General features: G+C 38.0%; 4 protein-coding genes across 4 annotated transcripts; 3 read left to right on the forward strand and 1 right to left on the reverse strand.

Annotated features, from left to right (window-relative positions):
- Nucleotides 1–27043: 27043 nt before the first annotated feature.
- Tas2r42 (taste 2 receptor member 42) lies at nucleotides 27044–27987 on the forward strand. The gene is given in 2 exon segments (XM_075982159.1): nucleotides 27044–27766; nucleotides 27769–27987. Coding segments are annotated over 2 exon segments (942 nt in total).
- Nucleotides 27988–38753: 10766 nt separating this feature from the next.
- Nucleotides 38754–40867, reverse strand: Smim10l1 (small integral membrane protein 10 like 1). Its single transcript, XM_075982516.1, has one exon. The coding sequence runs from the start codon at nucleotides 40694–40696 to the stop codon at nucleotides 40493–40495; it is 204 nt and encodes a 67-aa protein (XP_075838631.1). The 5' UTR covers nucleotides 40697–40867; the 3' UTR covers nucleotides 38754–40492.
- A 9170-nt stretch (nucleotides 40868–50037) lies between these two features.
- On the forward strand, nucleotides 50038–50937 carry LOC142855748 (taste receptor type 2 member 140-like). The gene has a single exon (XM_075982160.1). The coding sequence runs from the start codon at nucleotides 50038–50040 to the stop codon at nucleotides 50935–50937; it is 900 nt and encodes a 299-aa protein (XP_075838275.1).
- Nucleotides 50938–58100: 7163 nt separating this feature from the next.
- On the forward strand, nucleotides 58101–64962 carry LOC142855749 (taste receptor type 2 member 140-like). Its single transcript, XM_075982161.1, is given in 4 exon segments — nucleotides 58101–58368; nucleotides 58371–59001; nucleotides 62133–62212; nucleotides 64574–64962. Coding segments are annotated over 4 exon segments (1368 nt in total).
- Nucleotides 64963–72089: the final 7127 nt, after the last annotated feature.

Below are 72089 nucleotides of genomic sequence, written 5' to 3' on the forward strand. Positions count from 1 at the left end.
CCTTTTTTTCTCTAAAATTTTATTGGTGGGAGGCTGCATGGGTAGAAGGCAGATACACAGGGATGGGAAATAATTGGGCTGGGACTGAGATGTGTGATGTGAAAGATATAAACAGAAAATAAAAAGAAAGTTTAAAAAATTAAAATTTTATATTAGAAACTAGAAATCTGGAATATAAATTTTCTTAGGCTTTTTTTCTAACAACTTCAATGAAATGACTTTATAATAGTGTTGTATACTTACATTTTCCAAGAGACTTATTTTTAAAAAAACTTCTATAAAAATAAAGTATGACTTGTTGAATTTAAAACACACATTTAAAAAGATTTTTAAAATAGAAAAGATCACTCCTTTTTTATTATTTTTGTTGACATATATAATCTTCATATAATGCAGCACATATGACAGTTTGATGATAATATACTGTCATTCACTGTGTAATAATCAGACATGATGAATAGAATTTAGAGAGGCTTGGATGCAATTTTCATCTTGGTACTAAGACTGACAGATGGCTCTGCACGACTTCTGATGATGGAGGTGGGTCTTGTATCTTATCTGTTGCTTTCATTGGTTAACTAATAAAGAAAACTGCTTGGCCTGATAGGACAGAAAATTAGGTAGGCAGAGTAGACAGAACAGAAAGCTGGGAGAAAGAAGCCGAGTCAGGCAGTCGCCATGATTCTCCCACTCCAGACAGAGGCAGGTTAAGATCTTTCCTGGTAAGCCAGCTCGTGGTGCTACACCGACTATTAGAAATGGGTTAGATCAATATGTAAGAGCTAGCCAATAAGAGGCTGGAACTAATGGGCCAGGCAGTTTTCAAAAGAATACAGTTTCAGTGTAATTATTTCGGGTATAAAGCTAGCCGGGTGGTGGAACGCAGCCTGCTCCACACAACAGAGTGGCGCCGTGGGTGGCCAGGTACCAGGAACATAAACCCACTGCTCCTATTTCAACAAGGAGAGGCACCTGCCAAAGAGCCTGAAGATCATCTGACTTTGATTCCTAGAACATACACAGTAGAAAGAGAAATAAAAGGGAAAGAAGCATACTGGGTACAACAAAGGTTTTCATGCCTCAGGTGAAAATGGGTTTGGAGCTCAGTTACACAGATTACTTCTTGTGGAGACTGCCCCAAATTGAAAAAAAAATGGTTACCCCCACAACAGTCTTGTCACTATTATGCCAATGCATATCTTGCCTAGCAGGTTGACACTGTAATTTGTGCAGTTCCCACCTGGGTGAGACTTGATACCTTTAAGCCCTTAGCAGCTTTCATACATCCTTTGGCACTATGAAAGCTAACCCAACAGAGAGGAAAATCCATGGCAGTTCCTGCTTTCTTTTTTCTTACCTTTCGTTAAATTCATATAACATCTTCATCGATAAGGCATTTTCAGCTAGTTCTGGTTCACAAATAAGAGGAATGGGAAGAGCTTCCCATATTTTTGGGGGTGGGTAAGCCTCTCTGTCTCCCTGAGCAACTCTGATAGAGGGATTCATCACATGACTTTGGAATTTTGGTTAAGGTACCTGTTACTTCTAGGACCAGCATCATCTAGCCTTCAAGGACATCTGACTTCAAACTCTCTTGTGTTTTTCATTTGGGTGACCGGATAGTGCATGTCTTACTCTCTGTTGCACTGCTGTGAAGTGACACTATGACCAAGACAACTCTTAAAAGGAAGGCATTTAATCAGAGGCTTGCTTATGATTTCAGAGGTTAGTCTATTATCCTGCGGGGGAGTATGGCGGCATGCACAGGGATGGAGAAGTGGCTGAGAGGTATATCCTAACTCATAGGCAGCAGGCAGAGAAATGGTGGTCTGGTATGTGCCTTAGAAACCTCAAAGCTCATCCTCTTTGACACACTTTCTCCAACAAGGTCACACTTCCTAATTTTAAAATATATTTTAGAACAGTTCCACCCCTTGCTGACTAAGCTTTCAAATACATGGCCCTATGGTGGCCATTCTCATGCAAACCACCACAGTTGGTATCTGTGTGGGTGTTGCATAGCCCCTTCATTTTAATTAATCCTCCCATCTGATACCATATCTTTCCTAACCCAGGACTTCTCTCCTTGTTTATACTTCCTCCCTCCTGGTGTTCCCCCTCTGCACACTAATTTTATTTTACTTTAGCACCTCCCATTAAAGTATTCACACCACAAACTGTCCCCTTTCTAGTTTCTTGGCTTCAAAGGTACTCCAAGGAGACTGGATTTGGTGTGCATATCTTTAATCATAATACTCTGGAGGTAAAGGCTATAAGATCTCTGTGGCTTTGAAGTTAGCCTGATCTCAGAGTGAGTTCCAATATAGCCAGGGCGATGTAGAGACCCTGTCTCCCAAAACATAAAGCACTTCCACGTACACTCAGAAAACCAAGTACCTTAGGACCCACATATAAGGGATAACATGTGGCATTTGTCATTCTTGGCTTAAATTACCTTGCCCAGGATTATATTTTCAACTCCATCAAGTCACCTACAAATTTCTTTTTTCATGTTAGTACAATAAAATTACCTTGTGGATGTACACCATTTTTGTGGTCCATTCATTGGCTGATAGATTATAGACTTATTCAATTTCCTACCTATTGTGACTGGAGGAGCAAAAACATGGATGTGAAATTTTCTCTTTAGTAACCTGTGTTTTCCTCTGGTTATATGCCTGGAGTGATATAGTTGGGTCATATAGTAGACATATATCTAGTTTTTAATGGCCCTTCCATATTTATTTCAAAAATGGTTATACCAGTTTACACTCCCACAAGCAGTATGCGTTTCTCTTAGCCAATATCTATGCCAGTATTTGTTGTCATCAATGATGACAATACTTTTTTTGTTTTTTTGAGACTGGATTTTTCTGTATCTTTGGAGCCTGTCCTGGAACAAGCTATCAAGCAAAGAACAACATCAACAAACAAGAAGACACAATTAATAAAATTAAAAATGAAAGGGGGCATTGCATCAAATTCCAGTAAAATCCAGAGAATTACTGAATGATATCCTAACATGGGACAGAGGAAATAGGTATGAAATTCCAGCCCTTACTTTTAGAGCTATTGGCAACACTTAACTTAACTTCTGGGAGAGAAAGGGTCAGTTTTCCTTAAGAATATTAGCCTTGGTAATTTACCATGCTCTGTTGGAAGGCTACATATCCAAGAATATTTGGGTAGCACAAATAAGCCATAATGACACACAGACACGCACATACACACTTGTATACACACAAACACATGTGTTCATACGTAAGTAAGTTTAGAAGAAGATTGGTATTAGAAGGAATGGAGGAAGATAGTATAGATGAATATATCATAAGACAAATCATTTCTTTGTATGATAAAAATACTAAGTAAAAAGCATAAGAAAAAGATAAAAATTACATTATTTTCAGAAAAATGGATATAACTGGGCATCACCATCTTAAGCTAAATAATTTAGCCCTACATCAGTGAACATACAGGTGAACTCAATATGTTTCAAGAAAGAGGACATAAAATTATGAAAAAAATAGCAGTTGACTGCAGAGCTAAGAAATTAAGAGAGGAGGAAAAAAGAATAGATTAGATCAAAACCCATTATACATTTATGCATGGACTTCTCAACTAATAAAATAAACATTCCATAAATAAGTAACTGCATTAAATATTATAAAATCAAAGAAAAAATGTTTTTGGTATCAAACATCAAGTTGTCACTGGCCCAATCATTCCTCCCATCTTCTTCCCTAAGACTTTTACTTGCCAGCTCTTCCGTAGTCTGATTTCCCTGTGTCCATCAAGTTCTGAGGTGATATTTTTCTTTCATGATACATTACCCTCTTCACTCATTGCTGTTACTGAGGAAGGTCAGGCAAGAGATCTGAGGTAGTAACATTTGGAAGAAGCTAACCCTCTGTTTTTGGATATATCACATGAAGGTCAAGGTTGGATTCCAACAGGACTTCTGCTTTCACAATATGAGACACCCAGCCTACTTCTTCCCTCTGCTGTTTCTCTCTACCATTCCCACTTTCTAAACCTCACACTGAAGATCTATCAGGTCATTCTCAATTCCTATTTATTATCTGGAGGAACCAGCCAGTGCCCTGGTTTATATATAAGGGGCTGCCAGGACTTAGTCACTTGTCTGTCTCCCTCAAAGCCCGTAAGCCTAGGGAGAACTATGAAGTCATAACTGGAGTAGTTTTGTCAGATCCTAGTATCTCCCCTGCATGGTACACACCCATTATGATATTGGGAAATTGTATTATCATTGACTGTCTTCATGGGCTGCATCACCATTGGCCAGCACAATTTTTTAGGCCTTCCTATAATGATCTCTGAACCCTTTGACCTCCATAGGCAGAGTCCCAGACTCAATGATCCACAGTGGTTAAGCAAGACTTCTTAGAGATTTTCACCACATGACCCGAGATGCCTTATCTTTATCCAAAGTCCCTCACATATGACCACTTTGGTGTGGGAAATTCTTCTAAGTGTTGCTTATCTTGGTTAATGAATAAAGTAACTGGCTTGGCCTATAGCAAAGTAGAACTTGGTTAGGCTGGGAAAATTAAGCTGAATGCTGGGAGAATGGAGATAGTGTCAAAAGAGGCTATGCAGCTGTCATGGAGACAGACATGCTGAAACTTTGCTGATATGCCACAACTTGGGGTGATGCACAGATTAACGGATATGGGTAAAATTAAGATATATGAGTTAGCCAATATAAAGCTAGAGCTAATGGGCCAAGCAGTGTTTTAATTAATACAGTTTCTCTGTGGTTATTTTAGTTCTGTGTGGCTGGGACAAACCAGTAGCCTCTTGCAACAAATTGGAGCTCCAACGTTGTTGACTAAATCCCCACAAAGGCTTAGAGGGCTTGGAAAGGAATTCTAGACACTAAAAAACAAAATTATCTGCATTTTTTTTTCTGGATGGGCTCTGCTTGCTGGCAGAATACTTCAGCTCCTTTAAAAGAGGTTTACTGAGTCAGTGGTAGCAGAATAAAAACATTTAAATGGGGTTTGTGAGCAGACTGCTACAACTTGCTTAATGGCGACATAGACACACTGTATGCCTGAAAATGGAGCTGTGAGGATGGCTTGTGCAAAACAGACCTCCACCCCATCATGGTGGACTGGGTGGAGCCAAAAGAAAAAGCAGTCTTAGTCTCTGCTTAGCATTTTAAGAAGTGCTCCTGTACAGAGAAGAATTACAGATTACAATAAGGCAGATTCAGACCTAAAAGACTTTTAAATGACACACAGTGTTTAAAAAATGTACAAGGCTTGGGAGAGAGAAGAAAAAGAGTAAAGAGACAGTAAATGTAATATCAAAGAGTACAGACAGTAATAGATTAAAGGTGTAAAGGTAATAAATTAAATATTAAACTTGTAGAAAAAGTAATAGAGTAAGGAAAATAAGCCACATAAAGATAGAATGTATATATAGAGTCTTGATTATGTATACTATTGTGTTTTTGACTGTGAAGGAGATAAGTTGCCAACATATATACTTTAAAGTTATTTTGTCTTCAAAATATGGGTCTAAGGATATGTTGCTTTGGAAAAGAGGTTCTTTTGTTTCCAAAAAGATGAGAACCTATGGAATCCTTCCAGACAAATGTGATTTGATGAACCAAGATCACCTGAAAGGTCGCTGTAAACACCCCCAAAAATTACTTTGACAAACAAAAAGAGGAAGCAGTTTATAGAGAAACTATGCCCATATTCCCAATTATAGTCTATAAATGTTTGTTTATATTTAAAAAGGGATATACTGTAGAGATTTACATGGGTATGGATCTTGGTTTATTGATACAAATTAAAGTCAATTTTGTTATTATATATGTATATTTCTACCATTGATTAAGGTATTATGATTGTGCAGCTCATTAAAAAAAGTAATGTATAATTAAGAAATATTGGTAAATAGAGAGTCATCTATAATAGTCAAGCTTGTAGTCATATTAGTTAGATTTTTCTAGATGTACAGAAATGTATTTCCGATGGATAGCGATTCTTTAAATCTTTCAAAGACTAAAAAATACGGCATCTAAAGTCATTTAAGAATATAGGACTTTTCATGAAAGTGAGACACCTCAGTTTCTGGGAGCACCAATCTTCTTCAAAAAGAAGATGGGCATTGAAGAGGCTCCTTATGGCGTTGGTTAGCTCTTTGGGCTCTTGCCTGGACTTCTTGATGGTATGCTATGTGAAGTGGACATGCAGGGCCCACAGAGAAATGACTGTTGAACTTGCCTAAAGGTGAGACAATCCATTGGGGTTCCTACTTCATGAAAAAATAGAAAGAGTCTGCAAGACACAGAAGAAAGTGACTGACAAATTGCCAATATTGGTGGAACTATCTTTGAGATTTCCTGCTTCATGGAAAAGTCTGCTAGATACTATAGGCCTGTAGGTTGAAGACGGATGCTCCTATGGTACAAAAGAACTTTGGGTGACTGTCCAGGCAGCAAGATGTCTCTAGTTTTGGAAGTTGCTTACAATGAATATATTGTTTACTTAGGTAAGATTATATTCTTCTGGAGTCTTTGATGATGTTGAAGAATTAATAGTTATCATTTTCCTTAGTTATGATAAAAGATAAAGTATATATAAATATTGTAACTATAATCCTTGTTTGTTTCCTGTTTTTTCTTTATTTGAAGTTATAGATACCTGTTTTTTTATATGTGATTTTACTATGTTAAAGTTAAAGCCTTCCTTTTTATTTAAACAGAGGAGGAGAAATGGTGTAGGAGGTTCTTCTGTCTATGTTACTTTTATGGGTTAATGAATAAAGATACTGGCTTGGCCAAGGTAGAACTTAGTAAAGTGGGAAAACATTAACTGAATGCTGGGAGAAAGGAGGCAGTGCCAAAGAGAAGCTAAGGAGCCACTATGGAGACAGACATGCTGAAACTTTGCTGGTAGGCCATAACTTCGTGGTGATGCACAGATTAACGAGATGGGGTAAATTAAGATATAAGAGTTAGACAATAATGGGCTGGAGAGATGGCTCAGAGGTTAAGAGCACTGACTGTTCTTCCAGAGGTCCTGAGTTCAATTCCCAGCAACCACATAGTGGCTCACAGCCATCTGTAATGAGATCTGGTGCCCTCTCTGGCCAACAAGCATACAGACAGACAGAATACTGTATACATAATAAATAAATCTTAAAAAAAAGAGTTAGCCAATAAGAAGCTAGAGCTAATAGGCCAAGTAATGTTTTATTAATACAGTTTATGTGTGGTTATATCGGTTTTGGGTGTCCAGGACAAGTAGGCAGCCTCTTACAAAATACCCTGCACTAATCTGAACATCAAGCAATAACCCCACAGCATTTTGAATGATAGAAGCTGCTGTGCTTACTGACTAATTTAAATTATTTATAAAAATGTGATCAGGCAAATCTTAGGTATAATAAAGCAAAAAAATAGGAATGAAAGGAGCCATCAAAATATGTACCTAAATAAGAATCAGTGCACACAGAATGCTTTCTGTTCAAATGGTCCTGTCTGAATGAGGTGATGGGATAGACTTTGTTGACTTCCTAGGGGAGGTCTTAACCTCTCTGAGGAGTGGATGGGAAAAAGGTGGTGGGAGCAGGAGTATAGGATGGAAGAAAACCTGGGATTGGTAAATGATCATCATCATCATCATCATCATCATCATCATCATCATCATTATCATCATGAAACTTTCCCTTCTTACTAGTTAAAGTCTCACCATTTTTCCCATTCCCCCTAATAGCACCATTATCCTACTGTAGAATTCCTTCTCCTCCACTATGTATTTTGGGCTTTTTACTTCCCTGGTTGTTGTGTTAACTTCAGGTTCTGTTTATTCACATCTAAAGATTCAGAACTATGATCCACAGTCAAAAGAGAATGTGTAATATTTGTGTGGGCCACCTCACCAGCATAATATTTTCTAGGCCTATACATTTACCTGCTAAAACTTCTAAAAGTATTAGCACTTTTTCACCTTAGTGACAGGATACAAAATCAACTTAGAAAAATAACATCCTTTCCAACAAACAAAGAGAAAAAGCAAACATGGACACAATCCTATTCATAGAAGCATCAAAAGCTATCGATGAGGAAACAATTTAAGTTGTGAAATTTTTTGCCATTGAAGACATCACACCTCAGAAGGAAAGAGATTAAGAAATGTACTGGAAGATGGAAAGGTCTTCCAGCATCATGGTTTGGTATGATTAACAGTGTAAAAATGCCTATTCTAACAAAATTTAGAGATTCAATATAATTTCAACCAAAATAGCCATGAGAGTCTTAACAAAAATAAAAAAATTATCCTAAAATTTATATGAAATTACAAGACACCACAGAGAGTTTTCTGAGAAAATAATAATGCTGGGGGGTTTATATTTTCACATCCCAAGCTATTTCACACAGCTATGAGAATAAAAACTGTATGGTACCAGTGAAAACAAACACATGGTCAATGGAATGAAACAGGAGATGCACACAGGAGTGTGCAAGGCTACAGCCATGTGCTATTTGATAAAAATGATAAGCATACACAATGGAGGAAAGACAGCATCTTCATCAAATGGTGATGGCGAAATAATGTCCACTTGTAGAGGAATGAAATTAGACCCATATTTGTCACCCTGAACAGAAGAACAGCTGCAAATGCATCAAAATCTTAATGCAAACCTGAATCCTGAAACTACTAGAAGAAAACACGCAGTATCCTTTGGGTTACAGGTACAGGAAAGGACTTTCTGAATATGGTTCTATCCACACAGGAGTTAAGGATAATAATTGATGAACTGGATCTCATAAAATTAGAAATCTGTATAGCAAATGAAATAATCAAGTAAATATGAAGGCCACACGGTTTGGATCTTTTCCAGTTATACTTCAGTGAGGAGAATACTATGCAGAATATAGAGGGAACTCAAACAACCCAATAACCAATCAAGAAAGCAAGTAGATCAAATGAAATGGGCAAGAGATCTACAGAAAAGATTCAGAAAGGAGAAATAAAAATGGCTGACATAAATTGTTCAACATTCTTAGAAGCTATAGAATTTCAAAGTAAAAGTACTTGGAGATTTCATTTCACACCAGACAGAATGGCTAAAACAAGAAAATGGCTGACAACGAACTCTTCAGAGGACATTTGGATTAGGAAGCCTGTCATACACCTTTGTGAGTGCAGTCTACAGCAATCAGAATGGATAAAGGGGTGGAGAATTCTGAAAACCTAAATGTACATGATCTTATGACCCCGCTAAATCACATATGCATATATGTTGGGATATGTCTAAAGAGGCCAATATCCTACTTTACAGATAGTTTCTAACCATGTTCATTTCCCATCTCTTCATAATAGTTAGGAAGGGAAACCACTACAAAATGGTACATATATAATGGAATATTACTTGTCTGCAAAGAGACAATGTTCCTTCAACCACATCACCTCATTACGTGTTATTGCTTCTAGATAGGACATGTTGACATCTCTTCCACACTCCATCCTGCTTGGCTAAAGTCCCAAAAAGACATAGTGGAGCCAGGTCTTCAATTGTTGATCAAAGATTCCATTGTTGGGCTCTGTTTTATAAAGGGAATGGACTTGTCCCGTCACTCACTTGAGAACAGCTCCAGAGCCTCCTCCAAGATGCTGGCAGTTCTGTTCACAGCGACCTTGCTGGTCCTGAGCTCGGCTCAGACCCCCAGTGAAGGTATGAACTATTTATTATAGGGAGGGAGCTGGAGACTTTCAAGAGAAAGAAGGGAGAAAAGAGGCTAGGAAAGAGGGGAATGAGGACAGAATCAAGTGAGAAGAAAGACAGCTGAAGGGAATGCCTGTGATAAGGGTTAGAACAGTTTTATACTCAGCACACAACACATTCTTGTTTTTATTAAATATTCAATCTGAGACCAGAAGATACTATAACAGAGGATCAAGGTATTCCATTTTGTGTTTAGAAAACTGCTCTATGGCCCTAAAGAGGCATAGAAATGGTGGAGATTTATACATACACTCTGATAATCAGAGTGAATGTTGGGAGGACCTAGCCTTGCTGCACAGAATATGCCAGACACATGATGTAGATGCGCACACAGGGATCAGTTCAAAATTAGAGAATTATGGAATAAATTCAATGCTATAGATACTGAAGTACTAGTGTCATAGCCCAGACTACAGAGTTTACTCTGATCCTCATTCCGAATTTTAATATGCTTCAGCCAGTGCATGTAGCTTTGCATGATGTGTACTCCTTGATTTACCTCTTGAAAACACTAAGACTTAATGAAGAAACAAACTAGTGAGGCATGTTCTCAATGAGACTTGGAAATATGCAGCACACTTAAGAAAAGGGAGCAGTGTGTTTTGTTGATGTGCAGGGAGGACAATAAAGATTCTACATTTAGAGCGTGTGGGTAACAGCACAGGGAATGTGCACATGCTCACGCCTCCCAGACCCTTTCAGAAGTGTCTCACGGCTGCCTGATGAGCTCAGTGGTACTCAGAAGCTTGAGACTGGAAGTCACATTTTCCCGCAGGAAATCTGTAAGCTATGAAAGAATGTAATCTCAATTTTCACGTCATCCTTTGCTTTATCCCTAGAGGTCGCCACTGAGGCTCCTACTGCTGCCCCTGCAGGTAAAGCCCAATCCATCTTCCTTCCAGGCTGCTTAATTGTCTGTGTTTCAGTGTCATCTTATCATATTTTCTGTCTTAGGAATGAGTGAATATCAGTTTCCCTAAAGATAGAAACTTATTTCCCAGTGTTATTGCTGGGGACCATGACTGAACTCAACCAAATGAATGATAGAGAGACCAAGCTTCCTTAACAGCAGCAGAAATTTGTCTGCCTCCCATCCAGAAATGAGCACTGTGAGATGAGGCATAAACCAAAATATTCTTAATGCTGACTCTTCGGTTGTGAGAGGGTCTGTGGTTCCCTTATTTCTCAGTGTTCCTGTCTACAATTAATTACACAATCATAAACCATATGGAGAAATATTTGTCTTTCCTTGTGTTCTCTTTGCTATTTTCCTCGTTAACTATGCAACTGTCTTTGATTTAAAAAGAAATGACAAATTGTTTCCAGGCATTTGGTGAATTTGTTGGATCTCATTTTGTTCTTCTCTGCTGTCGGGGTTCCATGTGTAGATGTAATGTACAAGTCAAATTTCATTCTAGGGCCCAAAAAACAGAGCAGGAACCCCTTGCAGATGCAGAGAGTTCATAAAATGTCCTTAACGATTGACAACGTTCCCTATGTCAACCTTTTCTTCTTCTGCATTATTGCCATTTTGTCTTCGGAGACATTGCATGTGATAAATAAGGGTCCCCAATGTTCATGTTTTCCAGTCATAGCACATACTTATCCCAAATTAGACACACAAAACCTTCTGTTTCATTGGGATGTATATCTAGAAAGCCAAGCAACAAAGATGCATGGAAGAAGGAGTTAGTGGCTTGTAGACAGGTTCTGGGAGAAATGATTATGTGATTAGGTCAGAGGAATAAAAGAAAAAACAAAAAGGAACTCTTTGACCAGTGTGTTCCCATTGTCTGGCCCTATCCATCCAGATCCTGCAGAACAAAGCGAGAGCGAGGTCCCAGAGGCCCCTGCTGATGACCCACAGAATGAGCCTGAGCCAGAAGGGGACCCAGTGTCTTCTGCTGACGATGCAAATGAAGTGACTGAAACACAACAAGAACCAGAAGCAGAAGAGCCTCAAGACCAACCTTCCTCTCCTCCTGAAAACCCACAAGAACCACCCGAAGAAGAAGACTCCCCGCAAGAGTCTTCTCCTCCTGTGAATGACCATAAACCTCATAATTGGAGTCCTTTTGGTCCTTTCGGTTCTTACTTAGGCAAAAAATTTAAGCTTCCTTCTTTTGACTTTGGAAGACTACAGGAATTCTTTAACAGAAGACGGGTGGCAGCAAATTAATTATTCCGTGGTTGACCGTCTTAAGTAGTTATAGGTAAGTTGCTTTTGAGCCTAATGATCTGAGTAATCCAGCCGACAATAACAGGTATGAGTCAAATTACTAAGCACAAAGTCCTTTCCCTTTTGTATTTCTCAAATCATAATTTGAAAATTATTTAACTGGAGTGACATCGTCTATGGCCTCATATATAATCTTTGCATTCAGATAGTTTAGGATGGTATATGTGTGTTGGTATAGGAAGATCACAGAGAATCATTCCAATGTACTTCAGGCTTTGAGGAACATAGTTCCCCAGTTCCTATTTCCTCAATGAATACATATTGAGTAGCATTGGTCTGTAGACATACAGTAACAACTTCTCGTTGTTTTCTGTGTTGAACCTCAGGAATTTCTCATCTGCAGCCTGTACACTCTGTCCCACTCACACCAGTAATGCTCAGATCCATTATCTTTAAATAATAACACAGTGATACATCTGAGCTTGCCCAGACGTTTAGTGCATTTTTTTCTAAATTTGTGTATGTCCAAATTCCTCAAATCTTTTTTCCTAGGATGGCACATGTCTAAATATTAAGAGTATAAATTATCTGAAATTTTCAATATTGTCCTTGAAAGCCACTAGTTTTAATCCTTTGGCAATCCTGTTAGAAATACTACGTTGTGTATGTGTGGTTTTATACAAAGTAACAGTAAATTTTACATGAATGATAGTCTATGTAGATCTTAAGGTTATTTATTTAAAAGTCACATATCTATGAAAAGTGCATTGCTTCATACAAGCATGTTACATGGATCCTCTTACAGCATGTTTCAGTGGTTTTACTGTGTATGTCTTGCTGTGTACTCAGGATTTTTTGGGTGTTAACATTGTACTCCAGTGCATTGCATGGTCTGCTTTGACCTCCTTATTTGCCATTCTGTTAATAGACTTTTAGGATGGTTTCAGTTTTCCACCCAGTCAGGGTGCATTTCCGTGGACACCTTTGGAAGTATGCACTGAAACGTTTCAAATCAGAACTCAAGGAAGAGCAAGCTAGGAAACATTGTTCATTTTCATATCGTAATAAACAGCTCAGTTGTACTTCTGCTCTGTGGCAGACATGTGCAAACCTGAGAAAATGAGGAAGGGAGAGAAGGAGTTGAGGGAGAAGAGGGTGGAATCTCTCATCTCTCTTGCTTCAGTGGTTAAAGTAGCATTTGAATCTCCCAGATGCCCCAATTTTTCACCAACTTTCCTCCTTTTTATCTGTTTCAGAGAGTGCCAGAGAAGATGATGTTCTTCAGACAAACAGGCCAATGAACCATTGTTGACTGTCTACCTGACCTCAATAAAATTTTCAGCATGCAATTTCTGAGTGTTGCCTGTACTTCTTAGTATTGGGTCGGGGCAGGGGGGGAAGCACCTAGAATTTGAGTGGTGCAGTGACAACATAAAAACACCCAGAAAAGCACACCATGGATACTGGAAAAGCTATGCATCTCTCTTGTCCACAACCTGATAGCAACTGAAAACATTGTGTGCCCCTGTCTTCCCATGCTTTTTGTGTGGACTCTGCAGTGCAAATTCTTTCTTTAATAAATGATGTCAAGGTCTCACTGGTACCCTTTCTAATTCAAAGACAAGCGTGAAGATTAAATGTGAGGCAGTTGCAAAACCACAGGCATTACCCTTCCCCAGTTCAGCAGCCTGGTTTCTATGTTGCTAGGTCCAGCTTGCATTTTCTGTTCTGTTTCATTGTATCTGAAATAAGTGTTCAACAATTTCTCAGTCTTACTAAAAAGTCAGTATTCAATTACACAAGTGTTTCATAAGTGATAAATGTGTCCTTTTAAACTTAGTTCTATTGATCTGAAACTGAATAAGTGATAAATAAGACATCTTTTATTTAGTAAGACTCCTTTCATCTCTTTTTTTTCTTACAATTAATGCTCTTAAAAGAAATCATTTTCTGACCATTTCTTTTTTAAAATATTTTATTGCTTTAAAAATATTACCATTCAAAATTTCCACCTCTTCCTCTCCTCCCATTTCCTTCTTGTTCTGCCACTCACTCTCCCCCTCCCCATCCAGTCCTAAGAGAGGGCAGGATACCCTGCCCTGGGTGAAGTCCAAGGCCCTCCCCCCTCCGTCCAGGCCTAGGAAGGTGTGCTTCCAAACTGAATAGGATCCCAAAAAGCCAGTACATGCAGTAGAATCCAATCCCAGTGCCATTATCATTCGCTTCTCTGTCAGCCCCAATTGTCAGCCACATTCAGAGAGTTTGGTTTGATCACATGCTTGTTCAGTTCCAGTCCATCTGGTCTTGGTTAGCTCCCATTAGATCAGTCACACTATCTCAGTGGGTAGACAAACCCCTTGCAGTCCTGACTTCCTTGCTCATCTTCTCTCTCCTTCTGCTCTTCAACTAGACCTTGGGAGTGCTGGCATCACTGGATGTCAACCTGTAGAAGAATGAAAATAGATCCATATCTATCACCATGCACAAAACTCAAGTCCAAATGGATTAAAGACCTCAATATAAACCGGACCACACTGAACCTGATAGAAGAGAGAGTGGGAAGTAGTTTGCAACACATGAGCACAGGAGACCATTTCCTAAGCATAACCCAAGTAGCACAGACAATAAGAACAACAATGAATAAATGGACGTCCTGAAACTGAGAAGCTTCTCTAGGGCAAAGGACACTGTCATTAAGACAAAAAGGCAACCTACTGAATGGGAGAAGATTTTCACCAGCCCCACAGCAGACAAAGGCCTGATCTCCAAAAATATATAATGAATTAAAAAAACTAGACATTAACATTCTAAATAACCCAATTAAAAATCGGGTACTGAACTGAACAGAGGATTTTCAAGAGAAGAAGTTCAAATGGCCAAAGGATACTTAAGGTCATGTTCAACATCATTCCTGATGGGAATGCAAACTTGTGGAACCACTTTGGAAACCAGTGTGGCAGATTCTCAGGAAACGGGAGTCAACCTACCTCAGGATCCAGCAATACCACTCTTGGGAATATACCCAAGAGATGCCCAATCATACTGACCATTTCTTTTCTGAGGCATTTCCTAAAATTTAGCTTCTTCCTATGTCTTCCTGTGGTGTAGATTGGTGCTACTTTTGTACTGATGATATATTTTATCCAGACACGGTTTTTCAGTTCATCTTTGGACCTTATGGAACATTCTCTATTGACCATGCTGGCCTCAAACTTAGTGACCCCCCCTGCCCCGGCCTCTTGAATACTGGGATAAGATGTGTGCCAGCACTTGCGAGTTATGGATGATGTGGTTTTTACTAGTTGCATTTGAGATATTGTCTTTGGAAGCCCAGCCTGGTCTTAAGCTCACCTGCAGAAAACCTTGGACATCTGATCCTCTGGCCTCTAGCTCTGCAGTGCTGGACTGACACATTTGCTCACTCTGCTGCTCTGGGGAGTAGGTGTAGTGCTCCATGTGTACTAGGAAGCCCAGAGCTACATCGTCACGCCATAATGTTCTTATTGATTGGCCATTTCTACATGAGATCAATACATTACTGGTCAAAGTAAGAGCGCTGTCTTTCAGTGATAGTCAGGAGGACAACCTCTGCCATTCTTCTCCCCTCAGATAACACCTTACGTGGTCCTTGATGACAACATCCACATCTTTACTGTGTTCTGTATTTTAGGATACAATATTGGCAAGAATCACAGTGTTTTGATTTGCAAACGTGGTTGTTTTATATTTTTCTCCTTTGTGGAAGTTGATTCCGTATTCTTACTAATTTTATGAATTTCTAGTATCTTGAAAACATGATGGGCAACTTCTGGCCTCTTGAAAACATAGCTCTTTTGGGAAAGTTGGCTCTAAATGTAATTTTGTTCAGGCAACAGATCCCTTCAGCATTCAGTACCAGGTTAAACCCTGGTAGGAAGTCAATTTCACCATGAACTGAAAAGAACCTATGCAATTAATTAGAGGGTGAGGATTTCGCTTGACAATTTGATTCTGGCTAGACACATAATATTCACATCTGAGAAAGGGCTAATATGATATATTGCAATACCACAGTATTAGGAATCATCTGCCACCAGGTCCTAAGCTCCAGCATCCCATTAAGGCAAAATGTGGAGTCTTCAGAATAAAAGGACATTTTACACAAGTACACAAATGAACAGAACGAACAATGCAATCAGTTCCCCTATCTAGTTTCAGATCTTTGAGGACTTAATCATCCCTCTCTTTTAACTTTTTGTTTGTTGGCTTGTATCAGAATCTTATTCTTGTTGACATGAAATGCCATATATGTTGAGCAATAATAAGAATTGCAGGCAGGGGTAGTGATGGGGCAAGCAGGCCTAGTTTTCATCCTGCCCGGCTCCCCTATGGTTAGCTATACACCCAAAATAACAACACAAAAATTGTATTCATTTAAACACTGTTTGGCCCTTTAGCTCTAGCCTCTTACTGGCTAACTCTAAAATCTTGCTTTAACCCATATTAATAATCTGTGTAGCACCACGAGGTGGTGGCTTAGTAGTGATGAGGCGAGCAGTCTTTACACCCTAAATAACAACACACAAACTGTATTTATTTAAACACTGCCTGGCCCATTAGCTCTAGCCTCTTACTGGCTAATTCTCACATCTTGGTTAACCCATTTCTCTTAGTGTGTGTAGCACCATGAGGTGGTGGCTTACCAGAAAGATTCTAACCCACATCCATCTTGGGCCCGAGCTTTATGGCGTTTGCCTCACTGCTTTCTACCCAGCATCCTTTTCTGTTTACTCCACCTACCTAATTTTCTGTCCTATCAAAGGGCCAAGACAGTTTCTTTATTAACCAATGAAAGTAACATATAGACAGATGACCCTCCTCCATTAGGCAGGCAGCACTAAGCCTGGAATGCCTTTTCCTTCTCATTCTCTATCTCCCTCCCTTTCTTTCTTTCTTTCTTTCTTTCTTTCTTTCTTTCTTTCTTTCTTTCTTTCTTTCTTTTTTCCCCCTCTCTCTGTGATCCTTTGTAACTTCAGCTAAGAAAAGAAATCTACGTATTTTTATTACTTTATAAATAATGCCAATCAAAATTCTCACCTCCTTCCCTCCTCCTACTTCTCTCTCACTCCTCCCTCCCCCCTTCCCCTAACCCCTCATGTCCTAAAAGAGGACAAGGCATCGTACCCTGTGGGAAGTCCAAGGCTTTTCCCCTACATCCAGGTATAGGATGTTATGCATCAAAAGAGAATAGGATCCCAAAATGCTAGTACTTGGAGTAGAGACAAATCCCAGTGTCATCAGTGGCCCCTTTGTCTGCCCCAACTGTCAACCACATACAGAGGCCCATTTGATCCCATGCTTGTTCATTCCCAGTCCAGGTGGATTTGGTGAGCTCCTACTAGATCAGGTACATTGTTTCAGTGGGTGAACCAAGCCCTCATGATCCTGACTTCATTGTTCATATTCTCTCTCCATTTGCTCTTCAACTGGACCTTGGGAGCTCAGTCTAGTGCTCCAATGTGGATCTCTATCTCTGTCTCCATCTATAGCCAGACGAAGGTTCTATGGTGATATTCAAGACAGTCATCAGTTTGACTATGTGTCAAGACCAGATCAGGCACCCTCTCCTCCAATGCCCAGTAGAAAACACTATCCTAAGTGATTAAACCCAGACCCACAAATATGAATATAGTATGTACTCACTCATTAGTGGATTCTAGCCATAAACAAAGGACATTAAGCCTATAGTTCATGATCCCATATAAGCTAAATAATAAGGTGTACTCAAAGAAAAACATATATCAATTCTCCTGGAAATTGGAAACAAACAAGATTGTCAGACAGAAGTTGGGAGGTGGGGGAAGAGGGTAGGGGAAAGGGGGAGAGAGAGGAAAAAGGGGGAGGGTTGGGGAGAGCTTGGGGGAGTAGAATGGTTGAGATGGAGGAAGGATGGATATTGGAGCAGGGAAGGAGACATCTTAATTGAGGGATCAATTTTGGAGTTGGCAAGAGGCTTGGCTCTGGAGGGGCTCCCAGTAGTCCATGGGGATGATCCCAGCTAGAAGTCTACTTCTTAACAGAACCATTCTCAGACCTGAATGGCTTTCAGACAACAAATCAGTGTTCCTGTTGCAAAATATGTCAAACTGTTTATTGTTATTATTGTTTCTTCCAAGTTCTTAATTTTCTAGTTCCTACCTTGGTGTTTGTTGTAGGTATTTCTTTTCCATATGAAGATCAACATTTTGCATGGTCTTATGCATCTTTGTTTTTCATTGTAATTTTAACTCCCAAATCATATTTGGCAGAATTCTGTATCTATATGTTCTTTAATATTTGTGCATTTAAAGTTCAAATGATAAGAATCACTCCCTGATCAAAAGAGTAAATTCTTTTAAATTTTATTTCTACTGAATGCGAGTTTAAATATTAGTATTGGATGGGGGCGAGCCACCCACCCTAGGTGTCTTGACCAACTAAGCTGTCATTCAGGCCCAGATCCCTTGTTTCAAGTCAACCCCACATCTGCTCCATCTGCAATCTGATGAACCTCATAGAGGAGTCGTTGCTAGAGAGCCAGATCCAGAAGCATGTCATTGCCATGGAAGATGAAAACCTGAAGCATTGCAGTGATCAAATATGGTGGTGACTGCCATGACCCTCCATGGGACGAAGGAGCAACTCTCAGGAGTCTGAGAGGCCCCTGGAGGCCCTGCAGAGCTCACTTGGAACTCTAAAATAAAACAAAACCAAAAAACAAGATTCTATGAGAATGTGTTTTTAAAAGTGGACTCATACAGTTTCTGTGTAATTATTTTGGGGCATAAGCTAGCCAGGTGGCCGTGAGCCAGGGCAGCAGGAACGCAGCCCGACGCTCTGCTCCTTCTACATTCTGAATAAAGTCAATGCTAATTTAAGCGCCACTGTCATCCTACTACAGCATACCAAACTGAAAATTATTCTTACTCTCTATATTTAATACTTGCTATCCAGCATTTCCCTATCCTTTCTTGTCTTTACCCTTCCTAACCTCTTGCCCTTTATTTCATTGTTTTCTTCTGTCATATCAATAATTTTCATCATTCACAAAATGATCAAAGATCATGTCGTGTTCATTTGTCTTTCTGTCCCTTGTTTATTTCATTTGCCATAATGTCTTGCAGTTCCATCCACATTGTTACAAATATATGCAGCTCCAGGCTGAGTTTTATAAAAATTATTTTCATCCCTTTATCATCTTCAATTGCACATCAATAAATTTTCTTCCTCCTTGAACCATTGATGGACATCTCAGTTGATTCTACACCTTAGTTGTTATCAATAATGCTACAAAACCCAAGAAAGTGTGAATATCACCATAATATTCTGATTTCATTTTGTTCTGTACATATCTAATAACAGGAAATAGTTATAAGGTATTTTATTTTTGCTTTTTTCCCCAAAATGTCAATAATTAGAGTATTAGTATACAATCATTAGAAATGTATATGGTCTCTATCTCACCAAATCATTGTCACTTATAGTGTAGCATGTTTTTGGATTTTGCATATTCAGTTTCTGGGTACTTATACGGTGTGGGAGGTCCTTCTGTCTATGTGTTGATTTTATTGGTTAATGAATAAAGAAATTGCCTTGGCCTGTTGATAGAGCAGAACTTAAGTAGGTAGGGGAAACTGGACTGAATGCTGGGAGAAGAAAGAGAGAGAGAGAGAGAGAGAGAGAGAGAGAGAGAGAGAGAGAGAGAGAGAGGCCATGGAATCGCCAGAGACAGATGCTGGGAATTTTACCCAGTAAGTCACAGCCATGTGGAGATATATAGATTAAGAGAAATGGGTTAAATTAATATGTAAGAGTTAGCCAATAAGAAGCTAAAACTAATGATCAAGCAGTGTTTTAATTAATATAATTTCTGTGTGGTTATTTTGGTTCTGGGCAGCTGGGACGAACAAGTGGCCTATCCCACACTTATAGATACTGTGATTTAGTTAACTAATTTTTAGATGTCTGCGCATTTTCTTTGAGAGGTATCAATTATGAGATGCTCATTAACCACAACAGCAATCACTTCCATTTTCCAGTCAAACATTATCAGTATAGAGTTAGGCAAGTGAGAGTCTATAGTCTATCTTGCTGGAGAACTTACCTCTCCCAAGACACAGAGGCTCATCTGTGAAAGATGTAGCAATCACAGAGGAATGACCAACTTTGAACACGTCTTTTATTCAGAATATCACCATGATTATGCTATGGAGAAAACACCAGCCTAGTTGAACTTCACTGCTCACATCATCTGAAGCCTTCCTGTAAGAATCTCTGCATGCCTTCTGAGAGGGCTGGAACAGACCCTCTCAGACAGAGCTGGGAACCACTTCTATAGACAAGGCAAATGTGATTAGAATTTTTGTAAAATCACAATTTCCTACGTACTACACATCATACAGATCTATCTTCCTATTACCACCATTCTGCACTAAAATGAACATTATGGAACTTTCAACAAAGTTTTGAATGATAAGAGGCAGCTACTTAATTAATTGATTTATGTTTTCCAAATAAAAACTCAAGAGATGCTGGATGTAACAGTAAGCAGCACAGAAATAGAATATGCCCAGACTAGGGACTCAAAGAAGACATCCTGGAAGCATACTATATTGCTATTGCCTTTAAAAACTAAGAACAGATACTGAAGAGAAGGCTCATTAGTCAAGAGCACTAGCAGCTCTTGTAGAGGAACTAGATTTGGTTCCTAGCTTCCACAGGGTAGCTCACCACTGTCTGTAACTCAAGTTTCAGGGGATCTGATACCTTCTTCTGAACTCTACAGGTGCCAGGTACACATGTAGAACACATATGTACTGCAAATTTTCATACACATAAATTAAAAATATTTCTTTAAAAAATAAAAGTAAGACTCAAACAATGGTAATTCAGGGAACTGTTATGCTTAATATAAAAGGCCAAATAGAGATATATTCTTGAAATAAATGAGAAAAGATGACTGCCATGTATAGAAAATGGAATCTGTTCTGTTCGAGATTTTGTTTGTTTATTTTCTAAAATAATTGAAAGAAAAGGCTGGACTTGGGTGGTTGGGGAAGGCCTTTGAGGAATTAGGTGAAAAGAGGCATAATCAGAATATACTATATGAAATTATATTCAATAAAAAGTGAGTGTAAAGAAGAACATTGTTGTAATGTGAGCGGCGGGCTGCTTCCCACCACCCGGCTAGCTTTACCCGAAATAATTACATGGAAAAAAAGGGATAATGGGATGATGGGATAATAGATTGTACTTGTTGGTACTTGTGAGTTATTGTTTTGAGACAAATATATTGGTATCGATTCTTATATATTGACACAAAGTTAAATTATATTGACTATTGTATGCATGCATGCTTCTACCTCTGTTTAAAACATTTTTTATGTATTGATATATACATTGTATTGATATTGTATATTTACCATATTGCAGTGTACATTTCTACCTCTGACTAAGATACTTATATATTGTTTGTGTATTGATATATATTTATCATATTGCATTGTATATTTGTACATTGTTTATATTTGGAGGTCATTATCCTCATTTGTTGCACAGTTGTTTATTGTCTTAGTCTTTAAGCTAGATAGTTATTGAAAATTATATAGATCAATAGTATTCTAAGTTTGTCATTTATAATTAGACTAATCAGGTTCCTTAGATACATAGAGATTATACTCAGTATAGATAGATAATCTTCAACCTCTTCAAAGAGCTGTAGAAAATGGCCTTTAATCTAACTCAGAGTTTTGTGGTAGTGAGACACAATTGCTCCTGACAACACTGCTCTATTCCCGAGAGAATGTTGAGCACCAAAGACACTCCACCTGGAGCCTTTCTTCTTGGCTGAACTGGCCTTTGGGCAAAGAAATGCCCATACCTCAACCACTGACAGAGATACAGAGTATCCATGAATGGAAAAAACAGGACTGTCATATCCTGCCAAGACAGGGTAAGATAGTTTTGAAAAGTTGCTTGCCTTTGAAAATGGTATGTCAGTTATGTTAGGCCTTAGCCAAAGTTGGTCGCTTCAACGCTGCAAACATGACCTTGTGTGATTGCCTAGGTAGCTAGTTGTCTCTGTGATTTGTTGCATGTTTTGGAAGTTGTTTGATTGCACTTCCTAATTACTCAGGTAACATTATTTCCCTTCTCAGATCTTTGATGGGATTGAAGACTATATAAATGTAGTTACTTTCCACTCATGACTTGGCCAAGCTATTTATTATATAAGACTTAAGCTAGTTAGAATAGGATATTTGTACTTATTGTATATAATTTCATAATAGGCTTAGAACTCTCTTACTTAAACAAAAGGGGGAGATGTTGCGGGAGCTCCTACCACTCCTTTAGCCAATAGCTGCTGAGATACCAGCCTATTGGGGTGTGGTCTTTCTCCCTTTAAAAAAGCGGACACTTCCCTCCCCTTTCTTTCTTACTTCCTGCTTCGCTTCCAGTGACTAGACTTCCTTCCTGATTGGGCAGAAGGCTGTTGTCTGGGACGGTGATCTGTAAGTTTTTTCCCCTTTAAATAAATAACCATTCTATTAATCATAATTCAAACTGGTGTGGGATTGTTTGTGACTTACGCCTTCGCCTTTAGAACATGATGGTAATGTAATGGAAAATTAAAAAAAGCGTATTAACTAGCTCAGTCAAACATCAATTTCAATGATCAACAATATATTCTAGAAGAAATAATGTGCAAAATTCCGTAAAATTCACAAGGCTTGAATAAAAAGTATGCAGGACGAGGCTGCTTGTTGGTTCCCAGCCACTTAGCCCTGAAATAATCATACCAAAACTGTATTAAATAACTGCTTAGCTATTAGCTCTAGCTTCTTTCTGGCTAACTCTTACATATTAATTTAACCCATTTCTATTAATCTGTGTATTGCCAAATGGCAGTGGCTCACCAGCAAAGTTCCTGCATCTGTCTCCAACAGGGCGACATCTCTCTGACTCCACCTTTCTATTGTGATGAGGTGAGCAGAGCAGGCCTGCTTTTCTTCCTGCCTGGCTACCACACGGCTAGCTTTACACCTGAAATAACAACACACAAATTGTATTCATTTAAGCACTGCCTGGCCCATTATCTCTAGCCCTTTACTGGCTAACTCTCATATCTTTATTAACCCATTTCTAATAATCTGTGTAGCACCGCAAGGTGGTGGCTTACTGGGAAAGATTTAGCATGTCTGACCTGGTGGCTGGCTCCATGGCATCTGCCTGACTCTGCTTCTTTCTCCCAGCATCCTGTTCTGTCTACTCTGCCTATCTAAGCTGCTGTCCTATCAAAAGCCAAGGCAGTTTTTTTTATTAACCAATGAAAGTAACACATAGACAGATGACCCTCCTACATCACCTTTCTTTCTCACAGCATTCAGTTTAGTTTTCCCTGCCTACTTTAGTTCTTCCCTGCTATAGGTCCAAAGCAGTTACTTTATTCATTAATGGTAATCATAGCATACAGAGGGAAATCCCATATTACCTCCCCCTTTCTATTTAAATAAATAAGGAAGTTTTAACTTTAACATAGCAAAATTACATATAATAAAACAGGTATCAAGTAATATTTATAGTTACAATATTTATATTTATTTTATCTTTTATTGTTGTCTGAGGTTTTTGTCTTCCCTGGTTCCCACAATTGTTAAGTCCCAAAAAAATCACAGAGAGGTTTACATTAGTTATAAACTGATTGGCCCATTAGCTCAGGCTTCTTATTAACCCTTATAACTTATGCTAGCCCATTATCTTTGTCTATGTTATCCATGTGGCTTGGTACCTTATTCGGCAAGGCAGTCACATCTTGCTTCTTCTGTGGCTGGGTCAGGACTGGCGACTAAGCTTTTCTCTTCCCAAAATTCTCCTGTTCTCATTGACCTACCTCTACTTCCTGTGTGGTTGCCCACCTGTAATTCCTCCTTGGCTGCTGGCCAATCAGCATTCATTTAAATTATAATTGACAGAATACAGACCATTGTCCCATACCACTTCCCTCTCTTTTTAACTTTTAAAACAAGAACTCTGAATACTGAGAACTCAAGAACAATCGCAGTGGGTTTTTGATCCTACTGCACGTACTGGCTTTGGGGGAGCCTAGGCAGTTTGGATGCTCACCTTAGGAGACCTGGATAGAGGTGGGCGGTCCTTGGGCTTCCCACAGGTCAGGGAACCCTGATTGCTCTTAGAGCAGATGAGGGAGGGTGACTTGATCGGGGGAGGAGGAGGGAAATGGGAGGCGGTTGTGGGGAGGAGGCAGAAATCCTTAATAAATAAATTAATTAAAAAAAATAAAAAAAGAAAATAAAAGAGGAAACTTGAAGATAATTTGCTGAATTTTGCATCAATATCTGGGTAGATTTGGAGGCTGTTTGTTAAAAATGAAAAGCCAGAAACAAGAGCCAATTGGCAGTGGGAAAATAAAATATAGGATACTGAAAAAAAAAGAACTCTGAATCTAATATCCTTTGTTTAGCTTTTCTTTTGACTATTAGCCATAGCAACTTGTAATCACCATTCTAAACAAAAGAAAATATCCATAGTCCATTCTTTGGAAATGTGGGTATAGTTTCCCAGGCTACTTCCTGCTGCTTTGGGGGCCACTGATAATTTTATGGGGACCTAAAGAAAATTCATAATTATAATCAAGTCGTGACTGGAGTATCCTGTGAGGCTTGATCATCTCAGGCAGCAATCTTGAATGTGTTCTGGATGTAGAACTCAGACGTCTGGACCATCTATTCCTCCTGGATATTTCTTAGGTAGTCTTTCTTGATCAAACCTGATTTTTCTTAACAGTTCTTTGAGATGTAACTCATGGGCCATGAAAATAGCATATGTGCTAATGTTAAGACAATTAATCGTGATTTCTCATAAGTCCCTAAGTACACTTGAGTATGTCTTATTCTTTCCCTGAGTGCTTTTGCAATTTTAATAAACCACCAAATGTATTTCATCCTGGTTCTAAATTCTTTTCTCTATCAGTCACTGATTCTGGGTCTCAGTGGGGAGACCAGAAGGCAAAAGGAACTCCTGAAATATCAGGAAGTGATAGTGTGGGTGTGGCAGAGCACCTGTCTTCTCACCCCTGACAATACCATGAGATATTGATTACTTTCCTCATCATAGTAACTGCCCTTGGTAACTCTCAAACCCTAGCCTCTTAGTTTCATGTGATGACTTACTAGTGTTTTCATCTCTTGGTGTTCCTTGGGATCCTTGGAGATCACTTTTAATGGTACCAAGTACTAGTGATCCCTCAGTTCCCTGATACAAATTCCTTTTCTGGAAGGAGTCACAGATACCCAAGAGCCTATTCTAGATTCCATACAGATGGTTACAGAGATGTGAATTCATATACCAGACCTCACCATCCTGTACCTTTTCTTCTTACTTCTTTCCTTTTTTTTTTTATCCTAAAGATGCTCACTCTTTCATGATTCCCTGGAATAAGAAAATGTCATGGATTCAGATACATAAGAAATCTTTGCACCATGGTGGTGTGGGAGAATTGTCTATATTCTGTCAATTATGTTTTAAATAAACGCTGATTGGCCAGTAGCCAAGTAGGAAGTATAGGCAGAACAACCAGGAAGTAGAGGTGGGTCAATGAGAACAGGAGAATTCTGGGAAGGGGGAAGCCAATTCCTCCCCAGTCCTGTCCAGACACTGAAGAAGGAAGATGTGACCTGCCTTGTTGAAAAAGGTTCTAGAGCTATGTGGCTAACATATACTAGAATAATGGGCTTATATAAGCTATAAGAGCTAATACAAAGCCTGAGCTAATGGGCCAGTCAGTTTATAACCTAATGTAGACTCTCTGTGTGATTTTCTTTGGGGCTAAATGGCTGTGGGAATTAGTGGGAAAACAGAGACCAGGCAGGACAGAAACCCCAACAAGAAGGCCCTCATGTTACACCATGGCCGGTTCTGTCACTAATCCCCCCCACCATGTGTCATGAAATTTCCTTGATTTCTCCTCTCAGAGGCCATCATCACTGTAAGTCCCCTCTGTTTCTAGGTGTGAACCTGGCTCAAGCTATCATTATTCTTTCAAAAGTGGAACTACCATTTTTTATTTTCATTTAATCTTGCTCTAATACACCTCCCCACCTTGTGTGCTATTCTTCTTTACTTTTACAATTCTCACCCAAAACAATTTTCTAGCTGTCATTTAAGGCTAAACCTACACTGTCATACCTCAGACCAACACAAACACAACACATAAAGTGGTAAAGAGCAAAACCTGGGAGCCTGTTTAACTGTGAACCCCACTCAGAGATACCTGAGAAACATCTTGTTAGTTCTTCAAAAATTTTAAGTATCTCCAAGATCCAAATGTCATGTCTTTACTCCTCTAGAAGGATGTTTTCAGATTGTAGTTACCTTTCTCTGTGTTTATATACTACATTTTAAAGTTCTTTCTTCCTGTTTTTATTCTGTTTCTTAATGCTTTGCTTTTTAAAATTGCGTTTATAAAGTCAAACACATATCAAAGAGAAAATATAATACATGTTTATGAAATCCATAACTAAATTATTTAAAACTTGTTTTAGTGCTTTGATTAATAACACAGATATCTAGCTTCAGAGAGTGTAGTATTCCAGGTAAGAAGGAAAGCATTATACAAATCAATGGAATAAAAATCTCATTCAAATTTGTATTTTAATATATTTGACTTGAACATTTCAAACATTATTTCAGGGGAAATTTAAGGCTACACCAGTGATTATGTGGGCACAGAAACTGTTTGGATCAGGATCTAATGATTCTTTTAAAAAAACTTTTGAATAGAATTATGAAAACTGTTTTCATAAACAGATATTTACAGATTAAGTTTGGGATTAAAGTTAAATAAGACAAAATACCCATAATTTAGAAGTTCCTCAAGTATGTGTGAAACTCTATCCAAAGGAAGGAGATTCTGATCAGAGCTGAGATTACAACAAAAGGAAAGAAGATAAATATGGGAAAACAGGATGTTCTGTAGAAGTGTGACTAAGAACTGATCAGCAAGGCAACGTGGTAGAAGTGTGGATCTTTTTTCCTGTAAGATTCCTTACCTGTTTGGATCAGATGTTTATGACATTGATGACAGCAGGATTCATCACTGGAATGCTGGGGAATGTGTTCATTGGACTGGTCAACTGCTATGACTGGGTCAAGACCCACAAAGTCACCTTCATCAACTTCATCCTGATCTGTTTGGCAGTTTCCAGAATGAGCTTCCTGCTTGTGGTATTTGTTGATGCAATTATATGGGAACTAGCTCCTCATGCCTATGATTCTTCCAGTCTAGCAAAATGCTTTGATATATTATGGATCATGACTGACCAACTGTCTATATGGTTTGCCACTTGCCTCAGCATCTTCTACTTCCTCAAAATTGCCCATTTCTCCCATCCCCTTTTCCTCTGGTTGAAGTGGAGAATGAGAAGCATGATTGTTGTTTTTCTTGCATTTTCTTTGTTCTTGCTGATTTTTTATTTTCTACTGCTTGGAACACTTCCTATTTTCATGGAGATTTACATGATGGCTAAAAGCAATCAGACTCTATTTTCAGATACACACGAAACCAATGCTGTCAAAAACCTAATTGTTTTTCACCTGACATACTTGATACCATTTCTTGTGTCCCTAGTATCATTGCTCCTTTTATTTTTGTCCTTGGTGAAGCACTCCAGAAACTGCCACCTCATTTCCACCAGCTCTGAAGATTCTAGAACCAAGGTCCACAAGAAGGCAATGAGAATGCTGTTGTCTTTCCTCATTCTCTTTATAATTCACATTTTTTTTTTGTGCAGCTGACCCATTGGTTATTTATGTATTGTCCAATGAATAGCTCAGTTAATTTGGTTATGTTAACATTAGATATTTTTCCTTTAAGTCACTCATATATTCTAATCCTGGGAAATAGCAAGCTTCGGCAGACAGCAGTGAGGGCCCTTCAACATCTTGAAAGCCAGCTGCAAGAGATGATCCTCTCCCTTCATAGAGTCTCCAGAGTCTTTACTAAGTGACTAAGCTAATGGGGAGTCTCGGAAGGTCACTGTTCTTCTGCTGGATTCTAAATACTGCTGAACATACGCAAACAGTTCTTTAAACACACTACCTTTTCTGACAGTTTGCACATAGTCAGGCTATAAAACAGAAACCTATCCTTTTTGTTTCCAGCATTGGTAATCAAAACTAGTAGTCTCAAACATTTTAAACATTTTAATTATTTAAAGGAATCAAATAATTAATTTTACAGGCAAAAGAAGTGTAATAGCCATTAAGAAGGAAGGTTTGTTGATGTAGGATTCCCCTCTGTATGTTGTGATTACCATCAATGAATAAAGAAACTTCTTTGGACCTATAGCAGGGCAGAACTTAGGCAGGGAAAACTAAACTGAATGCTGGAAGAAAGAAGATGGAGTCAGGGAGAAGCCACGTAGCCCTGCCAGAGACAGACAACAGAACATTAGTTGGTAAGCCACAACCTTGTGGTGATACATAGATTACTAGAAATGTGTTAAATTAATATGTAAGAGTTAGCCAATAAGAAGCTAGAGATAATTGGCCAAGAAGTGATTTAATTAATACAGTTTCTGTGTGGCTATTTCAGGAGTCTGGGCAGCCAGAAAATGAACAAGCAGCCTCTTTACAACAAATTGGTTCTCCAACGTGGTTGACTATATCCACCTAAAACCTGAGAAAGCTTGGAAAGGAACTTTAGACACTAAAAAACAAAGTTTAGCAGCGCCCCCCTCTCCCCTGCCCATGGGCTTTGCTTGCTGGAAACATGCTGTGGCTCCTTTAAGAGATGTCTTCCTGATTCAGCAGGGTTTCAAATGGCAGTAGATTGTGGCTCTTTCTAGAGGCTGAACACCTGAATTGCGTTTATAGGCATGGGTGCTTATGTGCCCACTTGGGGTCAGGAGCAAAGTAGCTGAGACCATGCCCACAGCTCAGTACTCCCTGCCTTGGGCAGGCAGTGGAATCAGGTCTGCTAGGCACGTACAGAGAGGTGAGCATGGCAGATTCCTGACACCAGACACGGAAATATTCCCAGTCTGTACATTGTGCTGCATGGCAGATTTAGCTATTGCTCAGACAAAAAGGATTTATGTGCTGCATACTCCTTCTCATAGTTAAAACTGGTGAGCACAGATCCTACCTGGAAGTCCCAGAGCTGGTGGTAATGGTACGTTCACCATTTTAGAAAGCAGACAGAGGTGGAGCCAGCACCCAGGGCCATTGTGACCAAGCTGCTTAGCATTTTAAAAGCTCTCCAGGACAGAAAAGGATCACTAGATAAACAATAAACAGAAATTCAGATGAAAAAGACCTCTGAATGGATCACAGTGTTGGATAAATCTACATAGGCTTGGGATAGAAAAAGAAAAAGAGTATAGAGAGTCATAAAAGGAAGTAAATGGTTTAGAAAAACCCAGTCTTTAAAGAGATAGACAGTCACAGATTAAAGCAGTAAAAGTAATAAAATAAATATTAAACATAGGGTAAAAAAATAATAAGCCAAATAAAGATGAAAAATACACAGTCTGGATTATGTGTATTATTGTGCTTTCTTTGAATTTTTTGACTATGAAGGAGCTAAGTAACCAACTTATATACTGTAGAGGTATTTTGTTATTGAAATATGGATCTAAGGATATGTTGCTTTGATAAAGAGGTTCTTCTTTTGTTTCCACAGAGGATGAGAACTTGTGTAATCCTTCCAGATTAATGTGGTTTGATGGACTAAGACTCCAGAAAGGTTATCGTGAACACCTCCAAAAATTACTTCACCCAACAAAAATCAGGAAGCAGTTTGGATAGAACTATGCCCAAATTCCCTAAATGATTGTTTATAAATGTTTGTTTACATTTAAAGGTGGATATGCTATAGAGATTTGCATTGGTAGGATCGTGGTTTATTGATACAAATTTAAGGTCAATTTTGTTATACTGTGTCTATGTATATTTCCGTTCTTGATTAAGGTATTATGTTTGTACAGCTCATTTAAAAATGTAATGTATAATTAAGAAATACAGGTTAATAGATAATCATCTATAACAGTCAAGCTTCTAGTCATGTTAGTTAGGTTTTTCTAGATACATAGAGATATATTTCTGTTAGACAGGTATTCTTCAAACTTTTCAGAGACCTTCAGGATATGGCATTTAAAATTTTAATAGTTTAAGACTTTTCATGACAGTGAGACACATATGCTTCTGGCAGCACCAATTACTTAAAGAGGAAGATGGGCATCGAAGAGGCTCCTTATGGAGTTTGTTAACCATTTGGGCAGGAAACTGCTCTTGCCTGAACTGCTTGATGAACTGGACATGCAGGACCCTCAGAGAAATGACTGGTGAACTTGCCTAAAGGTGAGATGATCCTTTGGGTTTCCTGTTTCATGAAAGATTCTGCCAGACATTCTGCAGGACACAGAAGAAAGCAATTGATGTACTTTGCCATTGAAAGGCAGAACAGATATTTAAAATTCCTGCTTCATGGAAAACTCCGCTGGATATTACGTGCCTGTTGGCTGAAGATTGGATGCCCCAAACACAGAAGAATTTTGGATGACTGTTAGGGCAATGAGATGTCGCTGTCATTTCTAGAGTTTTGGAAGTTGCTTACAATGCATTTCCTGTTAATTTAGGTAATATTATATCCTTCTGGAGTCTTTGATGGAGTTGAAGAATATGTAGTTATAGTTTTTCTTAGTTATCATTAAAGGTAAAGTAGATATAAATATTATAACTGAGAATGAAAACATATTTGTGCATACATTTCATTGCAATCTGATTACCAGAGTTCTGAGTACAAGTCACAGTTATTAGATGAAGGAAGAAGATGAGGAGGGCAAAGTTTATAGCAAATGGCAAATTTAATGGGGAGTGTGGATATGTAGATGTATTTGTAATGCTGTAATATTACATTGTATTATATTATACAATGTAATATTATATTGTAAGTGTAGATATGATAGATGTAAATTCCAAATAAGAGAGTGGGGGAAATTTGCTATAACATTTTCATTGTGATGGTGGGAATTATAACATTATACAGCTACTAGACATTACATACAATATACTAGGGGTTGCATTTGTTTAGTCTATATAGTCATAATGTAAAATAAGAAGCTACAATGATGATATATACTTGCTGGTTTGGCTTGGAGGAGTTATAAGTATGTTATTGTTAGAAATATTCACATTTTCTACCCAACTATATCTGAGCTGTGTGGTTCTTTTACATATAGATGGTAAGAATGATGTTGACAATGGCTTTCATGATAACAGAGCACATATTTATTAGTAATCTCTATTTGATAAAGCAAAACATGTAATTTCAGTCATTATATTTTAGTTATCTTGCCTTGGAAAATAAAATGGGCAAATTCAGCCTCAGATATTGACCTTGTTTTTATTTTAAAGAATTTATTTTATATTTATTTTATTTAGTGTTTAGTGTTACTGAAATTCGGTAATTAAGAGAAGCTAATGAAGTAAACTTGTGAGCAACTTTTGATTCTAATGAAATGTTTTTTTGGGGGAATGAGCTAACGAATAGCTAGGAGTAACCCATACTTAAGAAACAAACTTTAGAAGCTGGGCAATGGTGGCACACACCTTTAATAACAGCACTCAGGGAGGCAAAGACAGGCAGATCTCTCTGAGTTCAAAATCATCCTGGTCTACAGAGTGAGTTCCGGGACAGCCAGAGCTACACAGAGAAATCCTGTCTTGCAAAAACAAAAACCAAACAAACAAACAAAAAAAAGAAACAAACTTTAGGAGAAAGAAGTATAAAGACTGGGGTTTTATTCTTGACAGTAGAAGAATGGCAAAATATCAGTAAATGAATCCCAGGCCATAGCTAGGTTATTTGGTGAATGGTCTGTAATCCACATTTGAATGGCAAGTGACTCAAGTCCTGTGCCTCCACCATCTCCATCTGCCACTTTCCTGCCAGCCTCAGCAGCATGAGGTCCTCTGCCAGCACATTGTTTCAAGTGAGTCACATGCCACTTTTTGGGTGGTTTCTACTGGCAAAACCTCACTAGACCTTTTTTTAAAATGGTTGTTCACATTATGCAAAGTCCTCCCAAATGTCTCATTTTAGATGCTCACAAGAAATATTATATGAAATTCTGTTAAATGCATTTGAGAAACAAACAGGCAATCATTTTTGACTCCCGGTACACCAAATCTCATTTAGAGCTTTTCTAATTGTCTTGTGTGTGTTTGCTATAACAAAATTAATATATTCTCTGAGACTGATACGATGTCCAGTCATTCTCATTCTAACCCTATACTACATACTTCCTGCCACTGAAGAGCCTGCCCCTCTATGTTAGGCCAGCTCTACCTTACGTTTGCTGTGAGGAAGAGATATTGAAGGGTATTTGCCTCTATTTTAATTTTGTTTCCCCCTTTTCTGTGATAAAATATTCTGACAGAACAACTTAAAGGAGACAGAATTTATCTTAGTTCACAGTTCAAGGCACAGTCCATTATGGCAGGAAAAAATCACTATCAGGAGTTTGAAGTAGGGGATCACATCAGACCCACAACTGGGAAACAAAGACCTAAATTCAATTGTTGTTCAGCTTCTTTCTTCCAATGCACACAGTCCAGGATCTTCAATCCAGGCAATGATCCCACCCACAATTAAGGTATTTATTCCAACATCAATTAATATCATCAAGATAAGTCCCACAGCCATATGCAGAGGCCCATCTCCTAGGTGAGAGTAGATCTGTCAAACTGGCAATTAACACTAACCATCACATCCTTTGAGAATTGTGAAGAACAACTGTATTCCTCGGGTTTGAAAATGAAAGGCGTATGCTATTCGAAGTGAAACAGGAATCTACAGAGAAACACAAGTGGAGTATTTGTAGTCGACAGTGATAAAGCTGGGGAAATACACTTTACATGTGGGAGATGAATGTGACACTTAAAATTCTGTTTTTGGTCCCTGGCATAGCTCTTTGTGTTAGGATTAGCCCTAAAAAATTTAAGACCTCTTACAACTTAAAAGTGCCAAAAGGCTTTAGTTTGGTGTCTCTCAAAGGAAAAGTTGCTAAGGTCAGCATATTAAAACAATAACAAGAATTGGGCACATTTCTTTACTCATGAACATCTTCCTATTGATGGAACATCAGAGTGTCATGGGGTTGGGAACACTTGCCACTGGGCTTTGTTGGCCATTGAGACCATTGGGAGACTTAAAGATGTGTGTTGAAGTGGTGAGAGAAACACAAAAAGGCAAACATGAAGTTCACTGGAGTATCTCTCTCTCTCTCTCTCTCTCTCTCTCTCTCTCTCTCTCTCTCACACACACACACACACACACACACACACACACACACATACACCATTTAAAAGGCTGTGCAATTCAAACAGAAAAATGAGATGTGTTAGTGAAAAGAAGTGATAAGGTCATTCACAGATAAAGTTCTTTGTTTTGATGTTTTAAACTTCCCATCATGTTTTGTATTAATTAGGTCAAAGTGGATTTCCATAAGTACTTTCTCACTATTCCTTGGATTGGTGCCAGCATGGTGGACTAAATCCATGTAAAACCTAAGAGGGCTTGAAAAAGAATTCTAGAAAAAATAATAAGTTTAACACAGCTTCTTGTTGTTTGCTGGCAGCTTGCCACAGCTCCATTAAGAGGTTTTTCTGATTCTGCCATAGCAGGAAAAAAAAAAAAGTTATGCGGTTTTAAAATGTGGCTTACTGGACCATGATACCAGGATGAACTCTGGCTATGTAGCATTTGAATGGCATTTGTGGGCTTGGGTGTTTGTATGTCCACTTGGGGTCTGGAGGAAAGTAGCTGAGACCATGCCTAAGGCCCAGAGCTTTCCACCTGGGTAGGTGGTAGGATCAGGTCTACTGGGCATGCACAAGCAGGAGAACATGTTGGATTCTTGCCACCAATACACAGAGATATTTCCAGGCCACACAGTGTGCTGCATGACGGATTTAGCTATTACTCCAATAAAAAGGGTTCATTTGCTGCATGTTCAATTTCAAAATTAAAGTGTTGAGTGTGGCTCCTACCAAATCTGGCAGTAATGGTACATTCATCATTTTAAAAGTGGAGAGAGGCAGAGCCAGCATTCAGAGCAGCTGCAACCAAGCTGCTTTCCATTTTAAAAGGTCTTCAAGACAGTAAAGAATTACAGATAATGCAGTAAGGACAGATTCAGACATAAAAGATCTCCAAATGGGTCACAGTGTTGCATAAATGTATGTAGGCTTGGGAATGAGAAGAAAAAGAGTACAGAAAATTGGAAAAGAAGTAAATTATTTTTTTAAAAAAAGTTTTTAAAGAGATAAAGTACAGACATAGATTAAAAGGAGTAAAGAAAAATAAGCTATGTAAAGATGAACTATACACAGAGTCTGAATTATGTATATTATTGTGGTTTTTTTGAATTTTTTTGACTGTGAAGGAGCTAAGTACAGGGAAACATTTCATTGTATGGGCTGTTAAGCTAAACGAGCATGTATATTACAAAGGTATCACGACTTCCAAATTTGAGTCTAAGGATATGTTTCCTTGGAAAAGAGGTTCTTCTCTCGTTTCCACAGAGGATAAAAACCTGTGGATTGCTTCCAGACCAATACGGTTTCATGGATCAAGACCTCCTGAAAGGTTGTCTTGAACACCCCTCAAAAAATTACTTTGCCCAATAAACAGCAGTAAGAAGTTTGGACAGACTGCGCTCATATTCACAAATATTATTTGTAAATGTTTTTTACATTTAAAGAGGGATATGATATAGATATGAATAATTTGCATTGTTATGGATCTTGGTTTATTGATACAAATATAACATTTTGTTTTGTGTGTATTTCTGTTCTTGATTAAGGTATTGTTACTGTGTAGCTCATTTAAAAATGTAACATATAATTAAGGAATATAGGTTAATAGATAACCATTTATAAAAGTCAAGCTTGTAGTCATGTTAGACTATTTAGATGTATAGAGATATATTTCAGTTAGAGTGGTATTCTTCAAATCTTTCAGAGACCTTCAGAATATGGCATTTCAAATGTTTTAATAACTTAGGGTTTTTCATGACAATGAGACACATCTGATCCTGGTAGCACCAAGCTACTTCAAGAAGGAAGACAGGCATCGACGAAGCTCCTTATGGAGTTGGTTAGCCATGTGGGCAGGAAACTGCTTTTGCCTGGGCTGCTTGATGAACTGCACATGCAGGACCCACAGAGAAATGACTGCTGAACTTGCCCGAAGATGAGATGATCTTTCAGGGTTTCTGCTTCATGAAAGAGTCTGTGAGACATTCTGCAGGATAGAAAAAAAAGTGACTGGCAAACTGCCAATATAGGCAGAACTGTTTTTGAAATTTCCTGCTTTGTGGAAAAGTCTGCTGGATGCTATGGGCCTGTAGGCTGAAGATGGATGCCCCAATAATACAAAAGAACTTTGGGTGACTGTCTAGGTAGTAAGATGTCTCTGCCATTTCTAGAGTTTCGGAAGTTGCTTGCAATGTACTTCCTGTTTACTTAAGTAATATTATATCCTTCTGGAGTCTTTGATGGAGTTGAAGAATTTATAGTTATAGTTTTCCTTAGTTATGATAAAAGATAAAGTATATATAAATATTGTAATTTTTGCTTGATATCTGCTTCATTGTATGTAGTTTTTCTATGTTAAAGTCAAAACCTTCCTTTTTATTTAAACAGAAAAGGGGGGGGTGATGTGGGAGTCCCTCTGTGTGCTGTGATTACCATTAATGAAAAAAGAAACTGCCTTGGCCTGTTAATAGGGCAGAACTTAAGATAGGCGGAGAAAACTGGACTGAATGCTGGGAGAAAGAAGGCAGAGAAGAGAAGCCATGGAGCTGCCACCGCCAGAGACAGACATGCTAAGACTTTGCTGATAGACCATGACCTCATGGTGATACACAGATTAATGGAGATGGGTTAAATTAATATGTAATATTAGCCAACAAGAAGCTAGAGCTAATTGACCAAGCAGTGACTTAATTAACACAGTTTCTGTGTGATTATTTCAGGGCTAAGCTAGCCGGGCAGCCAGGACGAACAAGTGGGCCCTCCTCCTACACCTTGGTGAGAAATATTTGCTTTTTTTTAGCCCAATACATCATGGAATCAATGATCATCTGTTTTCTGATTTTCAAATTTTATCTTAATATGTATGTATGAGTATTTGCCTGCATATGTGTATGAGCAGCATGTATATTCCTAGTGTCCATGGAGACTAGAAGAGGGCATCGGATACCCAGGAACTGAGGTTACAGATAGTTGTGAACCACTATGTGCTACTGAGATCAGAACCTGAGTTCTGTGAGAGGAGCAAATACTCTTAACAGCTGAGCCATCTCTCCATCCAAATTTTCTGATTTTAACTATAGCTATCATTAGATTATTTTGATTGCAACTATAGCATAAAGATTAATTCAGCCAAGTTACATGTACATTTTATGATACACATTATATATACAGTAACAATTTCTCCATCATCTATAGCTCAACCATTTGATATTTTAAAGAAAGTTATAAAAATTCAACATAGGATTATAAATAATATCTATAGTTATATAGTTTTTAAAAATGCAAATATTCACTTGGATTTTTATTTGCTTATAGTATATGATAGGCATGATTATATAATTCTCAATGTTTTCTTCATAAAGAGCTTCCTCTTTAATGTAACTATGAACATAAATGTTTTTCAGTGAGTATCACTGGACTTGTTTTCTTATTTGTTTTTTTAAACTTAACTCTCATGTTTTGGTCATTTTTCAAATCATGTTTACATATGATTCTTTTTCTGGTGGCCTTTCTATTATCTTCAGAGTATTTCTAAAGCATCAGTAACTTCTAGGTTTCTTGGTTTCCATACCATAATATCTAGGATTATCTAGCCCTTTTCCAAATCTTGGGACTAGAAGGAATTCCTTCGTATGTGGGTCTGACAGGTGCTTTAAGGCACACGTTTTGGGGAAGCTCCCAGGAAATGCATAATGAGTTGGCTTCTCATTATGTGGCTCAGGATAGCACAATATTCACTGTATAATTTCAGGTGGGCTCAAACTCAAAATCCTTCTGACTCAGCCCCTGGAGTACTAGAATTACAGACATGTAACACCATGCCTAATACTTTTTCCAAATCTCTCAAATTAATTATATAATGCAGTCAAGATAGAACCTGATTATATTAGAATCATAAAATAATATCTATTTATAATGATTAGCCTTTATAAGGTATAAATTAATAAAAAGAATATTACTGTTGTTCTCCACCTCAACTGGACAGATATGTTTAAAAAGCCATTATAGAAGAGAAGGAAAAAAGTAAAAGGGAGGACGAGGAAGAGTGCTATGAATTTCAAACTTTTAGATATGATATGGCTATTACACACATGAGCTGCGATAATCACATTAGACTAGCTTTGAATTAAGCTAGTTCAAAGACTCCATCATGGAATAAGTGGGGATCCTGTGGCCCAGTTCCCAGCTGAGGGGCTATAGGCAGATAGCTATTGTTACTTTGTTTTTTTAAAAATTTATTTATTATGTATACAATATTCTGTCTGCGTGTACGCCTGAAGGCCAGAAGAGGGCACCAGACCTCATTATAGATGGTTGTGAGCCACCATGTGGTTGCTGGCAGGACCTTTGGGAGAGCAGGCAATGCTCTTAATCTCTGAGCCATCTCTCCAGCTCCGTCACTTTTCTTAAGGTATATGGATGACCCAACACCCATGTATATATGGGTAACATGAATTGGACTCTAGATTTAAAGAAAAAAGGATAAAAGGAGGATATTAAGTAGGGAGATGTGCAGGAGGCAGCTAGTGGTTAAACACAGTATAATTCTTCAGGCATTGTTAAAGACAGCGACTTTCAACATCCTAGAACTTTCCCGGTAGGGTGGCTGGTTAGAGAGCCCCAGGGATCCTTAGCACTGTGGCTGCAAGCATACTATCAAGCCTGGCTTACTTATGAATGCTCTGGGGGGATCAAACTTATATCTTCAAGCTTTTACAGAATGTACTGTACTGACTGAACTATGTTTCCAGATCTTTCTCTCTGTGGTCACTGTTTCTGTCCTATTACAGTCAGATTTTTCTGATATTTTAAAACATCTGGAATATTTATCAATTAAAAACTGATGATTTTTCCCTTCAAAGCACCCATTTAGACTAAAATTTTAGCAAAGGAACCTTAGTCAAACAGCCTTGGGACTCATCTGGCAAGATTAAATGCTTATTGGCACATGTCAGAGGTATCAGTCTTGGCTATACAGCAAATTCCCAAGCAACCCTGTCAAAACAAAACGAAACAAAAAAAGGCAAAAAAGAAGGAAGAAAAAGCACAAACAAACTACTACAACAAAAGAAAAATAAAACCTTTGGGTTCTTAAGCTTTTCTAGAATTAAACTAATGAGGAGGCACTGGATTTCCTTCTGAAATATTGTTCTTAATCACTGGACCCTTTAGCTTTTGTTTCTGTGGTACAGACTTTTCAACACGTGGCCCAGATTGTTTTTGAACACATGATGCTCCAACTCAACCTGAGTACTGGGATAACAGCTGTGTACTACTATGTCTGGCTCTCACTTGATCCTTTCAGTTATCTTTGAGCATCATGAGATTTTCCTAGAAGAGCCTAGAAACTAGCAATTTGCTCACAAAGACGGCAGAGGGTTTTCACAACAGCATGCGCTATCTTAACATGTGCTCCTAGGGAGGAAATAACTGTGACAGTTTCACTTCCATGTCAAGTCTGTAGCAGCATATATTCATCTTACATGAGTTTAGAACAAATACAATTACATTTATATGTAAGGAAAATCACAAGTAGAAATGAAAATTATTTCCAAGCTAGAGTAGGTAGAATGTTTCTATATTAATATATATTATCAAGCAGGAACAGTGTTCTGTATGATTTAGAGTTTCAATCCCACAATCTTTGTGCATCATTTAAACTGTAGCAGACAAAATTACCTGGGGAACTATTTTAAATTAGACTTTAAGAAAATCATATTCATGATTAAATATGAATCACATAACAGTGTTAGATTAGTAACAAAAAAGAACAAACCGTTGCTTTTCCTCTATTTGCATTTCTTTTCTTCAGAAATGATTTTAACTCTTAGATGTTTCTGCATTGATTTTTCTAATCATAGTTTATGCTTCCTTTTATATATCACATCTTTTTTTTTTGTAGAGTTGGGGACCAAACTTAGAGCTTTGGGCATGCTAGGCAACACTCTACAACTGAACCAAATCTCCAGTCCTCTGTAACAGCTCCTGATGGACTTCCCATCAATACATACACACCCTTTCCCTCTTCAAGCTACCCAATGTTACATTATCATTTCTTGTCAACCAAGTACTTATATTACAGGTACAGTATTAGTCACATGAGGTATGACAGTATAACTTTTGACTATTTTATTTCTCATGGGGTTTATAATGACTTCAGTTTTAGTTTCAAAATAAAATATAAGTACTAGCTCACCCCAAACTTGGAAAAATCTCTAGCATATATTCACACATACACCAAGCATTTGCTCTTTTTTGGACGTTCAGTACACTCCATCCTTGGGCATTTCCTGTTTATTTCATCTGGTTACCCTCTCCATTTTAGCAGTTAGAAACTTCCTGGCTGTCCATAATGCACAAAACGTCCTAATCATTCACAACAGATCATATATATTACCCTCCCACTCCACAAGGACAGCACCATTCCATTTACATTCTTGTCCTTCCACGTGTCAACTGTATTTTCGCAAGGTTTGTAACTTCTGTATTTTACTCTGTAACCGAAATCAAGTATTCCCTTTAAAGAAGAAAGCCATATTTGGTCCATTTGCATTATTATCAGTTTGCATTACTAGCAGAGAATAATCAGTTCCTTTCTTTTTGCTTCGACTGGACTTTTTTTTTTGGCTCTAATGTCTCTTTGACAGGGACATCTTCTCACACTCCCACCATTTGTTCAAAATCCCGCTGTCACATTTGGCGACGGGGACAAGCTTTCCTGTAGTCTGGCTCTGATCCAGTTTCAATGTATCCTCTTGTGTGAGGAAGCGACATATACTTTTCAGGTCACATTCATGGTATATCAGGCCTCTGATTCAATGACAGTCCAATATTCTCAGAATGTAAGTTGGAAGTAAATCTGTGTTCTTGAAAACCTTTTTTCCCCCCCTTTCTCACAATGCAATCTGTGAATCCCAAGATTCGCCCGGGATTTCCTGAAGCGTATTCCTTAGGTACGTCCTTGGGCCTTAGTTTCTCTGCTTCAGGAACGTCTTTGCTCTTAACAGACCGGGCGACCTTTCAAAAACCACCTCCAAACCCCGGGCAGGGGAGGCAGGGAGCAGGTCGCGCGCGAGCGCGCTCTCGCGAGTCTGCCCGTTCTTCACGCGCGTCCGGGCGGCGCGGCGGGCGGGGCGGCCTGGGCGGAGGCCATCTTGCGGGTCCCCGGAGGCCGGCCAGGCAGGCGCGGCTCTAAATGTGTACCTGCAGGCGGATGTTGAGGATCACCGAGCCGGCGATGTAGAAGTACGGGAAGTTCGTGCGCAGCTGCCAGGCCAGCTCGAAGAAGGCGAGCAGGGTCCGGGAGAGCCCCTTGCAGAAGGCACAGTACGGGGTGGCGGCCGCGGGGCCCAGGGCCGTGAGCGCCAGGGCGGACGGGACGTCGGCGGGGGCCATGGTGCTGTCCCGCTCGGCCGAGGGTCTCCGCAGCTCCGCGCGGTCCCGAGCAGGGTCGGGCCGTGGCCCGGACGACGTGGCCACCCGTTCCCCGCTACCCTGGCAGCGGCTTCCGCGCCCTCCGCGCCCTCCGGCCGCTCCCTCCCTAGTGGCGCGGGGCGGCGTGGGCTCCGCCCCTTCCTGTCAGCTTCCCGTGGAAGGTCCGCTGCAGGCGGTTATGTAACTTGTAGGGACAGCTGCGCAGAGATCGCTGTCGTTTTAAAGGAAAAGAGCTTGGTGAGCTGACGCAATTCAGCCAACAGTACACATTTTTTTTTTTTTGGAAGGATCAAAGGTGGATTAAAATGAATTCGTCTGCTCCGTGATCCTGTAGCATTCACTCTGATACTAAGACAAGATGGTTACGGTACACAAGCTGATACAGGCAGTCTGCATTTGTAGCATGCTGTAACTGTGAAAAGTCACCATATTAGGTTATGAATTTAACTGTGTATTAGGACGATTGCTAGTAACAAGCAAAAATATATACGCCCCTTTTTTCACTGTGTGTATATCTATTTGTCTGTCTGTCTGTCTATTATCTATCTATCATGTGTTTCCACTTAATATAAACCCATAAAAGTGTAGATTAGGTATAAAATCCAGCTTTTTGCATGGAAATGTAACGGTGAAAAACCTAAAGTAGGCTCTAATGATGAGAACACTACTATTATCTATTTTCATATCCTTGGTACCCTTATAGAAATATGACTTCATTAGTCACAATGCTTTATGTGGTGCACTTTTATTGTGTTTTTGAGCAATCCTTTCGTTTAGCTACATGTATGTATAATGCTTGTTCGTTAGTTGCTGATCATGACTTTCACAATACAGTGTAGTTTTACATATCAATGTTAAAATGCTCCATATCTAACCCTGACCTGCATGTATGTGTTACATATTCAAAGCCTCCCTGTGCTCCAAATAGTGTCAGGTCGAAAGGGCACTCTAATCCCCCAAACTTCAAAAGGAAGTTCAAATATGGCAAAATGAACTCAACCTAAACTGTAGGAGGCTTTTTGGTGGTTAGATAAAAGCCAGCATTTTTCCAGGAACTTGTGAAGTGGGTTCCTATCTGCCAAAGGGGGTCATTTCCCTTACCACTTGTCAATAGGACATATAGCTCTCTTGTTAACACATATTTCTGGCCCCCATCAGCATATCAAGGTCCTTAGTCTGATCCCTCAGTCCCTACTCACAGTACTTATACATTTCAAAACCCACATGCCCATCTCCTGGCTCTTCCTTCCCTCCAGCACCTCACTCTCCTTGTAACCATTGCTATTCTCACTATGCCTTATAACCAATATTCTTAGATGGTTAAGAAGAAGAAAGGAAGAAAGAAGAAAGGAAAGAAAAGAAAGGAAGAAAGAAAAAGAAAAAAGAAACACAGTAATCCTTCCAAATGTTTTCAACAAATTCCTAATACAAAACCAAGATAAGACTATATCAAAAAAAGAAAATGGCAGACTAATATCCGTGATGAACAAAAATGCTATAATCCTTATGACAAGGTTTGATATAGAAAAAAGATCATCTACCACAACCAAGTTGGGTTTATCCTGGAGATGCAGAGATAGATCAACATACATAAGTCAATAGTGTAATAAATCATATCAGTGGACATAAAGACAAGCATAAAATCCAATCGATGTAGAAAAGATCGTTGAAAAAATCCAACATGACTTCATGATAAAAGTTCTGGGAGAACAGGAGAGAAATGCAAAGGAAGGAAGCACATGTGGATATGCTGATGGAGATGCTAAAGTGAAAAGAACTGTTAGAGAAGCTAGGCAAAGTGGTACACAACACTTGGGAGACTGGTGTAGGAGGATTGCCACAAGTCTGGCTTACAAAGCTTTGCCTATTATGCTATAAAGATTATAAGAATATTTTCTCATTCGCCTAGAATTATTACTCGTTTGTAATAAGGTTTGTTACCAACTCAACATTTTGTTTTGTGTGGAATTTGAGTAGAAGTTCATTTTTTTCATATTGTAATCAAGATTTTTAGTCTCATTTATTGAAGAAATTTTTGTTTACAATTTAATATAATTGGTGCTTTCCTTGAAAGTGTTTGTGGACTGCATAAGTGAGTCGATCATTAGACCCATTATTCTAATTTTTGATCCATTTATATAAGCAAATTTACTGTGTTTGTACAGTGTTGAAATCACAGGAAAAATTTAAACCTTGATCCTGTGAATTGCAGCTTATTTTAAAAAATTAATTATTTTAAAACTGATTGGACCGAAACCAGTAGCTTCACCAAAGCTCTAAATCTGAGGAATTTCTTTGACAAAAGTTGATAAAAAACTGAAAAGTCTGAAGGGCATGAAAGGTGCTTTGACTTTTAATTATCTATAAGAGAAACACATTTGAGAAGATAAACAATAATTCTCCTATGAGGCATGTGTGTGTGCCTCTGTATAAGTACACAAGTGCACAGTTTTAAACAACATTACACATAGTTACTAGCTCTTAAAGGAGTATTAGTTTCCTGGGTTCCCAAGAAAATACTCTGAATAATCTACTTATTAAATCTGACATTTTATTAACAGAAAACGAAAGTTGTTTAACACAAATAATGGAGATATTAAATAAAAGTGCTTACAAATGTTGAAACAGAATATGTCCTCATTTGCATGCTAGCAAACAAGAATGCAGTTTCAATCCAAAGTTAACCATGAATTCCCATCTATATGAGGGACAAAGAGTATGTGAACAAGAGTTAATTTGAGCAGTTATGGGAATTTACTGTTTGCAGAAAGATAGGATTGAGTAGATCTACTAACACACTGTGGTGCTGTTTGCTTGACATTGGTCATAGAATTGTAAAGAATAACTAACTACATTCATAATTCAAGGGAACTATAAAGTAGATTTATTGAAGGGGAGGCAGGGAAGATGACTTATCTGGTGGCACCCTACGTGATGGACTAAATCCACTTAAAAACCTGAGAAGGCTTAAAAATAAGGGAGAAAGAATTTAATACAGATTTTTCTGTTTGTTGGTGACATGCTGTAGAGAGATTTCCTGATTCGGCAACAGCAGCAGCAAAAAAAAAAAAGCTGCGTCATTTTAAAATGCGGCTTCTTGGGACTGTGCCACCACCGCAAACTCTGGCTTTAAAGCATTTCAATGGATTTTATGGGACTGGATGTTTGTGTTCCCGCTTGGGATCGGAAGGAGAGTGCTCTCAGCGCTCCCCACCTGCACCTGGGCAGAGGGCAGAATCAGGCTTAGGCAGGCAGAAGAGCATGGCGGAATAGACATGTTTTCAGACTGTGCAGTGCTCTGCGTATCAGATTTGGTTGTAACTTGGATAAAAAGAGTCTGTGCTGCACGCTCAGTCTGAAAATTAAACTGCTGAGTGTGGCTCCAATGTGGACTTGCTGTGTGCCTGGAACTGTGCTCAGCTCAGGGGCACCAATGGATCTGAGGCAGGAGCAGCTGCTCCGTGCTGAACTGTGCTGACCTCAGGCAGGAACTGCCATAATTACCATAATAATAGCGCAGTTAAGGTTTAGACTCAGCAGGAAACAGGCGGTACCATATTACCCCTATGTGGCGCAACTGAAGTTTTTAAGAACTGCTTAACATTTAAGAAATGCTCCTGGATAGTAAAAAAATGTTACAGATTCACAATAAAACAGATTCAGACATAAAAGACCACACTGTTGGATGAATGTACGTAGGCTTGAGAGAGAGAAGAAAAAGAATATAGAGAATAAAGTTAATGGTTTAAAAAAAAAGTAAAGTCTTTAAAGAGACAGAGTACAGATAGTTAAGAGATTAAAAAAATAAAGAAAAATAAGCCACGTAAAAATGGAAAATTCACAGAGTCTGGATTATGTACATTATGTTTTCTTTAAAATTTTTGACTGAAGGAGCTAAGTACAGAGAGACATTTCATTACATGGGCTGCCAAGCTAAACCAGAATGGATATAAGGGTATTACGATTTCAAAATTTGGGTCTAAGGATATGATGCTTTGGAGAGGGTCTTCTTTTGTTTTCACAGAGGATGAGACTCTATGGATTTCTTCTATCCCAGTTTGGTATGATAGACCACGCTCTCCTGAAAGGTTGATGTGAACACCCTCAAAAAATTACTTCACTCAACTGCCAACTGAGATAAACCTGGCACACAGGTTGCACCCTACGTGATCTGATTAACAGCACCCCCATTCAGCAGGAAGCAGTTTGGAGAGAAAAAACTGCGCCCATGTTCCCAAAATATTGTTTATAAACGTTCTTTTACATTTAAAGGGGGAAATGATATAGGTATGAATAATTTGCATTGGTATGGATTTTAAGGTCAATTTTGTTATATGTATATGTATTTCTGATCTTGATTAAGGTATTGTGATTGTGTAGTTCATTAAAAAATGTAATGTATAATTAAGAAATATAGGTTGTTGATGGATAATCATAAATAATAGTCAACCTTGTAGTCATGTTAGTTAGATTTTCTAGATGTATAGAGATACATTTCAGTTAGATAGACATTCTTCATATATTTCAAAGACTGCAGAATATGGCATTTAATGTTTTAATAACTTAGGACTTTTCATGACAATGAGATACTCTGCTCCTGGCAGCACCAATCTACTTCAAGAAGAAGATGGGCATCGAAGAGGATCCTTATGGAGTTTGATAGCCATTTGGGCAAGAAACTGTTCTTGCCTGGACTATTGCATAAACTGGACACAGAGAACCCACAGAGAGAGGACTACTAAACTTGCCTAAAGTTGAGATGATCTTTCAGAGTTCCTGACTCATGAAAGAGTATGCGAGACATTCTGCAGGATACAGCAGAAAGTGACTGAATTGTCTTTGGAGTTTCCTGCTTGATGAAAATGTCTGCTGGATACTATGGGCCTGAAGGCTAAAGATGGACGCCCCAACAGTACAAAAGAACTTTGGGTGACTGTCCAGGCAGCGAGATGTCTCTGTCATTTCTAGAGTTTTCTTATTTCTTGTTTACTTAGGCAGTATTATATCCTTCTGGAGTCTTTGATGGAGTTGAAGAATGAATAGATAATTATAGTTTTCCTTAGTTATGATAGAAGATAAAGTAGATATAAATATTGTAACTGTGATTTTTGCTTAATAACTGTTTTGCTATATGTAATTTTACTATGTTAAAGTTAAAGCCTTTCTTTTTTGTTTAAACAGAAAAAGGGGAAATGATGAAGGAGGGTCATCTTTCTATCTGTTGATTTCATTGGTTAAGCAATAAAAAAACTGCTTGGCCCTCATAGGTTAAAAAATTAGGTAGGCGGAGTAAACAGAACAGAAGGCTGGGAGAAAGAAGTTGAGTCAGGAGTCGCCATGATTCTCCCACTCCAGACAGACGCAGGTTAAGATCATTCCTGGTAAGCCAGCTCGTGGGCTACACAGATTATCAGAAATGGGCTAGTCCAGGTGCGAGAGTTAGCCAAGAAAAGGCTAAATATAATGGGCCAAGCGATGTTTAAAAGAGTACAGTTTCCGTGTAATTATTTTGGGTAAAGCTAGCCGTGCAGGCGGCCAGGTGCCGGGGACGCAGCCCCGCCGCTCCTATTTCACCATTGTAAAGAATAACTAACTACATCCATAATTCAAGGGAACTATAAAGTAGATTTATTGAAGGGGAGGCAGGGAAGATGACTTATCTGGTAAGAGAATCTTCACTACCATGGGGATCTAAGTTCAAATCCACAGAACTCATAAGAAACAGGGCATGATGATGTGTATCTGTAACACCAGTGCTGGGTGGGTGGGAAGTGGAGAGTGGATGATCACTGGGGCTTGCTGGCCACCAGCTCTGCTCCAGGCACAGTGAGATATCATAGCTCAAGGAAATGGGACATAGTGATAAATGAAGACACCTGACATTCTCTGTGATCTTTGCTTTGTGGGGCATGTATACTATCACATACGAGCATGCAAATATCATATACATACACTCTCACAAATGTGTTGCTTGTTATTTATTTATTTATTTTTATGGGTGTGAATATAAGAAAGACAGCTCTGGTGAGAAAGTATGAAAGCAACATGACTGGAAAGACAAAGATGAAGGACACAACAGCTTTTCACATGGGACTGTTCTCATGTAGATACTTCACACTCACATGGGACTGTCCTCACTGTGGACACTGCACCCTCTGCACTACATCCCTGCTTTGTGCTCTGGGGTTAATCTTCTTTCTGTGAAAGAAGACCACAAAGATGTTGCTCCACACAATGGATGATAAGATCCCAGTGTCACAGCCCACATGAAGGGCCTGCAAAAGGCGAGCTCCTATCTCTTTAAAATCGAGGTGTTATGAAATCTTTTCATCATTATGTAAAAGTAAAGCCGATCACTTCCGTCACAGAATTAATCATGTTCAACATCAATCTCCTCAAATACATGAAAAGCATCCTGGGAGGGGAAATCATGCCAGTTCTGTTTATTCTTAGCATCTAAAAGTGAAAACAAAATAGTTGTCAAAATATTTTATAGAATTAATAAATGGGTGAAGGAATGGGTGAATTATGTGAAGGCTGTCAAGATGACAGAAAATAAGCAAATTATGAAATCTCTATGTAGCATGAATTTTTTGTTTCTGTTTTCATTTGGTTCACTTTGAGGTTGAAAACTTATACAAACAAGCATTTTTCAGAACAGAGCCTAGATATTATACAATTTTCAGTGAAATGTTAATAGATTATTAAAACAGAAGTATTAACTGCAGCTTGCTGGAACACCAAAGTAGATGGCATTTGTGAAAATATGGTAGTTTTTGAAAACCATATAAAAGATTTTAATAAAATCTCATATACTTTTCAACTGTGGATAATGTTACTATCATTACATTTCCTAATACTTATTTTGTTTGCAAAATGCCAGTTAACATTATAAAATTTAGTTAGTAAGAAGAATAATTTCCTTATTTTTTATTTTTATGGTTGTTGATTAAACCCAGGATCTTATACATGACTGAAAAGTATTCTTCCACTGAACTACACGAAGGCCTATCAGCATCCCTTCTCAATTGTTACTTTTGTATGTTTTCCCCCTAACATTTCTAAAAGCTTTTTAAGTGTGCATATTGTATGATTATAGAAGTGAAGCAACAAAATCTAGACTACACTGGATATTTTCCCTGACACCATCCAATTCCTGATGGCCATTTTCTAAATTAGACCTAATGGTCATATTGTTCCATTATAGTTCAAAACGCAAGGATTTCCTTGTTGACACAAAATATTCAGCAAGAAAATAGAAAACAAGATATCTGAGGTCTCAAACAGATTCACGATCAAAATATTCATGGACTGTAACACTTTTATAACAGTGAATTTATAAACACATGACTACACCGTTGCTAAGTGACTGGTGCTGGGGATAGAGACTGTGCTTGTTCTGTAGCTCTGTTTTGCTGCTTTGTCTCTTGAATATGAGTTACTCCTCTCTTGAGGAGTGCCTTGCATCAATTCAGTAGAAATTTGGGCTCTTTTCCTACCACTGTGTCAGAGACTTTTACAGCAATCTTGCCTCTATTAATACAGTAGCAATTCTGAATCTGAACAAAGCAACTTGGCCTACAGAGTCCAGCAGCTCCAGCTACTCCAGTAGAACCTCAAATGTTTCCTGTTCAGAGTGGAACGTGGAGAAGAGGGGCTCAGGGAAGCTTCTGGGCTGACTTTACTGCCTCTCAAGGATACAAGCGTGGATACAAGCTTTGTCACTTTTCCTGAAGGCCTTGAACCTCTTGAACTAACACTTTGTCCACACTGCCCCACCTCAACGTGTTTTGCATTTCTCTTTGTCTTCTGTCTTTTTGCTATGGAAAGAGCAGTCCCATTAGGACCTTTCTGTGTTCAGGTATGATAATGTTTCTGTTCTAGAAATTTTGTCACTTTCTTTGTTCACTATAGCTCCAATTTCCAGTTATAATCCATCTTTCACATACAATAACCTTTGCTTTTCCTTCAATCTGAACATTTTTGTTAGTGTTATGTTTACACAGGGTCTCACCAACTAGCCCAGTTTCCTTCAGTGCTGAGCCACATATACCAGTGTGCTCCATTAGGCCAAGTTTTATGTTTTTATGTTACTAATGTTTTATGTTATATGTTTTTCTGCTGTCTTATTTTGATGCTTCTCTTTTGTGTTATTGATTCTTTGACTATGTATTAGGTCTTGAAGAATATTCTGACTCATAGTTCCATTCCCTGACTTGACTGGGGTATGTATTGTTTTTTTATATGCCTTGATGCCTACAGTGACATTACAGGAGCAAATGTCAGTGCAAACTGGAGAGAAATGAGTAGTACCTAGTGCTCATAGTGGTGAATGAATCAGATGCATTAACAAAGGTAGGAGACATGGATAATGAAAAGGATTCTTGTTCTGCAAATGAATTCATGTAAATTTATTGTCTGCTTGCAACAGAATAGGAATTATCCATATTTCTTTACATGTGTAAATAAGACAGTCACAAGTCTTTAGAATATTTACATTACTATAGCATCGATTAAAAATGAAAGCAATTTTATATCATCTAACAACTACCATAACACTAATTGTAAGTAAAATGCACAATGAATTTTAAGAAAATGATAAACCTGAGTTATTTAAGTGAGAAATGAAAGGCATTATGATATAAAAACTGCATATTTGTGAACTATTGTATATTAGTTTATGCATGTGTATGCATGCATATATGATCTTATAAAAAGTAAAATTATTAATCCTCTCAGTCCCAGGTATTTAAAGAATAACTAAAACTATGTAAGATTATTAGGTAATTGTTTGCTTGTTGGAAGAACTTTGGAAAATATGTATAGGTACTTAACTGGCTTCATTTTGAAATATTTAATGGCATTCTTATGTTACATAGAAGTTAAGATAATTTGCCTTTTAGTAAGTCAGAATTTTATATTTTTTCCTTGTCAGAAATTTAATGGTTACAACTTAATATGCAAACAGTTAAAGCAATGCAAATAAACTTATTTGTTTTGATGACAGCACATGAGAATTCTGCTTTTTTCAGCATCAACTATGGAGGACTCCAATCCATTGTGTGTTATGTATGAAGCATCTGGATGAAGCTCAGCTGGGTTTTCTTGCAAAGTGTAAGATTTTTGTGAAGAAAATGATAAACCACTTCTTTAGTACATCTTGATGTTTAATTGATATTGTACATATGAGTTCAGTAAATTAGTATGTTATGAATTGTCAAGAGTCATCAAGACATGCATCAGAAGTCTATATTTACAAATATTAACACTATAGTGGAATTTGGAACATCATTTTGGAAACAATGAATGGCGTACCACATTACATATTATTAACTACTCTAAGTGTGGAATTTGTAATGGGAACTTTAGGCAATGCATTCACAGTGCTAGTGAACATTATGGCCTGGGTAAAGGGGAGAAAGATATCTTTCATAGATCAGATCTTGACTACTCTAGCAATTTCCAGAATTGCTTATCTCTTTTCACTTACTGCAAATTTATTTCTATATGAACGATATCGAGCCATAATAATGACTTCAAGAATTTTGAGACACACGAGTACTTTTTGGACAGTAACCAATCATTTCAGTATCTGGCTTGCTACATGTCTCAGCATCTTCTATTTTCTCAAGATAGCCAATTTTTCAAACTCTATTTTTCTTCATCTAAAGTGGAGAATAAAAAAAATGGTTTCAGGGACACTTCTGGCATCTCTGCTATTCTTGTTTTTAAACATTTTAGTTGCAAACACACGTATTCATGTCTTCATTTACAGAATAGAAGCAAATACTTCCTTCAGTGCCATATCAAGTAATTATTCTCAAGTTCCGAGGCACATTATACTCACCAACACTATGTTCACACTCATTCCCTTCACCGTGACCCTGACCGTGTTTCTCCTGCTCATCTTCTCCCTGTGGCAACATCTAAGGAACATGCAGTACAATTCCCAAGGGTTCACAGATGTCAGCACAGTGGCCCACATAAAGGCTCTGCAAATGGTGGTCAGCTTCCTGTTACTATATTCCTTTTATTTTCTCTCACTACTTTTGCAGTTTTGTAACATTAAGTATAAGCAAAAAAGCTCAGTTTCTCTCCTTTTCTGGGCTATTGGAGTAATTTTCCCTTCTGGCCACTCATATGTCTTGATCCTGGGAAACACTAAGCTTAGCAGGCATTTATTTCCATGGTGTGGTGGCTGAGATGCAGGCTCAGTGCTGTGGAACAGTCAGTTTTCTAAAATGTACATGATCTTTTGTATTTTAAAGAAACATTAGTTCTTAATAAATTATTTTTGTATAAATTTCAAACTTCTGTATTTCATTTGTAGCATTGTGAATTTTGCAAAATTTTGTGTAGATTAGGTACTGCCCTAACCATGAAAGCCTTGGCAGAAAATATGGAAATATCTATATTGTTTTTATAAGGATAGATATGAACATGGTCTTAATAAATATATATTCACAAAATATTAGCAAAATTAATATTTCTATCTATAATTAGACACTTTGACATTTTCAAATGATTTATGTTAAATGTAAAATACATGGGTGTATGTATTCATGTGGCAAGTATTCAATGTTGTTAAAAGAGTTGTATGAATTCTGGGACTCTTTAGAAGTGACCCCTTTATATTACTGGATTTGTTTTATCAAATTTTTGTCTTCAAAAATTGTTAATTTATTTTTGTACTTATTGGAAAAAATGTTTTCATTTTCTGTATGTCTTTCAGAGACAATTTGTTGGGGATGCACATGTTATAAAATGTGAACATGTGTAATAAGTAGCTACTTGGAAAATGATGTTATAGTACTTATACATGGCTCATTGACATTTGAAAATTTTAGCCTACTTTTGAATATTGTATGAATAAGTTCTCTTATTGGAAAGAGGTTAAAGTTCTCAATTGGGAAACAGGAAAATTGTTCAGTGAGTAGTTGTTTGTTATTCAGTTGCTTAGGAAACATTAAGAAAAGGAAGTATGTATATATTCAATGCTGAGAGAAATGCTCTGCTTTGTAAAGTATCTGAAGTTCAATAAATTTTTAGAGATGGAACCTATGAATGTGAAATGCTAACAGTCAAAGATGAAGTTCAATAAAAGAAAAACTAGATAAGAGTCAATGTATAGCTTTCTTGATGAAAATAATTAAATAGAGTAAATATCAATAAAAGATAAAATGTAAATTGCATAACGATAACATTTCAAACACAGTTTAATCCACAGGGCAATAAAAGTGGAAGTGCACAGAACAATTTTCACTAAAAAGCATCTCAGAGAAATCTCACATTTTCAGCATCAAGATGGAAGCCTGTTTAGTTTCCTTCTACTATGCTGCCAAGGTACTGGTCAACCACAGAACACAACATTCAATAGGTTTTTAAAACAGTATTTTAAATAACTTTTATACAACATATCTACCAAGATTCCGGTCTGTTAGTAGCTTTCACTTCATCAACACACTAGATTTACTGCCATATCTAGACAGTGGAATTCTAGCTCAGTGATCACAGCAATGATTTCTTGAATGGTGTCTTGTTCTTAGCCTTGAATTGGTGTGTGTGTGTGTGTGTGTGTGTGTGTGTGTGTGTGTCACTTTTTCACTTAATATAATGAAGACATAAATTATTAATTACCATCAGATAATTGTAGAGCAGAGAAATTTCCCAAGGGGATACTATAAATAACAAGATACCTTAGAAAGAAAAAGCACTTCTTCATGAATGCAATTTATCTGCTGAAACAAAATCCTGATGTTGAAGAACCATTCAGGATATCACTTGAGGACTCAAACTCACACATTCCTGCATTCACCAGTTCTTCTTCTTTATCTTCTTCTTCTTCTTTTTTCATTAAAAAAGGTTTGTAACTTTAAAAATTTAAAGCTTTGCTGATTGATATTCACACTTCATGAACTCAAATTTCAAAGATGCTAGATAAAAAAAATGCTTGCAAAACAATGAAAAAGAGTCTGCCTTTATTTGCATGCTAGTAAAATAAAATTCAGCTTTACCTCCAGGACAAACAGATGGCGCCTGGGGCTGGTGTAAGGGTGTACAGTGCATGGTTCGAGTTATTTTTGGATAGCAGTTTTTTTTTCCTATAAACTAGCATTGAACTAAGGGGTTGTCTTAGTTAATGTTGCATTCCTCCTTAACATGGTCCACAGAAAGTAAAAGTCAGTAGAAGATCATTCAGACTGTAAGGTTTGTGTGTGTGTGTATGTATAACAAAGATTATGAAAAAACTGGTAGTGAATTTGAAAGAGAGCAAGAAGAAGTAAACGGGAGAGTTAAGATGGAGGAAAATGGATGTAGAAATGATTCAAATACACTAAACTCTAAAATGTAAATGACAAAATGAACAAAAAAGAAATAAGATTTTATTGTCCACCCAGAAACGGTATTTGTAGAGATTTTTTGTGTGGAGATTATTATACATAAACCAGTTATACAGTCTTAGTTACTACTGAGCACGCTTTTCATCCAGTTGTTGAGAGAATTTGGTTTTGGAAAATCTGCCAATGTCTTCATAGCAGCGAGGGGTGCACCCACACACTGAGACAATGGGGATGTTCTGTTGGGAACTCACCAAGGCCAGCTGGCCTGGGTCTGAAAAAGCATGGGATAAATCTGGACTAGCTGAACATAGACGACAATGAGGAATACTGAGAACTCAAGAACAATCGCAGTGGGTTTTTGATCCTACTGCACGTACTGGCTTTGGGGGAGCCTAGGCAGTTTGGATGCTCACCTTAGGAGACCTGGATAGAGGTGGGCGGTCCTTGGGCTTCCCACAGGTCAGGGAACCCTGATTGCTCTTCGAGCAGATGAGGGAGGGTGACTTGATCGGGGGAGGGGGAGGGAAATGGGAGGTGGTTGCGGGGAGGAGGCAGAAATCCTTAATAAATAAATTAATTTAAAAAAAAAAAGAAAATGGCTTGAGTATTACTGGGAGAAAAGACATCCCTGGTGATAGAATTCTTACTCCTTGAACTATCTTCAGAATTATGTCCTTAGGCAAAGATAACATAGTGCATTCAACTCTAGTTCACCTGGGTTCAAATAATGAGCACTTGAAGAAAAGTGTCCTTAAAACCCATTGTGGAAGCGATCCTTGTACTGTCTGGTGTGCCTCAGCTTGTTTTGTTTGTTCAAGGTAGCTAAGATCTCTAATCTACATTTCCTTACCTAAAAAGGAGAGATAAGAATTTTCTCTGTTGATATATAGGGTTTTTGTTTTCTTTTCTTTGATCCTTTTATTTTAAGAACATTTTTTATGATTTCCTTGAAAATTTCATGCAATGTATTTTGAACATATTATCTTGGTCCTCCAACAGCTCCCATAACTGTCATCTCCACTTTCTCTACCTTCACACCCAAACTTCAGTTCTCTTCATTTCCATTCATCCACATAGAGTCCTCTTTTTTGTATGTTTTTTCCTTGTAATATTTCTAAAAGTTTTTATTTTTATTTATTAAAAATTTCCACCTCCTCCCATTTTCCTCCCCTTCTCCCGTCCCCCTCCTCCTTCCTTTACAGTCTTAAGAGAAGTCAGGGTGCCCTGCCCTGTGGGAAGACCAAGGCCCTCCCCCTTCCATCCAGGTCTAGGAAGGTTTGCCTGCATCCAAACAGACTAGGTTCCCAAAAAGCCAGTACATGCAGTGGAATCAAAACCCAGTGCCATTATCATTGGCTTCTCAGTCAGTCCTCATTGTCAGCCACGTTCAGAGAGTCTAGTCTGATCACATGCTCATTCATCCCCAGTTTAGTTGGCCTTGGTGTGCTCCCATTAGATCAGCCCCACTGTTTCAGTGGGCGGGTGCAACCCTTTTGGTCCTGACTTCCTTGCTCATGTTCTCCCTTCTTCTGCTCTTCATCTGGACCTTGAGAGTTGAGTCTAGTGCTCCAATGTGGGTCTCTGTCTCTATCTCCATCCATCGCCAGATGAAGGTTCTATGATTATATGCAAGATATTCTTCAGTATGGCTATGGGAGAAGGCCAGTTCAGGCACCCTCTCCTCTGCTGCCCATGCACTTAGCTGGGGACATCCCCAAGGACACCTGGAAGCCCCTCTAGAGCCAAGTCTCTTGCTAACCCTAAAATGCCTCCCTTAATTAAGATATCTTCTTCCCTGCTCCCATATACACCTTTCCTCCATCTCAACCATCCTATCCCCCAAAGCTCTCCCCAATGCTCCCCTTCTTCCTTCTCTCTTCCCATCTTCCCTATCCCCCACCCCATACCCACCCCCGTGCTTCCAACTTTTGTCCAGTGATCTTGTCTACTTCCAATATCCAGGAAGATAAATATATGTTTTTCTTTGGGTTCACCTTATTATTTAGCTTCTGTAGGACCACAAATAATACTCTCAGTGTCCTTTGTAAGATACAAGATCAACTCCAAAAAATCAGTAGCCCTCTTATACAGAAAGAACAAAGAAGCAGAGAAGGAAATCAGAGAAACATCACCTTCTACAATAACCACAAATAGCATAAACCATCTTGGGGTAATTCTAACCAAGAAAGTGAAAGATCTATTTGACATGGACTGTAAGTCTTTGAAGAAAGAAATTGAAGAGGATATCAGAAAATGGAAGGATCTCCCATGCTCTTTGATTGGGAGGATCAACATAGTAAAAGTGACACTTCTATCAAAAGCAATCTATAGATTCAATGCAATCCCCATGAAAACCCCAACAAAATTCTCACAGACCTTGAGAGAACAATAATAAATTTTAAATGGAAAAACAATAAGCACAGGATAGCCAAACAATCCTATACAATAAAAGTCCTTTCAGAGGCATTGCCATACCTGACTTCAAACTCTATTACAGAGCTATAATAATGAAAACAGTTTGGTACTGGCATAAAAACAGAGACGTTGACCAATGGAATCTAATTTAAAAGCTTTTTAAGTGTGCATATTGTATGCTCATAGAAGTGAATCAACAAAAACTAGACTACAATGAATATATTCCCTGCCCTGCCACTGTGCAGTCCCTGGATGATCACTTACAAAATTAGTCCTAATGCTCACAAGTTCTGTTATAGTTGAAAATGGAGGAATATCATTGATGATATAAGATATTCACCAGAAAAATTTCAAAACATAAGAAATTTGAGATCTCACACAGATTTATAATTAAAACAATCAGGAACTGTGCCAATCAAAGAGTGACTGAATTTATAAACACATGAATTACACCTTTGCTGAATGCCCTGCGCTGGGGATGGGAACCTATGCTTTTTCTGTAGCTCTGTTTTTGTTGCATTGTCTCTTGAATATGTGTTACTCCTTTTGCAAAGGAGTGCCTTGCATCAATTCAGCAGGAGTTTGGGTTCTTTTCCTTCAACTGTGTCAGAGATTTTCACGGCAATCTTGCTGCTATTAATACAGTTGCAGTTTTGAATCTGAACAAAGCAACTTGGCCTACAGAGTCCAGCAGCTACAGCTATTCTAGTAGAACCTCAAACGTTTCCTGTCCAGAGTGGAAGGTGGAGAAGAGGGGCTCAGGGAAGCTCCTGGCTTGGTGTTACTGCCTCCCATGAATACAAGCTTTGTAACTTTCCCTAAAGGCCTTGAAGCTATTGTACTAGCATTTTCTCCACACTGCCCCACCCTCCATGTGTTTTGCATTACTCTTTGTCTTCTTCTGGCCTTTTTTGTTATGGGAAATAGCCATCCCATGAGGACCTTTCTGTGTTCAGGTACGTTAATGTTTCAGTTCTAGAAATTTGGTCACTTGGAGAATGGAATGGGGGGAGGGGGAGAAGAAAGGGAGGAGGGGTAGGGAAATGGGAGGCGGGGAGGAGGCTAAAATATTTTTCAATAAAAAAATAAATAAAATAAAAAATATTTTACATTCTAGATATAAAGGATGAATGACTTGAGACTCAGTGTATTTTTCTAAGTTGTATTATTGTCACATGAAAATTGTCCAAATACTTGAGAAAGTAATAAAAAAGAAATTTTGTCACTTTCTTTTTCCCTATTGCTCCAATTTCCAGTTATAATCGATCTTTCACATGCAATAATCTATAGCTTTACTTCTCTCTCAGCTTTTTGATTAGTGTTATGTTGATACAGGGTCTTACCAGTTAGCCCAGTTTCCTTCAGTGCTGTGCCATGTATAACTTTGCACCACTAGGCCAAGTTGACTATAGTTTTTGATACATGTTTTTTTCTGCTTTCTTATTTTAATACTTCTCTTTTGTGTTATTGCTCCTTTGACTATTGATTAGGTCTTGAAGAACGTTATGAACCATTGCTCCATTCCCTTTCTTTCCTGGGCTATATATTGTCCTTTATATGCCTCGATGCCTACAGTGACATTACAGGAGCAAATGTCAGTGCAAACTGGAGAGACAAGAATAGTGCCTAGTGTTTATACTGGTGAAGGAATCAGATGCATTAACAAAGGTAGGAGACATGGAAATGAAAAAGATCCTTGTTGTGCAAGTGAATTCATGTAAACTTATTTTCTGCTTTGTAACAGAATAGGAATTATTCCATATTTCTTTACATGTTTGAAGAAGGTAGTCACAAGTCTTTAGAATATTTACATTACTATTTCAGAATTAAAAATGAAAGCAATTTTATACCATCTTCTACAACTATTAAATTACTAATTATAAGTCAAATGCACAATAAATTTAAGTAAATGATAAACCTGAATTATTTCAACCAGAAATGAAAGGGATTAGGATGTAAAATAAACATTTATAAACTAGCATATATTAGTATATATGTGTACGCATGTATATATAACATTATCAAAAGTAAAATTGTTAATCTCAGTCCCAGATATTTGAAGAGTAACTAAATAGGTAAGATTACTAGGTAACTGTTTGCTTGTAGAAAAATCTTTTGAAAATATATATAGGTTCCTACCTGGCTTCATTTTGAAATACTTAATGGAAAGCTTATGTTACATAGAAGTTAAAATACTTTACCTTTTATGTGAGTTAGAATTTTATGGTTTTTTCCTTATCAGAAATTAAATGGTTACAATTTAATAGGCAAACAGTCATAACAATGCAAATAAATTTATTTGTTTTAATGACAGTGCATGAGAATTCTGCTTTCTTTAGCATCAAATATGGAGAACTCCGTCTGGTACATTGCGTGTAGGTATGAAGCATCTGGATGACGCTCACCTGGGTTTTCTTGCAAAGTGTAAGATTTTTGTGAAGAAAACTATAAACCTCGTCATTAGAAAATCTTGATGCTTACTTGACATTGTACATACAAGTTCATTGAATTTGTTATGATTTCTCAAGGATCAGCTAGACATACATCAGAAGACTGTATTCACAAATATTTATCACTATAGTAAAATTTGGAACATCATCTTGGAAACAATGAATGTTGTCCTATATTGCATATTATTAACTACTTTAAGTGTGGAATTTCTAATGGGAAATTTAGGCAATGTATTCATAGTGCTAGTGAACATTATGGACGGGGTAAAGAGGAGAAAGATATCTTTCATAGACCAGATCTTGACTACTCTGGCAATTTCCAGAATTGCTTTTCTCTTTTCACTAACTGCACATTTATTTGTATATAAATGGTATCCAGCCACAATAATAACTAGAAGAATTGTGAGACAAACTTGTATTTTCTTTACATAACCAATCATTTCAGTGTCTGGCTTGCTACATGTCTTAGCATCTTTTATTTTCTCAAGATAGCCAGTTTTTCAAATTCTATTTTTCTTCATCTAAAGTGGAGAGTAAAAAAAATGGTTTCAGGGACACTGTTGGCATCTCTGCTCCTCCTGTTTTTAAATGTTTTAGTCATAGACACACACACTGATGTCTTAATTTACAGAATTGAAGCAAATATATTCTTCAGAGCTATCTCAAGTAATTATTCTCAAGTTGCTAGGCTCGTTTTACTCACCAGCACTATGTTCACACTCATCCCCTTCACCGTGACCCTGACCGTGTTTCTCCTGCTCATCTTCTCCCTGTGGCAACATCTGAAGAACATGCAGTACAATGCCAAAGGCTCTAGAGACATCAGCAAGGCAGCCCACATAAAGGCCCTGCATATGGTGGTCACATTCCTGTTACTGTACAGCATTTTTTTTCTGTCACTTATTTTGCAGTTTTGTGATATTAAATATAAGCAGAAAACTTCAGTTTCTCTTTTTTTCTGGGCTATTGGAGTTGCTTTCCCTTCTGGCCACTCTTGTGTCTTGATTCTGGGAAACACTAAACTTAGACAGGCATTTATTTCCATGGTGTGGTGGCTGAGGTGCAGGCTCAGTGCTGTGGTGTCCTCAGTTTCCTAAAATGTACATCATCTTTTGTATTTGAGAGAAACATTAGTTCTTAATTTTTTTGTAAATATTTCAACCTTTTGTACTTCACTTGTAACATTGTGAATTTTGCAAAATTTTGTATAGTTTTGGTACTTCTTTAATTATTACTGCCTTGGCAGAAAAAAATATATATGATAAATATAAAATAAATATGGACTAAATAAATATATGAACACATAACTAGCAAAATATAATTTTTCTATATGTAATTAATCACTTTGACATTTTAAAGTGATTTATGTTAATATTTAAAATATTTGTGTGTATATATTTATGTGGCATGTGTCCAATGATGTTAAATCTTTTGTAAGACTTCTGTGAAGCTTTTGAAGGAACCCTTATTGGAAAAATGTTAGTTTATTTTCTGTATGTCTTTTAGAGGCAATTTGTTGGGGATGCACATGTTCTAAAATGTTAACATGTGTAATAGGTAGTTACTCAGAGGAGGAAGTTATAGGACTTATACATGGCTCATTGACATTTGAAAATTTCAACCAAATATTTGAATAATGTATAAATAAATTTCATTTTTAAAAAGAGGTTAAAGGACTGAATTAGGAAACAGGAAAATTGTGCAGTTTGTAGTTGTTTGTTATTCTGTTGCTTAGGAAACAATAAGAAATAAAAGTACATGTATATTCAGTGCAGAGAGAAATTCTCTGCTTTGTAAAGTATATGCAGTTGAATGAATTTTAGAGATGGAACCTATGAATATGAAATGTTAAAAGTCAAAGTTGAAGCTCAATAAAAGAAAAACAAGATAAGAGTCAAAGTATGCATTTCTTGGTAAAATAAAAAACAGCATAAATATCAATAAAAGATAAAATGTAAATTGCATAATGGTAACATTTCAAACACAATACAATTCATAGGGAGATTAAAATGGATGTACACAGCACAATTTTCACTAAAAAACAAATTTCAGAGAAATCTCACATTTTCAGTATGAAGATGGTAGCCTGTCCACTTTCCTTCTACTATGCTGCCATGGCACTGGGAAACCACAGAACCCAGCACTTAGAAGGCTTTTTTAGCACCACTGCAAAAAACTTACACAACATTTCTAGCAAGATTCCTGTGTGTTAAGAGTTTTAGCTTCATCAGCACATTAGATTTACTGCCATATCTAGACAGTGGAATTATAGCTCAGTGTTTAAATCAGTGATTTTTTGAATGGTGTCTTGCTCTCAGCCTTGGATTGGTGTATGTGTGTGTGTGTGTCTGTGTTCACTGTGTGTTTGTGTGTGCACTTTTTGACTGAATATAATGAAGCTACAAGACATTAATTACCAGTAGATAATTGTAGAAAGAGAAATTTCCCACGGAGATCCTATATACAATGAGACAGCTTAGAAAGAAAAAAACCTCTTGTTCATGAATGCAATTTATGTACTGAAACCAAATCCTGATGTTGAAGGATCATTCACGATATTACCTGAGGACTAAACCTCACCATCCCTCTATTCATCACTTATTCTTTTTTTTAAAAAACAAGGCAAAAATTTGTAATGCTAAAACTTATAAAACTTTGCTTAATGACATTCATACTTCATGAGCTCAAATTTCAAAGATGCTAGACAAAGGAAAATGCTTGCAAAACAGCGAAAGAGAGTATGCCTCCATTTGCATGCTAGTAAATGAGAATTCAGCTTTACATTCAGGACCAGCAGTTGAAGTCTGGGGCTGGTGGTGAATACATACAATGCATGGTTCAAGTTGTTGTTGGCTAGTAGTTTTTTTCTATGAAGCTAGCATTGAGCTAAGGGATTGTCTTACTTAATGTTGCATTCCTTTTACAGCCTGAATGACTGGTGACCTTCATGCATAGTACTTTATTACAACCTTCCCAGTATTATGAGCTCCTTGGACTGCAGGAATGTTCATCTGGGTTTTCCATTTCTGTAGCTGGTCACAGCCCCATAAATATATCACAATATCAGCTACATATTGTGGAGACACAGAACTGGCTTAGTGTGCAGGCTCCTCCTGGAACAGATGAGACCAAGTTGGGAAACGGTTACTTGGCAAACCAAGCATAGATGAAAGCAAACTTTCTCTACCCATTTCTCAAACATTCTGTCAGAATCTGTACCCTGGATAAGGAAGTAGCCTTTGAGCTCAGTTCTTTATGCTCTACCAGTTACAAAGGAGTGCTTTGCTTCTGTATACATGTTGCCTTGTTTCTATGTACTTCTTTTCATTTTTATTACTGTTATTAATTTATTGTTTCTTTCAAGGAGAAGCAAGGGTTTCTTATGACCATGTACATGAGTAAATGCGGGTTTCATAGTTGAGATAATGCTTTTTAGTCTGTATAAAAGGCCATACAAAATAAAGCTTGTTATGCAGTTGTTCACTCTCCGCATCCCCTGTCTCCTGATTTGCATGAGGCCCTTACGCAGAGACCCCAACACACTAGACATTGACAACATATGGCATTAAATTTTCTCTTTGACCTTCTGACCCAATACAGTCAACTCATCTCGTGCTTTGTTTAACTCGAGATATGGTTCCAATTCCTAGTAATTGAACACCTGCCTCTTGAAGAGCTCAATTTAGATGCCAAGATTCTGTAGTAATGATACATTGCTTCTGTGTCTATCAAGCCAAGAATCACAATTCCATTTATATGTACTCTCAGCCTTGGTCTCCAATTATTTATAGAGGTTTGCCAAAATATAAGCTTCTTATTTTTTATTTGAATTTCTGACTTATCCTCTATATTTGAGCCATCATTTAGAACCTTGTGATCTTGTACAGAAGTTTCTAGAGTTTTTAATTTTTCTGGTGTGACATGTCTTCCACGGTTTCTGGGAATGACTGGCCCTCTTGTGGCTTGGGGGCTCCAAGAGGCCCCTCAGGGAGTTTCCCGGTGGTATCAGGTTGCCTTGTCTGTCTGTTGTTGATCTGCATTCATTGGTCCAATGTTGTCCTTTACCACATACACCTGACGGCCAAGGTTTCCTATTCCTGCCATTCCCAGATGAAGTGTTATTCCTAAAAATTCCTTGCCTACATTCCCTTTTTAGGTGTCCTAATTTACCACAATTAAAACATTTGGCAGGTTGATGTCCCCTCATCGCTTTGGAAATCACTTCTCCTACCCAAGATTCAGCATTGTAATTAAAGGTCTGAAAATTCATGGTATGCTGGATCCATTCATCCATAGGTGCTGGTGATGGAGGAAGGTCATTGGTTAAAAAATAAAGAAACTGCTTGGCTGACCCTCATAGGTTAAAACATAGGTGGGAGGAGTAAACAGAACATAATGCTTGGAGGAAGTGAGCTCAGAGACACCATGCTCCCCTCTCCTGGGCAAACGCAATAGCTCTGCTCTCTGAGGCAGACACATGAAGCTCAGACCCAGGATGGACATAGGCTAGAATCTTTCCCCGTAAGACTGATGATACACAGATTATTAGAAATGGGCTAGTTCAGGTGCGAGAGTTAGCTGAGAAGAGGCTAGATATAATGGGCCAAGCAGTGTTTAAAAGAATACAGTTTGTGTGTTGTTATTTCAGGGCATAAGCAAGCCAGGTGGCCGGGGTGCTTGGGACGCAGCTCCACCGCTCCAATTACTACATGCTGATCTAGACTTTAAAGGCCCAATTATCTTTTTGCAGTCTAAGTTTGCATTTTCAAAAGTCAGTGATTCAAAGAATTAGTCATCTAGCTTCTGGGTCTGGTACTCCTGTGTTTAGAGCCTTGATTAATATTTGGAAAATCAGTCTAGGGTTCTCCCTGTCCCTGCATAATCCTTGTATATTACTCTATCTTTCTCCTTAGTTCTTGTATCCTATCCCAGGCATTCAAAGCTGCTTTGTGGCATAGAGACAATACTTCTTCATCATAAAGAGCTTGGACCCGTGGATCAGTGTATGCTCCTATGCCATATGCTCTTTGATCCTAAGAAACCTCCACACATTTTTCTCTTTCTTGCTCTTCCATATGTTTGGATTCTTCCCTGAAATAAACTCCAAACATCAAGGAAGGTCCATCTTCTAACAACGCTGATGCTAACTGGGAGAAATCATAGATGATAGCCCTGACAATAGAAGCCCAAGTTCTTATCATTTACTTAACAAATGTAGAGTGCAAGCCATAATTAACGATGGCTTGCTTAATTTCCTTTAGGTCATTCTTTCTTACTGGCATCCATCTAACTTCTTTGGCTCCCTTTGAGCCTTTAGAAGTTGACACCTTGGCAGAATAAATTACAGGGTATGTTGCTAAAACCCTGGGTAAACCAGTTCTGTCAGCTAGTGGTGGCATTGTATCCTCACCCACTTTGTCAGCTCCAATAATTTCTTCAATCATTTCAAATCTCTTAATCAAATCATTTCTCACGTAAGGCCTGAATCTTTTGACCTGCAAAGGTTTCTTTCTTTCTTTCTTTCTTTCTTTCTTTCTTTCTTTCTTTCTTTCTTTCTTTTTTTAAGACAATCACATACATGTTCCTTTTATTTTTATTTTTTTGTTTTGTTTATTTTATTTTATTTTTAGTTGTTGCAAAAAAATTTCCCATTTCCCTCCCCCTCCTCGCACACATTGCCCCCTCCCCCCACTCATTCCCCCTCCCTCTCGAGAATGAAGAGCAGTCTAGATTCCCTGCCCTGCAGGAAGTCCAAGGTCCTCCCACTTCTATCCAGGACTAGGAAGGTGAGCATCCAAACAGGCTAGGCTCCCACAAAGCCATTCATGTATTAGGATCGAGACCTTGTGCCATTGACCTTGGCTTCTCATCAGCCTTCATTGTCTGCCACGTTCAGAAAGTCCGGTTTCATCCCATGCTTATTCAGTCCCAGTCCCGCTGGCCTTGGTGAGCTCCCAATAGATCAGTTCCACTGTCACAGTGGTGGGTGGACCCCTCGTGGACCTGACTTCCTTGCTCATGTTCTCCCTCCTTCTGCTCCTCATTTAGATCTTTAGAGCTCAGTCCGGTGCTCCAATTTCGGTCTCTGTCTCTATCTCGATCCATCGCCAGATGAAGCTTCTGTAAAGCAAAGGACACTGTCACCAAGACAAAAAGGCAACCCACTGACTGGGAGAAGATCTTCTCCTGCCAAGGTTTCTAGTGATTTCCCTTATGGTATTAATTTTTCTTGTCCCTCTTCCACACCTGTGATTCCAAGGTCATAATGTTTCCTTTCAAAGAAAACATCTTTTCCTTGAACTGCCCCCTGATATCATGTAAGTTGCCATCCTGGAGGTATATTCTGTCTGTTACCTTATCAAAACTCTGTGATAACTTCTGAAAGTCAAATTCAACAGCCTGGACCCTTTCAGGTAAGTTCCTAGTACCCTTAGATAAGGAGTCAATTTTGCCTATCATGGTATTAATCCTATCAATAATGATATAATATGAAGAAGGAAACTGAAACCTAATAACCAGTAAATTGAGGTCCTCCATATGCATATTTTGTGATTTCTTCCAAAGTGATAGCAAAAGCCGTGGCTAGAGTCGCATTAAAAATCAAGCATACCACTTTACCTGTTAACCAGCAGATGGCACTGTTTCCGAGTTGCGACCAGAATCAATGGAACTGTGTCAGGATAGATCCTGTGGTACTCAAGAAGTTAGATGTACTAAAAATCCAGCAGCTGATAAACAGTACAGCTCAACTGGGGCGCCTGCCCTGCTCCCACCTGATACAGGGGGTCGTGACATAGCCGATGTGAGAACAGTTGACTGCCTGCCCAGCATCCCTATCCTGTTCCACTGGGACAAAGGTCACAGTGCAAATGCAAATGCTGTGGCAGGTATTTCAAATAGCACTTCTGCCGGATGTGACAACGGCTTGCTCTCTGAGTTGCGCTGCCCAAGCACTGCACTTAAAACCCACTCAGAGTGTTGCTTTAAAGATGAAATATGTGGGAACTATTCCTGGTGCTAATGTCATCTTGAGTGGGCAAGTCTGGCCATCCTGGGAACTGCTTGCCCTTCAGGTGCAACCTCAAGTGTTTCTTGTGCAGGACAGAAGATGCAGAGCAGGGGCTCAGGGGTGCCCATTATGTATTATATTTTGATCTTTCCTGGTGGAAACAAGTTCTGATAGTTTTAAAAACCTTGCTTTTCTAGCAGTAGCATCCTCTCCACACTGCCCCACCCCTGGTCCCTGGAGGGTATTGCATTTCTCTTTGTCTCTCTTCTATTTTTTGTTTTATAGAAGGAGCCATGTCAGGAGGACATTTTTGTGTCTGCAATGATGGTTTGCTTATTCTTCTATTCTTAGCAACTTCCCCTAAAACTTTCACCAACCCCGCAACAGACAAAGGTCTGATCTCCAAAATATATAAACAAATCAAGAAACTAGACTTTAAAATGCTAATTAACCCAATTAAAAATGGGACACTAAACTGAACAGAGAATTCTCAACAGAAGTTCAAATGGCCAAAAGACACGTAAGGTCATGCTTAACCTCCTTAGTGATCAGCGAAATGCAAATAAAGACAACTTTGAGATACCATCTTACACCTGTCAGAATGGCTAAAAAACACCAATGATAACCTATGCTGGAGAGGATGTGGAGTAAGGGGAACACTCATCCATTGCTGGTGGGAATGCAAACTTGTGTAACTACTTTGGAAATCAGTGTGGCGGTTTCTCAGGAAATTGGGAGTCACCTACCTCAAGATCCGGCAATACCACTTTTGGAAATATACCCAAAAGATGCCCAATCATAGTACAAAACCATTTGCTCAACTATGTTCATAGCAGCATTATTTGTAATAGCCAGAACTTGGAAACAACCTAGATGTCCCTCAATTGAAGAATGGATAAAGAAAGTGTGGCACATCTACACATTAGAATACTACCCAGCGGAAAAAAAATGGCATCTTAAATTTGCATACAAATGGATAGAAATAGAAAACACTATACTGACTGAGATAAAACAGACCCCCAAATACGAATTTGGTATTTACTCACTCATTAGTGGATTCTAGCTATAAACAAAGGACATTGAGCCTATAGTACAAAATCCTAGAAAAGCTAAGTAATAAGGTCAACCCAAAGAAAAACATATATAGATCCTCCTGGAAATTGGAAGCAGACAAGATTGCCAGGCAAATGTTGGGAGCATGAGGTTGGGAGTGAGGTTGGGAGAAGGGGAGAGGGGGAAGAGAAGGGACAAGTGGTGTGTTGAGGAGAGCTTGGGGGAGCGGAATGGTTGAAATGGAGGAAGGGTGGATATGGGAACAGGGAAGAAGATATCTTAATTAAGGGAGCCATTTTGGGCTTGGCAAGAGGCTTGTCTCTAGAGGGGTTCCCAGGTGTCCAGGGGAATATTCCCAGCTAGGACCCTGGATAGTGGAGGAGAGGATGCCTGAACCGGCCTTGTCCTGTAGTCAGACTGATGACTATCTTGAATATCACCATAGAACCTTCATCAGGTGACAGATGGAGATAGAGACAGAGACCCACATCGGAGCACTGGACTGAGTTCTCTAGGTACAGTTGAAGAGCAGAAGGAGGGAGAATATGAGCATATGAGCAAGGAAGTCAGGACTGCGAGGGGTTGTTCCACCCACTGAGACAGTGTGCCTCATCTAATGGGAGACTGCCAAGCAAACTGGACTAGGACTGAACTAACATGTGATCAAACTGGACTCTCTGAATGTGGCTGACAATTCGGGCCAACTGAGAAGCCAATGATAATGGCACTGGGATTTGTCTCTACTGCATGTACTGGCTTTTTGGGATGCTAGTCTATTTGGATGCACACCTAAGACTGGATGGAGTGGGGAGAGCCTTGGACTTCCCACAGGTTAGGGTACTCTGCCCACTCTTAGGACTGGAGTGGGAGGGGGAAGGGTGAATGGGGGAGCAGGAGGGAAATTGGAGAAGCAGAAAAGTGGAAATTTTGAATTGTATTATTTATAAAGCAATAAAACAATAAACTCTAGCAAAAAGCTTATGTTATTTTTTAGGAAAGATTAATAGCAATTATCCTAAAGCAATAAAATTAACTTTATAAAAGAACTACATAGATTTTTCCCTAAATTGTATGTGATGCACCAATAGCTGAAGTCTGTACCAGTACAAAATTATACTGATGCAAATAATTTAAAAAATGGCAGGTTACAAATCAAAATATTTAAGCAAGGTGGATAAAAGCACTCATACTTATGTCTAAAAGGCATAGGTATATGCTATTTTCATGGTACTAAGGGACTTAAAAAAGCCTTCAATACAGTTACTGATTTACAGTAAGTAGAAAGAGGGTTTTTGCATATGAAAACCTCTGAATTTATATCAGATTATAAATAATTGACCTTGTTACTTATTCAGTTTCAAGTTAATCAGATATATGTCCCATATATATATCGCACCCAATCCCATATGTGTCTGCCAGGTTTTTGAGCACAAGGTAGTGCTGAAATTGATCAATTATTGGTTGAAAGTGTGCCAAAGGCCTCAGAATTTCATAAAACATATCATGTCACTAACAAAGCTTTGAAGAAATAGTTTTCTATTATATGGTAACACATTAAGGAGATTATAAAGAGATGTCCTACTTGCTCTCTCTATAAACAAAAACCATTAACTGCAGGGAATAACCCAAAGGGCACACAAAGGAATAAAATCTAACTGATGAATGTGTTCAACTTTACAAAATCTAAATAATTAAATAACTATACCAACATTTGACACTTATTCAGGTTTTCAATGGGCAACTGCCTTGAGATCAAAAAAGGCTAATTCAGTAATTATGCATTTATTAGAAATTATGGCCATCATGTGTATACCTGAAAAAATAAAGACAGATAATGGTCCAACATATGCCTCTAAGAAAATAAAACAGTTTTTTTGCTTATTATAATATAATGCATATTGCAGGTATACCAAATAATCATACAGGTTAGGCAATTATAAAAAGATCAAATTGAACTATAAATGATATGCTAAACAAACACAGATGGATCAAAATTACCACCCAAAATAAATTACTTAATGCTATATTAAACTTAAATTTTCTTAATGCTAATGAGAAAGGATCAAACACAACTGAGAGACACTAGATAATACAAAAAAGTTTTGAATTATATCAGTCAGTGTATTTCAAGGATTTGTTGACCCCCAAAACCAGGAGATGTGCTATGTTGCTAGGAGTTTCCATCTTGTTTTCTTAGGAAATATGCTCCTATTTCTAGTTATAATATTTGTATACATATGCAAGTTATTGTCAGATTGTATGTATGCTTGTTTCTACCCATGTTTAAGACATTTTATATATTGATACAAATTTAGGATATATTTATATTATTGAGTTATACATTTCTACCTCTGATCAAGATACTTATACATTGTTTACATCTTGAGGTCATTGTCCTCATTTATTACACATTTGTTTAAAGATGGTTTAATATTCTAATATGTAGTCTCAGTTTTTAAGTTATATAGGTGTTAATTATAATAGGTCAATAGTTATCAACATTTTCAAACTTTTAGTTAGACCAATCAGGTTCTTTACATACATAGAGATTGTATTTTACATAGATTTATAATCTTCAGCCAATTCAAAGAACTGCAGAATGCCGTATAAAAATAACTTAGGGTTCTTTTGATGTGAGACATGATTGCTCCTGTCAGCAATGATCTATTACTAGGGATGCTGAACAGTTTCTGAGATATATCTTAGTCATCTTATATTTTCCTTTGAGAATTTTCTGTTCAGATCCATAGCTCAATTTTAAAATTGGGTCACTTGTTTGTCAACTCTTTGTTCTTTTGAGTTCTCTATATATTCTAGATATTAATCTTCTATCAGACATACAATTGACAAATATTCTGTGCTACTCTGTGGGCTTTCTGCTCCCTTGACTGGCTGTTTTGTTTTCTATTATTTAGAAATTTATAATTTATCAATTACTAACAAAAATCACTACAAAATTAATATAGTGAATTGACATGATATTTTACAAAATATAAAACTGACAGCTTAGAAGACCATAACATGCAAATGTGAGTTGAGCTACAATTCTTAATAAATAAAAATTCAACTATTTGATATTCCCCAATTATACTACAATACAACTTAAAAAAGATTTAGGGGTGATATTCTCATTCCAAATAAAGATTCTTTTCCCGAAGGAGTACCTGCTGGTTCAGAGCAATACAGCAATGTCCTTTCATCCTCTATTCTATCAGTCTGCGGTAAAACCCAAACATATTTATTTAATAGTTTTAGGGAAATGACACAAGGCATTTGTTTTTATAGTAATTTCTTCTCAGGAGACTGTGGGTATTTGCTGGGACCAATTGAGTCCTGGCCTTCAGCTGCTCTTCCCTGTCTAGAGCCTTCTAATTGAAGTTGCTAAAAGCTGTGCTTTGCCTAGAGGATCGATCAGAGGATGGGATTTTCACCTGTTGGCCATTGACTGCAGGGTATTTAAGCCTCCATGGTGCTATTAATGAGGGGCTTTTGTATCAGCGATTGGAGGTCCCTGTGTTGGTCTGTCTCTGCGTGTCTTTCCTCAACCTCCAGCCCCTTGCCCAAAGCTTGCAAACTGGATACTAGCGCATAGAGTTCAGAAGGGGGCGCTATGTCTGGCAGGTCATTTATTCATTGTCTACCATAAGTAAGGAGAGATCTGGAAGGAAGCCTTCCCTCAGAGTTACTTACAATGGTTTCCCTCATTCCTTAGGACAAGAAAAACAAATGACTGTGTTTGGTCAACTGCCACATTTATAAATTTCCATTATGTATTCAATAGTAGATAAATACAAATCCATTCGAATATCATGAGTCAAAACTCTCAGTAGTATTGACATGTAGAAATTCCTCCATGGAACAGAAGTTCTTGAGTCTCCAGATATTATAATTTCAGATTTAATTTCTGGATGTTTTAGAGAATGTGACTATTTACCTTCTCAGGGAAATGTATCCTGGTACATAAGTATATATAGGTCTTTAGAACATCACAAGATAAATTCATCAACATCCATTCAATCACCACATTTAGAACATTCCTGTGGTTCATTTTCATCAAAGTGGTTTAGAATACCTTAGGCTCTGAACTCTTTTTTTTTAATTTTCTTAAAATTTGTTCTTTAGCATAACATATTTTGATCTCCAACTCTTTTCCAGAAATACCCCTCTTTCCTAATTCTGAACTTTATTTCATATCTGTCTGTCTGTCTATCTATCTATCTATCTATCTATCTATCTATCTATCTATCTATCTATCTATCTTTCTATCTCCCCATTAAGATTAATTCGTGCTACCAAATAGTCTTAGATGTGTGAGTTTTTTATTGGATCATGGTCAAATTACTAGGAGCTACACTCCTAAGAGAAAATTGTCTCTCTTTCTCTTGGCAGTTGTCAATTAGTCAATAGTTTCAAAGATAGGCATGGGCTTGTGTCTGTTCTAGAATTGCTGTTCAGATGTAACCTACAGATTTTTTTTTCATAGGGAGCCTAATGTACAGAGATAAGACATGGGGAAGCTACTCAAGTTGCCATCCTATTGGATAAAGTTCTGTCACTTCTCAAAATACTTGATGTTCCTGCAGAAGCACCCACTCTGCACAGCCCTTCCCCTAGGTGTTTTGTATTTCTCCTTGCCTTGCTCTTTTCTGTCATATGGAAGGAGCCATGTCAGGAAGACCTTCCTGTTTCTACAGTGATGGTATAGTTATAATTCCATTAAATCTTAATAGGTGGACTCATTTATCTTGCCACTGTATCTGTGCCCTCAATGGTGAGCATTTCCTTCAGGGTTATGAGGTTGTATTCTCTTCTTCAAACTGACATATTCTATGACTTTATTCATTATATGTAAAAATGTGTACTTTTAGACAGTATCTTGTAGTTGGAGGCTGTTATTTGTTCCCAGCAGCTCAGACCTAAAATAAACACACAGAAACTATATTATTTACAATACTGTTTGGTCAATAGCTCAAATTTATTTTTAGCTAGCTTTTATATCCTAAACTAATTCACCTCCATTAATCTGTGCATCTCCAGTCATGGTCTACTGGCAAAGTTTTGGTGGGCATCAGTGGCGGCATCTCTTTCCTGCATGGCTACATGGCTTCTCACTGACTCCACCTACTCTTTCCCTCTACATCTCTGTTTGGATTTCAACCTGGCTTTACTTTATTAAGTCATTGGCTGAAAGCAGCTTTATTCATTTACCAATAAAAGCAACACAAACACTGAAGGAATTCCCACACTGGTATCTTTTTTATATCATAGATTGACTTCAGATGTTAATATCCTGTGTTCACTTCTTCGCTGAATGGCGGGTTTACCAGAGTGCACCACCATATCAAATTTACTGAGTCTTTGATAATTATTTTTGTATTCTATTTGTTACTTTTATCGTATGTGTGTCTTTCATTCTCTGATGACCCTTAGCTTTTGAGCATTCCCTACTTGTCTAGGTAATGCATTCTCTTTTACCTGCACTGATGCCTTTAGTGAATATAATGCAGCCAATGTTGGTGCAAAGTGATAGACAATAATCAATACCCACAGTTCCTGGTGCTGAAGACACAAGTAGACATTCAAGCAAAAAGACGTGGTGAATGGAATGGATTCTTGTGTTATAGGTAGATTCATTTAAGCTCTTTGTATTATAACACAATAGTATTACTGTAGAGTTGATTACATACATTGATTACAGAATCATAGGTTGATGCAATACATATATTATTACTATATCAATTTAATTTTAATACAATTTTATTAAATATCTTGACAGCTGTTACATTTGTTAGAGTCACAATAAATGATGAGTAAAAAATAAACATGCCTTATTTGTGGTGAAGAGTAAAGAGGATTTCAATCTAAATAAATGTTTATTTCTGTGTTGGTGGATTTTGGGTAGGTGTTTGCAGGGCCATGTTAAAAGTAAGATGATTAGCATTCTTAGTACTAAGTATTTGATGAATGAAGATGTCTAGGAGATTGTAGCTTGTTGGAAGATCTTTAGAAAACATGCATAGCTCCCTATATGGAACCAATTTTGATGTATTTGAAGAAGTTCTTCTACATTTTGCTTGCTGAGTTAC

The sequence above is a fragment of the Microtus pennsylvanicus genome, chromosome 8 (genome assembly GCF_037038515.1).
Source record: "Microtus pennsylvanicus isolate mMicPen1 chromosome 8, mMicPen1.hap1, whole genome shotgun sequence".
Taxonomy (NCBI): domain Eukaryota; kingdom Metazoa; phylum Chordata; class Mammalia; order Rodentia; family Cricetidae; genus Microtus; species Microtus pennsylvanicus.

Bases quoted from the DNA above. Each gene is read 5' to 3' on its own strand.
- Smim10l1 (XM_075982516.1), bottom strand. From the start codon at position 40,696: ATGGCCCCCGCCGACGTCCCGTCCGCCCTGGCGCTCACGGCCCTGGGC.
- LOC142855748 (XM_075982160.1), top strand. From the start codon at position 50,038: ATGAATGGCGTACCACATTACATATTATTAACTACTCTAAGTGTGGAA.